The sequence below is a fragment of the Salvia splendens genome, chromosome 15 (assembly GCF_004379255.2).
Source record: "Salvia splendens isolate huo1 chromosome 15, SspV2, whole genome shotgun sequence".
Taxonomy (NCBI): domain Eukaryota; kingdom Viridiplantae; phylum Streptophyta; class Magnoliopsida; order Lamiales; family Lamiaceae; genus Salvia; species Salvia splendens.
The window spans coordinates 5192477-5253424 of NC_056046.1; the positions used below are offsets into that span (position 1 = coordinate 5192477).

At 38.6% G+C, this 60948-nt stretch overlaps 9 protein-coding genes and 1 long non-coding RNA gene across 14 annotated transcripts; 8 read left to right on the forward strand and 2 right to left on the reverse strand.

Annotated features, from left to right (window-relative positions):
* The first annotated feature begins 3237 nt into the window (after positions 1-3237).
* On the forward strand, positions 3238-7174 carry LOC121766405 (probable inactive ATP-dependent zinc metalloprotease FTSHI 3, chloroplastic). Its single transcript, XM_042162697.1, has 4 exons — positions 3238-4456; positions 5286-5609; positions 6270-6570; positions 6696-7174. The coding sequence occupies exons 1-4, from the start codon at positions 3464-3466 to the stop codon at positions 6893-6895; spliced, it is 1818 nt and encodes a 605-aa protein (XP_042018631.1). The 5' UTR covers positions 3238-3463; the 3' UTR covers positions 6896-7174.
* Positions 7175-10244: 3070 nt separating this feature from the next.
* Positions 10245-12427, reverse strand: LOC121769509 (proline dehydrogenase 1, mitochondrial-like). Its single transcript, XM_042166338.1, has 3 exons — positions 11639-12427; positions 10671-11560; positions 10245-10579 (listed from the first exon to the last, which is right to left on the reverse strand). Exons 1-3 carry the CDS (start codon positions 12161-12163, stop codon positions 10537-10539), a joined length of 1458 nt encoding a protein of 485 aa, XP_042022272.1. The 5' UTR covers positions 12164-12427; the 3' UTR covers positions 10245-10536.
* Positions 12428-20410: 7983 nt separating this feature from the next.
* On the forward strand, positions 20411-21469 carry LOC121767870. Its single transcript, XM_042164201.1, has 2 exons — positions 20411-20880; positions 20991-21469. Exons 1-2 carry the CDS (start codon positions 20561-20563, stop codon positions 21256-21258), a joined length of 588 nt encoding a protein of 195 aa, XP_042020135.1. The 5' UTR covers positions 20411-20560; the 3' UTR covers positions 21259-21469.
* Positions 21312-21875, forward strand: LOC121768719. The gene has a single exon (XM_042165260.1). It carries the CDS (start codon positions 21312-21314, stop codon positions 21873-21875), a length of 564 nt encoding a protein of 187 aa, XP_042021194.1.
* Positions 21876-22134: 259 nt separating this feature from the next.
* On the forward strand, positions 22135-24519 carry LOC121768873 (tryptophan synthase beta chain 2-like). The gene is made up of 6 exons (XM_042165466.1): positions 22135-22299; positions 22537-22861; positions 22932-23148; positions 23319-23856; positions 23924-24022; positions 24097-24519. Exons 1-6 carry the CDS (start codon positions 22245-22247, stop codon positions 24348-24350), a joined length of 1488 nt encoding a protein of 495 aa, XP_042021400.1. The 5' UTR covers positions 22135-22244; the 3' UTR covers positions 24351-24519.
* Positions 24520-26280: 1761 nt separating this feature from the next.
* Positions 26281-31276, forward strand: LOC121766347 (protein FLX-like 2). Of its 4 annotated transcripts, none has more exons than XM_042162612.1 (6): positions 26307-26410; positions 27720-27868; positions 28759-29395; positions 29592-29737; positions 29826-29908; positions 30369-31276. In XM_042162612.1, exons 3-6 carry the CDS (start codon positions 28836-28838, stop codon positions 30948-30950), a joined length of 1371 nt encoding a protein of 456 aa, XP_042018546.1. In that variant the 5' UTR covers positions 26307-26410; positions 27720-27868; positions 28759-28835; the 3' UTR covers positions 30951-31276. The 4 variants fall into 4 exon arrangements, with proteins under 4 accessions (XP_042018547.1, XP_042018548.1, XP_042018546.1 ...); XM_042162615.1 differs by having other exon boundaries at positions 26308-26410; positions 30372-31276; XM_042162613.1 differs by lacking the exon at positions 27720-27868 and having other exon boundaries at positions 26281-26410.
* Positions 31277-32002: 726 nt separating this feature from the next.
* LOC121767919 lies at positions 32003-37151 on the forward strand. 2 transcript variants are annotated; one of them, XM_042164249.1, is made up of 9 exons: positions 32003-32125; positions 32271-32419; positions 32541-32674; positions 33156-33312; positions 33479-33619; positions 33855-33992; positions 35081-35827; positions 36270-36446; positions 36778-37151. In XM_042164249.1, exons 1-9 carry the CDS (start codon positions 32095-32097, stop codon positions 36955-36957), a joined length of 1854 nt encoding a protein of 617 aa, XP_042020183.1. In that variant the 5' UTR covers positions 32003-32094; the 3' UTR covers positions 36958-37151. The 2 variants fall into 2 exon arrangements, with proteins under 2 accessions (XP_042020183.1, XP_042020184.1); XM_042164250.1 differs by lacking the exon at positions 33855-33992.
* A 148-nt stretch (positions 37152-37299) lies between these two features.
* Positions 37300-37987, forward strand: LOC121767920 (dirigent protein 11-like). The gene has a single exon (XM_042164251.1). The coding sequence runs from the start codon at positions 37313-37315 to the stop codon at positions 37847-37849; it is 537 nt and encodes a 178-aa protein (XP_042020185.1). The 5' UTR covers positions 37300-37312; the 3' UTR covers positions 37850-37987.
* Positions 37988-40195: 2208 nt separating this feature from the next.
* LOC121767706 lies at positions 40196-40828 on the reverse strand. The gene is made up of 2 exons (XR_006043182.1): positions 40612-40828; positions 40196-40534 (listed from the first exon to the last, which is right to left on the reverse strand). It is a non-coding gene; the product is annotated as an uncharacterized LOC121767706 (long non-coding RNA).
* A 16873-nt stretch (positions 40829-57701) lies between these two features.
* Positions 57702-60444, forward strand: LOC121769162 (protein trichome birefringence-like 19). The gene is made up of 2 exons (XM_042165877.1): positions 57702-58274; positions 59525-60444. The coding sequence occupies exons 1-2, from the start codon at positions 57801-57803 to the stop codon at positions 60293-60295; spliced, it is 1245 nt and encodes a 414-aa protein (XP_042021811.1). The 5' UTR covers positions 57702-57800; the 3' UTR covers positions 60296-60444.
* The last annotated feature ends 504 nt before the right edge of the window (positions 60445-60948 follow it).

Sequence of the window (60948 nt, forward strand, 5' to 3'; positions counted from 1 at the left end):
TCGTTGGAGATGTGAGCACAATTGTCTGGTATCAAACTAATTAATTTAATTCAATCATAATCGAACGGGAGAAGGCCAATTTTATGTTAGATAAAGATAAATATACATAAATTTTGTTATTGAGTTATACTATTATTCTCTCTCTATATAAAAAAAAGAAACGATATGGAAAATTTATGACAAACTTTTTCTCAGAATTTAAAGCTTGATTAGAAATAATTATACAATCTTCAATTAAAGATTTTTTTTCTTATATATATGCACATATTTAATTTAAAATTTTAATATTTTCTTAAATCGTTGTAGAATGACTAATATTTAATTTTATTTAAAATTATTGATAATAGTTCCTCGTTTATTCCATGATAACTTAAACCCTTAATCTATTCAATGAAAAAGAAACGGCTTCAACTATATTGCCCTTTATTATTAATTCATAAAATTTAAGTATAATTATTCCATCAAATCAAACACATATCTATGCACAAATATTATTTAAATTTCCCCCAAAAATTCCTTATAAAAATTTAAGAGCTCGACTTTGAAGACCCAATGGAAAGAAAATATAAATTGAGACCTGAATGTAATTCCTCTATAGACTTTCCCGAAGTTGTTTTATTTTCAACTATTCTTAATAATTAATGAGCCAAAGTAGAGTAGCCTATTAGCCTTTGAATTGCAGCATATAGTGCAAAGCCCGGCCCGCCAAAATATTGTTTACAAATGTAATTCCTATTGTTTTGAATAATTATTGAGTCTCATCAAGTTTAGAATTATGCTCGAAAACTAAAATATTCGATTTCAAGAACTAAATAATTGTTATGAATAATTTGTCAAGATCTGGACAAAAATATATTTGAATGGTTATAATTTTAGTAATAATATTTGTAATGACAAATATATGGAATGTGGATTTGTATGCTTTCAATATAGCGTAACTTAAGGGATTCAATTATGTGTTTTTGGCTTTCAACAAAATATTTAAGATATATATTGATTAATTTTTACTTTAAATTAAATTAAATAAAATATAACTATATTATATTATAATTCAAGTGAAATAAGAAATGAATAAAAAAAATAAAAAAGGTGATCCATGAAGAATTAAGATTAAAATTAAAGAAAGCGGTAGATTTTAAGAAAATCGAGTTATACCATAAGAAATCTAAAGAGCTAATCTCAAATCATAAAATTAACAATACGACTCGTCGACTCCTACTCTTGTTGGGACGATGAATAGTAAAAAAACATGAATAATAGCAATACACACACGCCACTAATTGGAAAATAATAGTAATAAACCGAGTTTAGTAGTACTATACAAAATCTAAAACCCCCAAAATTATAAATTAACCCCTCGTCGCTCTGGCTGCTCGAGGACTGCGACGCGGACGAGGAGGATATCGGGTGCTGTCGCATCTGCTTGGAAGAGGCCTATGAGGGGCTCAAAATGCCGTGTTCGCATGTGTTTCACGCCATAAGTGATCACCTCATGCATTATATACTACATTTGCTAATACACCATTATAAAGTGGACATGTGGAACCTATAATTATGGTAGAATCCATTTTCAATACAACCTCTCTCATATTTCCTCTCTTTACCATTTTTAATCTAAATGTGTAAACTCTTTTTAAAAGTAATTGTATTAGTAATTAGCATTTCTAAATTTTTTATTACGAAGAGAATTATGCTTATTATGAGATCAGCTTATGAATTATGAATCTATTTAAACCTAATTAATTAGCCACGCGATGTCTTTCTATAATCTAAGCAAATACACTTGTTTATACACGAATGTGTTCTTCTTTGCGAATAAAATAATGTGAAAAGTTATTATTTTTTGTATATGATATATATAGCCTAAACAACTTAAAGCACATGAACTTTAGAGTGAAAAATAATCACAACAAAATTTTAATTTTTGAATAAGTCATGCAATATTTGTTATTTTTATAGGAATCATTTATATCGTGAAATTTGTTTCAATACAATATGAAAAATTAAGAAAATAATAAAAGAAAAATTATTTTGAAGCAATCACTAAAAACTTATGTTGCCATTTTATATTTTAAAATAATAAAAATGCTTATATTATACATCCTCGGTATTTAGCATGTGGTATATCATAGCTATGAAATCATTGAGAATAAATCATTTGGCTTAAGTAGAAATCTTAATAATAAATTCGTTCATAATAAGTAGCAATATGATATTATTAGTATTTTTTTTAAAATGAGATAACACAATTACTTTGATTAAAATATTAGAAATAGAAAACAAAAAGAGAGAAAGTCACGGAAAGGCTAAAGAGATTATGTTACAAATAGATTTTCTTTCCCTCAATATAAATTTACATGTCCACTTTATAGTGGTGTATTAGCAAATGTAGTATATAGTGTAGGAGGTGATCCATTCCCGTTTCACGCCGATTCGCTGCGGAAGACTCACTATTGTCCAGTTTGCCAGTTCCAGATGCCCACGGTCATGGACTAAAAATTAAAACGAGGAGCTTAAGCCTCTACCATATTTAGGAAATTTATGTTCGATCCATTTTTTTATGTTATTTATTTGTAGTGTTTAATTTAGTTGAAATTTTGATGTTGTGGTTAAAAATTTTAATTGTAGTTTTTTTTAAATATTGAAATTGTGGTTGAAATAAGATTGATCAATGATTTTTGGAGTATTGTGCCTAACTAATATCATTAAATTTTCTAAAAATTTGTTTTTAATTTTTTCTCCATAAATTCAAATGTTGAATTTTTCCTACCTGTGATAGAATTTGGTTACAATAAAATGAGATATATAATCATATTTATCTTTTATATAATTATATGATTATCATTTTTCAGTGATAACTATATTTGATGTGATGGTAAGTGGGAAGTAGCTGAATTTTGTTGATGAAAAAAATTTAAGAATTATTTAAGTTTTTAATATTATAGCCAAATTTAAAATTAGTAGGAAAAAATAAATTTTGAAAATATTTCATGATATTAATGGTCAATATCCCATGTTTTTTTTGACAAAAATAGGAAAATAATATGTCTTTTTTTTTTACAAAAATAGGAAAATAATATGTATTGGGAAGATTTTTCAAATTTGCTTGAAAATCTAAGTCGATAGTAAAATAGAACCATATTCTTTACACTACATGATAATTGCAAACAAACCCGATAGAAAACCATTATTCTGCAGCCACCCCAAGATTTTTCACAAAGAGTCGGAAAAACGAAATCAGATAAAAATCTACTGCAATCCCCTCTCTTTTATCTCCCACTTCAATCGTCCAACTAAATAAGCCATATCTTCCCACTTCAGTCTCAAATTCAACATCATATAGAAAAAGGTACGTCCTACACATTTCTCTGAGGCCATTTAGCACTTGCTTGGTTGTGAAATTAGATTGTGGCAAATCTCGCAGCGGGTACATGGAAACTTTTCTTTGACTTTTGAATAAAAAATGGCTTCTTTACCTCTTGCTTGGAGTAATGGGTTCTTGAATGCACAAGAAAAGTTGAATCTTTGTGTTGTTAATTCTAAAGTTTATGTGGTAGATAGAACTCGATTATCGAAGAGTAACTTTGGCCCTGACGCTAGCCCCTTTTCATTGAGTAATTGCTGTCGGAAACCGTATCATAGATTGTCATGTAGCAATCAAATTAGGTTAATTGGAAATGAGAAGATAGATATTGATGCTCAGTTGATTAGAGAAGGAAATCGGAGGAGGTGGTTTTCTTTGAGATGGCGCCCTAGGATAAGGTTACTCTCGAGGAGATTGAAAAGGGCTTCGATTAGGTCGATGCTCGATGCCCTCGGGATGTTTCTCCGCAAGAATGTGAAGAGAGTCACGTTTTGGACTTCTGTATCTGTTGTTTTGGGGCTGTGCTTTTTGTTCCTTAAGCTAACTGCTATGCCGAATCCTAAAGGTGTTCCGTATTCGGACTTGATCACGAGCTTGCAGAGTGGGAGTGTGTCCAAGGTGTTGTTTGAGGAGGGTACTCGTGGTATATATTATAACACGAAGGTGTCAGCTGTGGAAGATGAGTCGATGAGTAAGAGTGAGAGCGTGCTTGAGAATGAGGGCGATGAGGATGCTTCACGAAATAGTGTAGTTGAGAAAAATATGCTTGTGAAACTAACGAAACCGAAAAATGCATCCCCTGCGTGGGAGTTTTCTACGAGAAAGATTGATCACGATGAGAGCTACCTTCTTAGTTTGATGAGAGAGGGGGGGATTTCGTATGGCTCAGCACCTCAATCAGTACTTATGTCGATGAGGAGTATCTTGATCACAGTTCTTACTTTGTGGATTCCTTTGACTCCTTTGATGTTTCTTCTCTATCGTCAACTTTCTGCTGCCAATAGTCCTGCCAAGAAGAGAAAACCTAGCAACCAATTGGTTTGCTTTGAAGATGTCGAGGGTGTTGATGCTGCCAAGGTGGAGCTTATGGAGGTATGTTGTCTTTCTTGCAAAATGATGTCACAGAAAGTTCTGTAGTTCGGTTTTCCATGCGAATAGGTCATGATAGTAGGCGAAGTTTATGTGCTAGTGTTTGTCAAGATACTTGCTGAGTTGCTGTTCAGCTTCTTTACTCGAGTTATGACCTAAAATATTGAAACCAACTAGAGAAATTTAAAATTGCAAACTGAAATAATATATTTATGATAGAGAAGGTAACCGACGAGTTGAAATGAAAATTCTTTTGTTCCGTCTAAAATTGGGAAGTCCAAACATGGGTTGTCGAAAATGAGTAGGTTCCAGTTGTTAGAGATACGTAATACTTTCTGATTCTGACGTTTGTATGATAAATATATATTCATGATCTTGCTCACACATCTTTGCATAGCATTGTTGTAAAGTTGTAAAATGTTAATTTTTGGGCATGAGGGGCTATAGAAAAATGGGAAGTGATATGCAGTTTTCTCTTGGATTTCTGTGAAACTAAATCTACGGGCAGTCAGTTGCTGATTCATTGCAGAACAGTGTATGCAGGATTAAGGAACTTGCTTGGTGAAAAGCATATTTTTTTACTCCCTAAACTTTCGATATTGGTTCTGGTTTACTTCTTCCCATATTGGTAGATGAAAACTTCTTCCCATATTGGTAGATGAAAAAGGCTTTATTCATCATCGAGTGTACTGTCCTGTATTGTCTGATACTAAATCTTCATGATGTTGAAACTTTTTGGGACACACATTAGTTGCTGTTACGTTGTTCACTTTCGTATAATATGAGAAAAAAAAGAATTTTGTGTATGACTCCAGTTTTTCCTCTTTAACAGGTAGTGTGTTGCCTCCAAGGATCAATTAACTACATTAAATTGGGTGCCAAGTTGCCCAGAGGTGTGTTGCTCGTGGGCCCTCCAGGAACAGGAAAGACTCTACTTGCCCGTGCTGTTGCTGGAGAGGCAGGAGTACCATTTTTCTCTGTTTCCGCTAGTGAATTTGTTGAATTATTTGTTGGAAGAGGGGCTGCCCGCATAAGGGACCTTTTCAGTGTTGCAAAGAAGAATGCACCTTCGATTATTTTCATTGATGAACTTGATGCAGTAGGTGGAAAGCGTGGAAGAAGCTTCAATGATGAAAGAGACCAGACACTGAACCAGGTATTTTCAATTTCAATTTCGCTTGTGAGAATTATATATTGTAGCATTTCCATTTTTCTCATTTGCAGTTTTTCCTCAACTATTTACTATTTAGTGAGCATTACACTACAGATTTTTGCATGTTGTCAGACATATTACTGTGAAGGTAATAATAATAAATAGTCCAACATATGGTGCTTATATAGTGTAGTGTTGCAAACTTGCAATAACACTATTTTATTGAAATTATAATAGTAGCTAGAATGTTGATTGAAGATTCTGGAAATACACATGAGATATATGCTGATGTAAACATGAAATGTAACATGGTCATTGCCATTTCTAAGTGAGATTATGGAAGATTAGAACAGATTTCAACAAACAGGTAGAGGGAGGAACATATTGATGTAGCCACATGCCTCTGTTTTGCACGAAACCAATTTTAAACTCGTTCCAAGTGGTAGAAAGTGAAATTACAAACTCCTTTATTCAAGTTGTTAAATAGTACTAGGATAGAGTATGGTGAATGTGGAAGTATCAGAACTTCAACTGGAAATTGTCCAGTGTGCGATAAGAATTTACTAGCATGTGTTTGGCATTTTAAGTTTCTTTTAACATTGATATTGATTCCCCAAAAGCGAGATATGGCTAATGGCCCTTATTGTCGCTGTTATATTCTAGTTGCTGACAGAAATGGATGGCTTTGAGTCGAACATAAATGTGGTTGTTATTGCTGCAACAAATAGACCAGAAGCCTTGGATCCAGCTTTGTGTCGACCTGGCCGGTTCTCCAGAAAAGTATACGTTGGAGAGCCGGATGAAGAAGGGAGGAAAAAGATTTTAGCTATACATCTAAGAGGAGTTCCTCTCGAGGAAGACTTAGGCTTTATTTGCAACCTAGTTGCATCCCTTACCCAAGGCTTAGTTGGGGCTGATCTTGCAAACATTGTCAACGAAGCTGCCCTCCTTGCCGCTCGCAGAGGTTTGATCAGTTTTATCGAGCCTTAAAGTATCCCAGTTGTCTATTTTATTGAGGCTGCCTTGCTTGCTGCTTGTCAGTTGTCACTCTTCATGTTTAGGTAATGTTGTTTTGGGTTTAATTTGCAGGGGCAGAATGTGTATCGAGGGAAGATATCATGGAAGCTATAGAAAGAGCAAAATTTGGAATAAATGACGAGAGACAGAGAAATCCAAATACGATAAGCAAGGAACTCGTAAAAATATTTCCTTGGATGCCTTCTCTTATGAAAAGAAATGATAATTGGAGAGATGGGGGTCAAGGGCTAGGCTATCAAACTTTGAGCTAAGTAGTCTGTTTTTTAGCATCTTCTTACGTGTTTGTGGAATCGAAAAACATGTTTTTGAGTGCACAATCTTCACATCTGTACTATTATATCTTTAGCACTCTCTCGTGATTTGGCTTCAAGAAAGGGTCATCGTCTTTGTTGCTATTCTCAGAAGGTTAGCATCTTCATCGGATTGGTAATATGTCGATTTCAATTCGTTTAATGATTAGTTGTGTTTCTGGTTGAACCTGTAATCGGGATTATAATGACGATGAGTGATGCACATTTTCCTTTGAATTATTTCTCCCTATTGTTCCATGAGATGCGTTCTTGAAAGTCGGTAGATGTAGCAAGTGTAATGCGCACCGTGTGATAGTTGCTCGTCCCCTTCTGCTGCTGTGAAAATGACTTGGAAGTTGCTCGACCTTTATCAGAATTTTCGGAGATGTTGATCTGAGTTGAATCAAAGCATCGATGAACCCTAGCTGCAGATACTGCATGTTTGAGATGTGCTTATATTTTTCTGTCATAAAATACTTGCAAATTTGAATCCACTTCATTTGAAGAACTCTCAATCTTCTAATTTCTTGAATTCTCTTCAATAACTTCATGGGTTATTAAGGGATGAACATGATCAAGATGTGGATATGTCACTTTGTTTAACACTAATACAGTAAGTATATTGCAAAATAAAACATGATGAAATTTAGTCATTTTATATTGAATTGGAATTCCAGATTTTTCTTTATGATAATACTAATAAAAGAAGTTATTATTTGATTTAGACTGGTGGTTTGTAGTCAATTCTTACGTAGACAAATGAGACTGGACTTTGCAAAATAGACTATAGACCGGTTAGAATATCTTTCTCAGTTGTAGTTTCCTAATATTTCAGTAGATTTGACGTTAATGAATTGTTAACGTTGATGTGGAATTAAATTGGGAAGAAAAGTACTATAAGATTGATCAATATGCGTGATTTTTGTCTTTTTTAGCAAACATGGCTCAAAATATATGACATTTCAATTGACAAATAACCAAACCACGTATAGAATCAGATTTCTATCCTCAATGAAACTACCAATATATTGTCCAATCATTTATTTATGTTTGTGAAATTTGGTATGGGCTTACATATTTGGAGTTAATGTGGCTGCAAAAGCTTCCAATTATGCTTCAGTCTGCAACATGCATTTCTATCATACCCATATAATAATATAATATACACAAAGCCACAAAAATAGGAGTTGGGTTATTGAGTCCCACTCCCTCCGTCCCGCACTACTCGCACTTATTTCCTTTTTGGGCGTCCCAAGTTACTTGCACTCTTTCCATTTTTAGTAAAAAATTTCACCTACAGCCGTCATTTTTGACTTTCCTATACACTCATTCCTTAATCTCCGAGCCGAAAAGGAAATGAGCGAGTAGCCCGGGACGGAGGGAGTATTAATTACTACTAAACTATTTTTCCCAGATAAGAATGTCGACAAAACAAGAGTTGTAGATAGGCACCACAAGATCTTGTCATAATTTCTATTTAAATGAATCAGATACTATCATTTCTTTTTAATGTAAGAAACATGTGGTGTTACATTGTTTTATGTAAAATAGAGTTCATTAAGTATTACTTTATTAAGTGGTCACTCATTACACTTAAAATACTAATTTAATCACGCTAAATATAGTAGTTCATTATTAGACAACGCATAGTTCATTTTAAGATCATTTTAGTTCAGTATTTATGTAATGAAGTAAAACGGTCTAATAATGAAGTCCGTATATAATGAAGTAAAACAATCTAAAAATTAAGTAAATCATTTGCTTGGTTTATTTTATCCACTAGATTAGAAAATCAACTCCGCAAAAAAAATTTAAATACTCCCTCCATACCACTTTAGGAGTCCCGGTTGAGTTCGGCACGAGTTTTAAGAAATGTAAAGGAAAGTTGGTGAAAAAAGATAGTGGAATTTGAGTCCTACTTTTTTATATTAGTTTTATAATAAAATGTGAGTGAAAAATGGTTAGGGAAGTGTGGGGCCTGATACCATTTATGGAATTTTCCAACCGGGATTTCAAAAATGGGACACCCAAAAATGGTAAACCGAGACTCCTAAAATGGGACGGAGGGAGTATAATCCATCTAAAAAAATCAACTCCTTAAAAAATAAACTGAAGCGAATTAAAAATGAAATACATGTTATCTAACAATGTTTTAAAATAAACTACTAAACAAACTAAAAAATAATTTGGCACCAGAAATTAGTTAGCTATCGATCATAATTTTTTAACAGTGAGAAAATTGATTTAATAAAGCTTTTATCAATATTGTTTTCATCCAAGTCTTAACAACAAATCTATTTTATGCAGCTGTGCAAGCGAAAAAACAGTAACAAATCCCTATATGAAATGCACGTAATTATGTACTCTTGATACTAATACTATAAAAAAGATGTACTCCTTCACTATTATTATTCCATAAAATAAATTAATAACCTTCTTGGACGAGGATCAAGGAATTAAAGACCAAAACCCACATGTATTTTAAAATATTCATGTAAAACATTATCAGCCATTTTCATTAAATATGGAATATTTAAACACACAATTCGTGTATTACACACGCTACTTATTAAACTAAAAAATGACGGAGATGTCATTTTAGAGAATCCGCAACGGAGGACATCCGGGTGGACGTCGGACCGGCGCCCCGGACGTCCTCGCGGGACGTCCGCCATATTAGACGTGCGAGGGGCGGATGCGGACGTCGGTTGCGGACACCGCAGATCCGCGGCTTTCTGACGACGTCCGTCTGGACGTCCGCCATTGCGGTGCCACGACGGACGTCCCGATTTTTAATTTTTTTTAACTATGTATTTTTTTAAAAAAATTATGTATGTTTTTTTTTACTATTTAAATAAAATCGTTGCATTTTCTCGTATTCGTGTCGAAATGTTAATTCCGTAAATTACATATTTGTGAATTTTTATTATCGTGAATGTCCGTCAGGATGTCCGTCATTATGCAGTGAGATGTCCGTGCAGTACAGTGGGAGGTCCTTATGACGCGGCAGGAAGTGTTTTTAGGAAGTCTGCCGGGACATCCACACCACTGTGGATGCTCTTATAATAATAACATGTCAGATCACCAACTCATCCTTATTGAATCGAAACAAAAGAATCTATTTGTGACGCTGACATTTTCTCAAGATTCCAATTTCTAGAATCATGCATTCAGTCATTGTGCCGTAAAGCAATTTTCCTTTTAAAATAGTAGGAGTATATAAAGCTGATTGCAACTGTTGACAACTCCCAAATTTGAACAATAATATAAATATATAGTCCATCATATATAGTCACAAGTAGTAATATTCTTGCCACAAATTTGATATCTGAATTGAGCCAAGAACAAATTTTACAATCTCATTAACAATGACTCAAATACCCTTAAAAAGGAAAAAAAATTGAGAAGAACTTGCCAAGACTATATTCTGAAATGCTGGATTATTATTGGAACTTAAGAGGGTTCCTATATATTTTTCAACATTGAAAACAACATTTTCTCCTCCCCTCCAATATCTATTTACAATTCTTTGCAGTGCAATCTCCTGCATCATCGTCATCATCATCTCCATAATTAATCGGAATTCGGAATCTGCGGATCTTTCAGTGCTCCTTGGGCGACTTTAGTCTGCGGATAAGTTCATTTCTGCAGTAGCGGAGTAGAAAAAATAAATAAACAAAACTTGACAATAAAACTGGAGTATATCTTATAGTATTGGTCATATAACGATTTTTACCTCATAAGCGACCGATCGAAGGAGGATGCAGAGAGGATTCCCCTGTTTTCCTCTGCCCGTCGGAGCAGATACGGAATGATCTGATCGACGGGCCCGTAGGGCAGGTACTTGCTCACTCTGAACCCGGCGTTTTTCATCCCGAACGAAAGAGCGTCCGCCATTCCATACAGCTGAGCGCAATGGAGGCGTTTGCTCTCCTTTTCGATTCGATAATCCACGGCTTTCTTAGCTGCCATTTTCCCTGACTCCATGTTGTGCGTGGCCAGGACGAGCGACCCCGAGCCGCGGCTGATCTGCTCCAGCATGAAATCTGCGCACTCGTTGTAGCACGCGTGCGTGTTTTGGATGGAGTTATGAATTGGGGATTTGACTCCGAGAGAATTAGCTAGTTTGTTTTCGGATTCCATGTAAGCGCCTCTCACGAGCTTGATCCCCACCGGCACGCGCATTTTGTCCGCGGCGGTTTTCGCCAGGAGGAGCCTTTCCTTTGAATCCTTCAAGTAGGCTTGGATTGTGTTGAATATCAGCGGCTTCTCCGCGCCGGTGGTGAACTCCACCGCTGCCGAGTACGTGAAGTAGTCGATCGCCGGCTGGATCTCCGTGTCCTCTGCGTCGATCAGGATCGGGAGGCTCGCCTCGATGCTTTTCCTGCAAATCTTCGCCATCCTCGCGAAGGCGACGTCGAGATCGCGCTCTTCCTCCACGGTTAGCGGCGCCGGCCTCACCGCGGTGTGGTAGAACGGGCTGGAATCGACGAGGAGAGGCAGCGATTTGCGCTTCCACGGCAGATTCAGTGATTTATCCATGTGCTGCCATCTTAGTAGATCGCTTACTCTTTTTAGTATGCGGAATTTGCAGATCGCCGTGATCTTCACCACCACGAAGCTTATCTGAATGCACGATTAATTCTCAGATTATCAATTGCAATCGTTGAGTACATGATTAGGTTAAATCAGATGAAAACTCACCGGAGAATCGACGGATTTAGCGGATTCAATTGTGCGGAGGAATTCCTCCATGCTAACATCGCATGATTCGTTATCCTTAGCGTGTTCCAATCCGTAATCAAGCATCGCCGTGAGACCGGTTTGCCACAGCTCCCGCGCGGTGGCGTTCGCCGCCGCGAGATCCTTTCCGGCGCAAAATTGGCGGTAGAAGGTCCGTTCGGTGACGCCGAGGATCGCCTTCCTACAGAGCGGGCCCTCCATCAGCTTCGATTTCATGATCCAAATGCCAAAATCGGCCACCGGCGGCGTCGCGGCGAGGCGGAGCGTGATCATCGACCGGAGCAGCTTCGCGGAGGGGACGGACGAGAACAGCTTCTTCGTATCGGTGAAGTTGACGCGGCCGTCGAATTCGTCATCGGCGGGGCCGGCGTCGGCATTCGGCGGTGGATCGGCCGCGAGTTTCTCCGCAAGGGCGGCGGTGGCATTGGTTCTGGCGCCGGATTCGAGGCGGAGAGGGAGACGAGAGAGGGTATTTCTGCCGGTCATGTTTACGAGTGGGGTTATTTAGTTGATGTGTTCGCGGCTTTTATAGGTGAATTTCTGGATTGAGGGGCTGTTTGGATGTGCTTAATTTGGATAATCGGATTTGAAATGGTATGGATTAAGTACTCGAAATTCTCGATATTTCATAACTAAATTAAGGAGATTCAAATCCGTATTGAATAACTTATCCATACAAAATTGAAAGATTCCTGATCAAAGACGAGATAAAATAGAGGATTGAATGATGTTTGTAAAGAGAATTGCCAATTTTCAAGGATCATGGATTTAATTATAAATCAAAACAAGAAATCCTCATTTAACGGGTCTATATATTATCCTAATCTGGGATTGTCCTAAACATTTGGGATAAAGATGCATTGTCAGCGCTGATGAAGAATACATTCATTTTGCCAACTCAGGGCTGAATCATTTATTAAATTAAATAATATAGTAGTATCTGAGAAAAGTAAATAAAAGAATCAACGAATTCACCGACTTACTATAATAGTCAATCATTTATTAAAATAAATAAAAAAACTCGCTTTTGAGTTTGAATGGAAGCAAAGTCCAGCATGCGAGGAGCTGTCAACATCAACAAGTTGCAGATTGACTGTTACTTGGTTGCAAACAAGTTGTGTGGATAATAGATTAATTACATTAAGATATGTGAAATCCTAATTTGGAGTTAATATAATATTTTGAATTTGATAAACCAGATATTTACTCAGGAAATTCATTTGGCTACGTGTTGGTATTATTGATGTTTGTAAATCTTGAAATGATTTTGATAATGAGAAAACCCAGACGTCAAAAGCAAATCGGCACGTGCTGTGAAGTATATACATTTATATTGCCACCTCAGGGTTGAATCATTAATAAAAATTACATTCTGATTCACTCGTCCTTATTATAGTAGTCGATCCCAGATTCAATAAAATAGTGTAATATGATATCTTAGATTCCCAAATAATTCCTTATGTGTGAAAGTGAGTTATTTAATTGGGCAATGAGTCGGCATTGACACTCATCAAAATCAATTTTTATTCTTAAAATATTTGGAGATATTATGTTATTCGTCTTTTTTAACACAATCGGAATTAAAAGTGTGAAATTCAATTTTCTCGGGACAGAGGAAGTATATTAGTTTGTGTGCGCGCAATTACTAATGGCTAATTTTATAAATCGCATATATACTAATATGATAATTTTATGAATCACATGCTAATCCTGTCAACTACGCTATAACTCTGATTTTTTTATCTAGGTTATTAATACTACAATTAGCCTATCTCTTTTTGGCAAATTTCTCTTTCTAATAATAAAGTGAATTCTACAAATGATACTTTAATCAATTTTTTTCTTTATTAATTTTATATTAAAATTTATGTAATCTAACTATTAAAATTTAAAACTGTAGGTAGACAACTTAATTTAAAAAATTGATAAAATGCGATAGGATGAGCATCATGAATTAGTCCGCAACAAAATTTTCACGTCTAACAAAAGTATAACAAACCCTCAGAAATGAGTGGAATAAACAACGGGACAAGTTTAGTCAAATGAATAGTTTATCATGGACTCTTCACAAATAGTTAAGGAATAGATAGACAAAGTTTTTATATCAAATTTAAACTCATTTATAAATATATATCATACTAAAAATAATATTACTCCAGTCATTTATATTATACTTAAATTTTGTATTATTTTTTAGTATCTGTCACATAAAATTTTCGCAATACACCCATCACGTTTGTTGTTGTTTCATAGAAAATCGCAAAAATAAATTTGAGTATGCAATATGCATAATTGGAGAAGTTTCGTGTACCAAAAATTAGATTTGATGCATGGTTGGAGATGATCCTATCTATGAGATAGTATTTCATTGTATACATATACATTTAACACAAATCATAATTTTTAATTTTTATACACGATTATTAAGAGTTAATCTCCCATACTTTTAAAACTTTAATTAACAGGGATTTGGACGAATGAGATTCTATAGAATATACATGCACCATCAAGCCACATCATATGGTCCCACATCTTCATTTATTTCTAAAATGTATGATGTATTTTTCAACCATTTACTTTTCTCTTACTTCCGTCTTATAACCTCATATTTCTGTCCACTAGTGGAGATGTGAGAGAAGTTTAAATAGTAAATAAGTAGAAGAGATATACGAAAAAAAATACTTAAATTATTAGTGAGAGAAAATTTTATCAAAAAAAATAAGTTGACTAATTTATAAAGTGGATTAAAAGGTCAAAACTGGTCTGAACATATGCTTATTTTATGATTTTGATCATAAAGTTTATCTTTTGAATTTTTACCTCCTGGACTAACTGTTCCGTTAATTTTTAACGGTCAACGGCTTTAATCTCGATTTTGACCAAATTAGACTATTAATTATGATTTTTTACTCTCTAATTATTTTCGTAATTATTTTCTTTAAATTCTTCAAAACATAACAACCAATAATTAAGGAAATAATTAGGGATTGCGCTATTCACGAATTTTCGCTGTAACTAAACATTAAACAGTACAAGTCAAAAAACTTCCTCATTAGTAACTAAACATTTATTCTCTTAATTTCAGCACTAATCTAAAATTAGTTTGCAGCAGCAATGAATGTCGCAGTTTCGGGAAACCCTACGATTCGATTCAGCGGAGTAAATGAAAAATTCGACTACAACGCCGGTGCGAGAAGCGGCGGCTGTGGCTGGAGAATCTTCTCGACGTGGCGGAGCGGCCAGAATCTGATGAATTCATGGAGCTACCGCCGCGATCGGGCGAGAAAGAGACGAATTTTTCTGCAGAATTACAAATTAGGCTATTCCGACGGAGAGAAGCTGCTGAGGAGTCGGAAGCTGAAGAAGGTGGCGGTGAAGGCGAAATCAGCGGTGGTTTCGGCTTTGGAATTCGTCCGCGACAGCATTGCCCTATTCACGAATTTGCGTTGTTATATTTTGATGAATTTAAAGAAAATAATTAGGGAGTAAAAAATCATAATTAACACTCTAATTTGGTTAAAATCGGAATTAAACCCGTTGAAATGTTTAGTACCAAAATCATAAAATGGGCATATGTTCAGGATCAGTTTTGACATTTACTCTACAAAGTGTATCAAAAATAGAAATACTATAAGACAATTGAGGATGGACAGATTAATAGTACTTAATAATTTCCTTGTATAATTCAAGATTATATATGACTTAAATAGACATTTTGAGTATCAATTTAAGTCACACGACAATCGTATTACCCTTAACTGCGTATCAACACAAGAGTTTAAATCACATTAGGGAATTACATTTTTGGTCTCGTAATTCGTTGGAGATAACGTTTGCCTTTAAATTAAGTCAATCTCTTCAAATTATACAATGATAATAATTACACACTAACATAGTATTAATAGCATCATCAATTAGGAAAATCATTAGGCCAAGTGTCATTCAACTATGATATGTTTACAATTACAGATGTTTGCAATCCAAATGTTTATTAGAAAAACCCTAGCCGGGCCCATATATATATACCATCTCGATGATTTTATTATTAATACATACTAAAACTATTGTACTACGATTTTAATAACAGTTGTGATTGCATTAATGCATTACATATTTGTAAAAAAGACCCTGTATAAAAATAGCAAATACGTATTAGTATTGTATTTATGCAAAGATAACATCACATGCATTTATGAAATAATAACACTATATTTCCGCAAAAATAAGTAGAATTATACTCATGAAAAAACAACATACTCCGGAACTATATTAGCGTTAAATATTTGGTAGAAAAAAACACAAATTATTATAAATGCCGTTCCGGAATTTATGCATGAGATTACGCATCTGATCTTACTATCCCTGTGACTGTGAGTATACTTTTCCTCGAATCTTTCAGTTGAATTTTTTTGTCATCTAGAAGTATACCAAATCATATTTTCATTCTTCAATTTATTGAGTTGGTAGATTAACCATTTGGGTAGTTGGAAAATAATGTAATTAATGAGTTACGGAGAGGGGGGTGGGGGAATAAATACTAAAAATATCATACTCCTATGCAAATTGATGAATAAATAAAAAAATTGAATATTGAAATCTAATATCATGAAACTTTCAAAAGGTTGGGTTTTTCCCACAAACTTTAAATTTGGCAAATAATATCATGAACTTTACCCTGAGTTTGTTTTTTCCCACGAATGAAAAAATTCCATAAATAATATTATGATACGGATTTTTTTTCGTAATTTCTCGACAACAATTTTGAGAGCTTCAAGTTTTTCAATCTTTGAAGATAGTTTTTCTTGAAGCACACCCTCCAAAATTGTTCTTCAGTTTATTAAAATAACATGAATTTTTCATTAGTGGGAAAAAACAAACCCGAGGTAAAGTATTATTTGTCAATTTTAAAGTTCGTGGAAAAAACCTAAACTTTTTGAAAGTTTCATGATATTAGATGCCAATATCCCATAAAAAAAATATGGTCAAATTCTAATATGTTCCATATTTTTCAAAATTTTAAAAATTAAATATATTTTTAAAAATTTGAAAAATAAATTATAAAAGACGAAAATTTGAAATTATTTCATCATTCTCTTTTCCGAAATGACAACGTCTAATTAAGTCGAAACGACATTTTGTTCGCATATTTTAATTGGATGTCACATGAACTCTTAATTTGCTGTAAAATAGAAGGATGAGATCATTGCCACAACTTCGTCTTTGATTTATTTTTCAAATCTTGAAAAGTTGTTAGTTGCAATGTTGAAACTTTAGCTTTGGTTTCAATATGGCGACCTTTCATAGTTTGTTTGTTTTTCTCGTTTACTTCTAATGTTTTAAATTTTAATCCTTTCTTAAGCTCTAAATTTGTTCTCTAATTAGTAATTTTTCAATGTCAATGTATACTACCGATTTCGAAAATATCAATAAAAAATGCCATCTTACGATTATCTGAAAAGTTACATAGATTTAAGAAAGTCAACAAGAAAATCAAAATTATGGATCTCGAAAGTAATTACTCCGTATTTCGTTTAGAGCATCTCCAATGGCGGACGTCCGGTCGGACATCCGGTAGGACGTCGCGACGGGCGACCGGGACGTCCGCCATTGTGGCATTTAGGTCGGATACGGACGTCCCGTGAGGACGTCGGGTGTCCTCGGACGCCCCGGCGACGGGCGGGCGGACGTCCGCCACTGTGGCAAGGGTCGGACGTCCCGGTCGGACGTCCGGAAATTAATTAATTTTTTTTAAAAAAAACTCTATATATACGGCTCGTTGAACTTAATTTCAACGCGGAGTGAGCCGGGGATGTTGGATTATGTAGAGGTTTAGGATGAAACGTTGCATCCCTTCATTTCACAACCGAAAATAACTGATTGTTGGCGGGTTATAAAATTGCAATTTGGTCCTTCAATTATCGAAAATTCCAAACTGAAATAAGCGGGTTATAAACCCTAAACCCAGTTCGACCCCAGCCAGGGGCTCTGCCCCTTGGCCCCCGCTCTCGGGGGCGCTGCCCCCGAACCCCCGTCTAATCATAACGAATTCAAATAAGTGTGCACTCTGCACTTCCAACTTATTTGATGTCTCGTTATAATTATATTGATCAATCAAGTTAATCCAATTACACTAAAATATCCAACATATTATGTATTTTTCTTTTTTCGAATGACTATGTATTTTGCTTTTTTCTAACTATGTTTTTTTTATGTTTTATGAATATGTATTTTTGCCCGTATTTTGCTTTCCCGTATTCCGTATCAAAATTATATTTTCGTTTTTACGTAATTAAATTATTGTGATTTTTTTTATTGCGGGATGTCCTAGTGAGAAGGGCGGACATAGGAGGGGATATCCTAGTGACGTGGCAGTGGGATGAGAAGTCCTAGTGACGTGGCAGGAGGTGTTTTTGGGATGTCCTAGTGGATGTCCTAGTGGGATGTCCGCCCACTGGAGATGCTCTTAGGCAATATAGATTCACATCTGTCATATGACGTGTAGTAATAAAAATTACAATTATTGAATATTCAAGCTCGACAAAACAAACTTATATATATTTTTAGAATTTCCCCGCAAAAACATAGAAAAAAAAACCTCGACTAAACAAACTTAGAAAAAGATAACATAAATACTAGTCGGGTATGATCCGTTGCTAACTTTCCTTAAATTGCTAACCTGCTAAGTCATCAACACAGTGTATTAAAAATGTCAACACGGTGATACTGAAATGTCAATACAAACTTAAGTTGATATTTAAATACATTGTGTTGACATTAATATTTAAATGTCAACACAGTTTATTAAAATGTCAACACATATTTGTATTGATATTTTAACGTGATCGTGTTAACATTTTTTAATACACTACATTGACAAGTTAGTAATTTTAAAAAAAATTAGCATCATAACCCACCCCACCTAGTAATTCTTTTGTCAAATGGAGTTATGGAGTATATATCTCTTCATACAAAAATAAAATATTGGACTTGTTCTTGTTAAGATCCGCCAATGCTTTAGAGAAGAAGACTGGCCCATATACGTACAAGGTTAAGCAACAAAGTTGAATTAGATGCACAAAATTACATGGTCAAGATTTAAGATGGTTGGGCTTAGGAGTTTTTAAAGATTACTGTATAGCTATTGAAAATATTTGATAAATAAAAATTGAAACAATTTATTAATTTGAAAAATAAATAGACAACTTATTGTTGAAATTTAAAAAAAAAGATAAACTTGATTTTTGTAATAAGAAAGTAAAGATATATTTAGATATTTTATAGAATAAATATTTAGATACTTTAAAGTAGAATTATCTAGCATTATGAAGTAAAAATATCAAGAATTTCATAGCAAAAATGTCTACACCTTTAAAGATAAATATCTAGATAAATAAAATATAAAGAATGTAGTAGAGTACTAGAACAACTATATGATCTATATATATGTGTGTGTTTTGTAAACAATATGAAATATGAAGGTGAAATGAATTAAGTATTTTGAATTTAGCCTAAATTAACAAAATATTATTTCATATATATCACATATCAATTAACAAAGGTAATTTTTTATTCAAAATATACTATTCACAGTTCAAAAAATGTCTCCGATCATGGTATGTCAAATAAAATAAAAAAAGTAAGAGGAAGTATATGAATCATATTTGGAACGCTTTTAAATCAATTTTACGACATTTTTAATTTAGTATATATTAAAGTGAGTTCCATGGATAAATGTGTCAAATAATGAAAGAGAACTAAACATTCTATCTAGTTCTAATTTAATATACATATTTAAATCTTAGTCGATCTTAACTGCAATAGAAAATACTCCACAATGTTTCCATTTTTTCTCACAATCTTTTTTGCTCAGGTTCCTATTATCCTCCCCCTACCATCCATTCACAATAATCACCTATGGAAAATAATATTGAAAATATGCTGTTTTTAATTAAATCATCATCAATGTCACATTGCACACTATTTTGTTAGTAATTCCATATTATTCGATATGACCACAACATCACAATTTGTACTTATTATAGAATATTCTTAAATGAATGAGTAACTCTTTCAAAATAAGAATGTATAGCATGTAATTTCATTTGAATTAACTATTGTAGGTTGTACGAAAATAGCATGCCTTCTCTTGTATAGCTGAATATGCATAACAATTTTTAAAAGGATATAGATTAAATTGGTGTTTGTAAATTGACATAAATTTTAATTAAATGAAGTGAGTATACGATTTAGATTTTGTACATTTTATAAATTGACATATATTTTAATTAAATGAATTAGTATACCAGATTGAGATTTTGTACATTTCAATATGTTGGGCTAGTGATAGTAATAGGTTATTTTCACATGCATGTGGATCATAGTATTTTGAAATTATGCAATATATTATGTTGAATTAAAATTTAAACATATTAGTATATCCTAACTTCGGACTAAAATACTCCATTAAATTAAAATATTTATAGAAAGTTATAAAAATTTGAAAGTGGAACACGAAATGGAACACCAAAAGGGACATAAATAAATTTAACTTTTTAAGATGAATTAATCCGTACTGTTTGATTAGGCCAGAATAGTTCTGAATCAATATTATGTTATTTTGTGTATTAAATATTCAATGGTTTTTCAAGTTCATGATAGAGTGCATGCTACATTCTACTCTCATTATATTATAATCCCTGCTTTAAAAAAGATAGTGATCTCTCTTTTTCAATAATGCAGAAAACAAAGCTGAGAGACGAGATCTAAAGTGACAGAGGGCCAAAAGCAGTTGCCTTAGGACTCTCTTTAATTTCCAATTGTGTGAAAAGTTTATTGATATTTTTTCTATTAGAAGAAGTGTGTGTGGTTAAGGCAGTGAGGAAGATGTATGTAACTAGACCGCGGTCAGTCTATCACCACTTCCCGGGAGCTCTTTCGCTGCAGCCACAGGCGGATGTTGCGTATTCGGGCCACCTCGTTGTGACAGATGAGGAATCAGAGGCGATGGACTCCTTCTGCTGTGGGATTTGGAGGAATCACAAAATCAATAGGCTGCCTTTCCCTTCAGACAGAGTGTTGCAGGTGGTGCACTCTTCGTTGCAGGAAGAGGTCGGCGTGATCAAGGCTTGGTTCGTACCTGTTCTCGATCAGCCTCTCTCGTCCAACTGCTACTATGTCATCAAAGCTAAGGGAAGGCGAAAAGGGTACTCTGCTTTTCCTGTTTTTCATCATTCTTCTATAGATATGGTATGGATTCAGTTTGTTAATTAGACATATTTTGTTGTTGTTGTTGTTACATTGGTTGTGTGGGCAGGCCTACACATGTTCGAGAGAGGGAGATGTCGGGATGTGCAGCTGTAGGCGTCCTCGTGTGGAGTCGAAAACAAGGCCTTTTGATCATAGGGATAGGTAGCAGCAGTTGGAGATTAGGCCATTTCATGGTGGTGGTTTTTGTGCTAGATCAGTGGAATGGGATGGTCACCCTCCAAGTTTCCTCAGCAAAGGTGGGTGGGAAGTCTACAAGGCGCCTTCGTGCAGACGGACGCCTCCATTGGGGTTCCCTGACAGGGACCTCCCACTGAGCGCGAGGCGCTCCACTCCTGTAGTGGTGGGGAGGTGGTACTGCCCTTGTGTTATGGTGAAGGACGAGGAGATGAGGGCGGCCGAGCAGATGAAAAAGTGTATGGTGTATGAGGTGAGCCTGAAGCAGTGGTGGGAGCAGATACATTCTGTGGAGAAAGAAGGTGGTGGGAAGGATGCTGTGGTTGTGGATGCGAGGGTGAGGAGGCTGGTCTGCCGGGCTCTTGGGATGGAGGCGGAGAAGGGTGGGTGTGGGGGGTTGAGTTTGAGTTTGTATGAGAAGATGAGGTGGGTGCAAGAGACAAGAGGGTGGTTTGATGGGGAGAGAGAGGTGAGGGTGAAGGGGAATAAGGAAGTTGGGAGTGAGAGTAGTTGGACTAGGCTTGGTTGCTATGTGTTGTTGGAGAGCTTTGTGTTTAGGAGAATGGATGGGAGTTTGTTGATCAATTTCAATTTTAGAAACACAGATAAGATTGTGTGCAAATGGGAGAGTGTCCTTGCTTCAAAATTTGATCAATTCCAACCGTCTACTAACTTTTTATATCAAGAATGTATGTATTTGTACCCAATGAAAATTTTCCAAAGATGCCCACTTCTATATTTCAATATTCGAAATTGATTTTGGGACATTTTCTGTCACGGAGTCAATAAAATAATTAATTAGAATTCAATAATTCAGTAAATTACGCACTAATTTCAAAGTCAGTATATAAAACTACAATTGCATTTTTTTGTTATTAATTAACCCAAAACTTGGTTAAGTAAAAAAAGGTTAAAATTCTTACACTTGGAGTAATACTTGACTTATTGGTGTATTGTTTGACTAGATATTTTATTTTTGTCATGCCATGCAAATATTGGACTTGTCAGCATCTTCCACGCCGCTTCCACACTTGCACAGTTCCATTCCTCTATAAAATACCTTCCCCACACCAAATTACTACTCCTTTTGACTGAAAACTGCTGGAGCTTTTCACACTTAGCAGAAATGGCGGAATCTTGTTTCCTTTCATCCTCTCTCAAACCACGACTTCTCCTCAAAGGTAAAACTCTCTTCCTCCTCTCTATAACACATCTTCTCCACTTCCAAATCTCTTCATTACTAGATCTATCTTCAAATTTCTTCACCACTATTCCTATACTATTTATTAGGAAAACAAAATAAACATATCCTTTTATTACTTTGAGCTTGCTGGTTATAGAACGAGTACAAAGTTTGGTGAATCTTAGCTTTTTGCTAAATTTGTTGACTATTATTAATACTTGATCGAACTAATCAGGAGATGAACAATGGCGGAGCTGTTTTTACCCAAATATAAGGCCATCCTATATGAGGCTTTCATCCAATTTCAGAGTACAAGCATCCATTGCTAATTCTAGGGCGATTGAAATCCCTAATCAATGGTACAACCTAATTGCTGATCTCCCAGTGAAACCGCCGCCCTATTTGAATCCCAAAACGTTTGAACCGGTTAAACCAGAGGATTTATCACCTTTATTCCCCGATGAATTGATCAAGCAAGAGGTCAGCAACGAAAGGTTCATCGATATCCCGGAAGAGGTCATCGATGTTTATGGCCTTTGGCGGCCGACACCTCTGATCCGGTTAGCTATGCTTCTTCAATGATCATGATACCTTAATGTAGTTGTCTAATACCTCTTGGTTGAAATGCAGAGCCAAGAGGCTGGAGAAGCTGCTCAATACGCCTGCACGTATATACTACAAGTATGAAGGTGCTAGCCCTGCTGGCTCCCATAAGCCTAACACGGCTGTACCACAGGTCTGGTATAACGCGAAGGAAGGTGTTAAGAACGTTGTCACTGAAACGGGCGCTGGCCAATGGGGGAGCTCTCTGGCCTTCGCGTGCAGCTTGTTTGGTCTTAACTGTGAAGTAATGTTGCTTTTCTTCTTGCATCAATTGTTATCTTGATGCTTGTTTATGCTATTGATTGACAATATACATGATGATTGAGTATACTTATGTTCGAGTTCTAAGTTGACTTCCGTATACTTTTGACGAAGTTAAAGTGTGTGATGGATGAGATGTGGATGGGGATGTAGGTGTGGCAGGTACGCGCATCCTATGATCAGAAGCCCTATCGTAAGCTGATGATGCAGACGTGGGGGGCGAAGGTGCACCCCTCGCCTTCTAGTCTCACTGAGGCTGGTCGGAGGTTGCTTGAGAAGGACCCCACGAGCCCGGGAAGTTTAGGGATTGCTATCTCTGAAGCTGTTGAGGTTGCAGCAGGGGATCCCGACACGAAGTATTGCTTAGGTAGTGTGCTCAACCATGTTCTGATGCATCAAACTGTCATCGGTGAGGAATGCATAAAACAGATGGAGGCCATAGGAGAGTCTCCTGATGTGATCATTGGATGCACTGGTGGCGGTTCTAATTTTGGGGGGCTTGCTTTCCCGTTCATCCGGGAGAAGATGAGTGGCGCGATGAACCCAATCATCCGAGCAGTGGAGCCAACTGCGTGCCCCTCGCTGACCAAGGGCGTGTTTGCTTATGACTACGGTGACACAGCAGGGATGACTCCGTTGATGAAGATGCACACCCTCGGGCATGACTTCATACCCGACCCAATCCACGCTGGTCAGCTCCCAATTAGATTGAATTGCACATTTTTGTTGTTATCTCGTTAACGTTCCTTGAATTGCAGGCGGTTTGAGGTACCACGGAATGGCTCCATTGATCTCACATGTACATGAATTAGGCTATATGGAAACACTTGCAATTGCTCAAAATGAATGCTTTGAAGGTAAAATCAAGAGCTTCTTTCTTACTAAATGATAAGTTAGATTTGTCTCAGCTATTTGAATGTTGTTCATGTAGGGGCGATAAAGTTTGCAAGGACAGAGGGGTTGATACCGGCGCCTGAGCCAGCACACGCCATCGCTGCCACCATACGAGAAGCTCTTCGTTGCAGGGAGACGGGGGAATCGAAGGTGCTTCTCATGGCAATGTGTGGACATGGCCATTTTGATTTGCCAGCTTATGACAAGTATTTGAATGGAGGGCTTGTAGATTTGTCTTTCTCTCAAGATAAGATTGATTTATCACTTGCTAATATTCCTCAGAGAAACTAGCTAATTCTGTAGGTGGAATAAAATGTTTTACTACTACTTTTGAGATCATTTAATTTCCTTGGGCATTTGGTCATAGGCTCGTCGGGTAAATTTTCTTCGAATCATGTTGGATTATTTATTCAATACAATTTGTCTCAATCTATTAATTGAGCAATAAGTTTCTGGTCCATTAGTAGGTTGGGCATCAATAATTACTTCAATTTGTCGTAATCTATTAAATGAGCAATAAATAAGTTTCTGGTCCATCTTTTGTCTCTGCCACAATTTTTGTCCTCCCTTTTGCAACATTTCTTGAACTGACATTATCTCTTGCAGTCCAATTGTTTTCTATAGTTGTAAATTTTCTTTTGTGGGAAACTCATTTTTAACAATGACAATTTTTATTATGTGAAAATCTTGTTGTTTCAACATATTTAGAAAATGTCTAATGTTATAAGTCCAATATTCCAATAACCAAATATCAAAGTCACCGTCCCAATGTGGCGTAGATATATGCCTACTCATGAACATCATTTGATTATGAGAATCCGAATATGATATACCTTCTATGAATGTACCTTCCATGATACATTCATACGATTACGTAGATATTTCGATATTTTAAAGTTTTTGTGACATTATTAAAAATAGGACTATTGATCTCTAAAATCATAAATTCTGAGCAAAAATTGACATTTCTCAAAAACTTAAAATTTGTTTACAAAAATATTAAATTAGTTTATAGTGAATTTCTACGAATTCTATTTTTTCCTAAATTAAAACCGAGTGGGAAATCCACTGCAAAACAAATTCACCGATTTACAACCAAATCCTTACTAAATTTGACCAATGCCTAGAGACCAATAGACGTATTTAAAATTTATTCTTTATCGTTGCTCACACAAAAATTTCAATATTAAATGGTATTCTTTTTAGGGATATTAGCCCATAATATCATGGAACTTTAAAAAAAATTGGGTTTTTCCCACGAACTTTTAATTTGACAAATAATATCATAAACTTTTACCCGGGTTTGTTATTTCCCACTAGCCAAAAAATTAAGGCTATATTAATGAATTAAAGAACAATTTTGGAGGGTGTGCAACCATCCTCAAAGATTGAATAACTCGAAACACTCGAAGTTGTTGTCGAGAAATTACAAAAAAAATCTGTATCATGATATTATTTGTCGATTTTTTTTCACCGGTGGGATAAAAGTTTGTGATATTTTTGCCAAATTAAAAGTTCGTAGAAAAAAACCCAATTTTTTTGAAAGTTTTATGATATTTGGGGCCAATATCATTCTTATTATTCATATTCTTTTCATATTTTACGTCAAATGTGTATAGGGCATCTCAAAACCAGTGGTCAAAACCAAATACTCTCTCCGTGACTCCGTCCACCAATAAATGTTACATATTGGCATTTTTGTTCGTCCACCAATACAAGTCCCATTTACCTTTTACCATTTTTGGTAATGGACCACATATTCCACTAATTTTATCTCATTCACATTTCATTAAGTACACTACAAAATATGGAGTATAGAAGTAAGATCCACCTTCTGGCTTCCACTAACTTTTTTTCACCTATTTTCTATTACATTTCTTAAAATCTGTGCTTGATCAAATGTGGCCTTATAATTATAGACGGATGGAGAAGTTGCTAAATTCTAGCCAGATAAAATCTCTAACCCAGTTAGCACACAGTTGATTATCCCCACAGTCCGAATAGGACCGAGTCGAAACCTGATCGAAAATCTTAATATTGCACATTCAATTTGGATTAATAGTAGTGCTATTTTTGTTGCTTAAAGAAAAAGATTCAAACTGAAACTTGAAAGCGAAATAGATTACGGCCCAAATGTGAAACAACCATGCACTTCCATACCCGGCCCGTTATACTCATGTAAATCTGGGTCCTGTATCTCAGCCCGTTGCACTTTTCTGAAGCCCACCTAAACAGGCGCTCTCTCTCTCTCTCTATTGAACCCCCTGTCGCCGTCGGGCTTAGCCTATCCGCATTGCGCTCTCAGTCTCGCTCGCCTAATCCCGCCTCCACGCCTCTCCGCTCTCTCACAAGTTCGTTTCTCATCTTGCTTACTAATCCTATTGTTTTTCTTATCTCTGGGTTAGTTTTGACTGTTTTTTCTTCATCGTCTGAAAGAAGATGATATAGGGTTGGGGGATTTCTCAATTTTTAAACCGTGAATTGTGATTGAGACGCTTTTGATGTCGTATTGGTGCTTCAATTTGTTTTGGTTTTTGGCCTTCAGGATTAGTCGCCAACAACAAAATTGACTAAGGATAACAATCGTAGTATATAGATGCAATTCTGTTTTCATGTAATTTCGAGTTGATTCATTTGATTAGCTTTTATCCATACCATAAATGAAAGAGTAGGTTAGTTAGTTTTTACCATTGGCCAAGAGTCTTTTGCTCATTCATATAATTTTCTTTACTTCTTTCCATAGCATACATTTCAGCTGGAAATTTTCATTTCTCCATATGCTTTAGCTCTATATACCATCATCATCATTTTTTTTGTAGGAGAGGAAACTTAATTGTAATGGAACCTCGAGGCTCAGTTTTGTATAGAGTAAAGCGAAAATTAAACTTTAAAAAAGGTTAAAATGTCATGTTCTGGATGCTGATAGATTGAGTTTTTTTTCAAAGCCTGGCCTGCATGTTCCTTCACTTCTAAAATAAGTAGGTGTCTTGTTTGATGCTTGTATAGTGGTACCTGCCAAGTTTTCACTTGAATGAACATAAGAACGCTCTGCACCCTACACAATGACTATCCTAGCATTACTAAAGAGACATAATAAAGCCAATAGGAGTATAGGACTACAATGTAGAGATAGAGAAAGATGTAAATGTTTAAAATAACTGTTTAATGGGCTGGAAAAGACCCGAAACAAGAGCGGGCTGGGCTGGGTCCGAGACTCTGAGTGCCTCGGGTCTCGTACCGGAACCTCAATATTATAGTAACCATTGGCATCCCTACTGTAAGAACTACACAGGAGTATTATCCACTATTTTATATGTGCATCACAGGCATTCCGATGTGCTTATATGCAAATGTATTCTAGATAATGGCCATGTTCATGTTGATCAGTAGCTATAAGAGATGCCTATTGACATTTCCTTGGTCTTATGGATCTCTGCTTCAAAATAGATATAAAATCCTAGATACATAGGGAAAGAAAGTGTGGGAAGGTTTTCGTATTGAAAGACTTAAATAACATTGCAGATCAATCTGGGACAATGTGGACTATCTTCACATAGAAAGTTATTCTTCTTGCTGACAACTAGTGAAGTAATGAAAGAATGATGTCCAATCAGTGGGTTGTTCTAAATTAGTCTTGCTGGTCCTTGATTTTATATGCAGATATTTTCCCCCTCTTTTACTTCCTATGGCTACCCTCGCTGAACTTTCAAAGATCTGCATAATACTACAATTAAATGTAACTAGTTCGTGTTAATAACAAGGCATGGCTATACGCTGAGTCGAGAGAAGGGGTTTATAAAATTCTTTAGGTACTTCGTAGAGATAGTATGATATCTCGTGCACTTATTTATTAATATCTTTAAATGTTATGGAGCTTATCTTGTACGCACTTAAGCAAGTGATACATTCATGATAATTTATAAAAAAAAAGCATATTCAGGTCCCTACACTTTCAGTTTTTCTAATAGAATCATTGGATTTTTTGAAATATTGTGTCTTTGTACTTTCTTTATGTTGAAATTATGTCTTGGGTAAGGTGTGAGAATCTGTAATTAGTTTGGTTATTGTGCTACACCAAATGTCTATGCAGTTTTAACTTAAATGGTACAAATGCTTTAGTTTATAAAATATTATCGATGTTTACAATGAAGACCAATTTATAAACTTATACTCCCTCCGTTCCAAAATAAGAGTCACATTTTGCCATTTCGGTCCGTCCCACAATAAGAGTCACATTTCACTTTTACCATAAATGGTAAGTAGGCTTCACATTCCATTAACTCACTTCACTCACATGCTATTATACAACCAATATAAAAAAGTGGAACCTATATTCCACTAACTTTTCCAATCTACTATTGTTTACATTTCTTAAAACACGTGCCCACACCAAATATGACTCCTATCGTGGAATGGAGGGAGTAAGTAGTAAGTATAGTACCTAAAGGTCCTAAACATGCTTTATTCCTTCTTTTTCTGTCATCTTTGACTCTTTGTTACTACATGCTCAAGGAGCTTTCGTCTATAACCTATTTTCCATTTTTTTCTTCTTTTAACTGTTTGAGGAAGATTTACATCTGAACATAATACATATTAAGTGATATTTGTTTCGCTCCAGCCCTGCCTTGCATGAATTTTTAAGTTTGTGTTAATTTCTCTGCACAACACTGTTTTTAGGAACTGATTTATTGTGGTGCAGAGAGTGTGCAACTGCAACTCCCACTTGCATTAAAAGTAATAATCTCCAGTGTCAGAGGTCAAAGTTGGGAGCTAATTATGGCAAGTAAAGGTCGAGTCCCTCCTCCCCACCATCACCGTCCTCTCCCTGGCCCTGGTGCCGGGCATCCTGATCCATATGCTTCTGCAGTTCGTCCACCTGTTGGTGGTTTTCCTCACTTTGAAATGTTACCTCCTCATGAACTAATGGCACATAAGCTTTCTGCACAGCATGTTGAGATAGCAAAACTTGCAACAGAAAATCAGAGGCTTGCTGCTACCCATGGTACTCTAAGACAAGATCTTGCTACTGCCAAGCATGAGTTGCAATTAATACATGCACACATTAATGATGTAAAGTCTGAAAAAGAGCAACAGACTAGAGGAATTACTGATACAATATCAAAGATGGAGTCTGAACTTAAAGCTGCAGAATCCGTCAAAAAGGAGTTGCAGCAAGCACGAACTGAGGCACAATCCTTGGTTTCTGGAAGACAGGAACTGGTTTCAAAGATACAGCAGTTGAATCACGAGCTTCATATGGCTCACTCTGAGGCACAACAAATCCCTCCTCTAGTTGCTGAACTTGATGGGATGAGACAGGAGTACCAGCATTGCAGGTAATTGTGCTTTGTAGTTTTAACCAGGGTTTGAGGGCTATACTGCAAACATATATTGGAATCATCAGATCATGGATGGGAAACTAGTTTAATAAAGCTTTATACTCTATGTTGGCACTTTCATTTTATTTATTTATTTTGGAATTGGCATTACTTCTGAATGACTTGATGATTTTTTGGGATTTTATTTGAACAGGGGGACTTATGACTATGAGAAGAAGTTATACAATGACCACCTTGAATCACTTCAGGTAATGGAAAAAAACTACATCGCAATGTCGAGAGAAGTGGAGAAGCTCAGGGCTGAGCTGAGTACTTCTACAAATTATGACCACCGAACTGGTATTGGCATCTGTTATTCATTTCCTTCCTATTATATTTATCTTTTTACCTTAACAGTAATGTTCCACAATTGCGAATGTGTTTCCAGGAGGGCCTTATGGTGGTTCCGCTGGATATATTGGAAATGTTCCTCCAGGGAACTATGCTTCTGCTCATGCCTATGGTGTACAGGTATGTGTATCAGCAATATATTGACCATTTGTAATCTCTGCTGTGTAAGATATGAACTGTGCGTGTTCTGCAAATAGGAAATTACATTTTTTATCTGGATATATTCATATGCACAAGTTCAAAATCAGCTTTCTATTGAAAACAAAGCTGGACCTTTTTTTTTGTTATTTTTCTTTCTTTTTTGTATTCCCCCTCTCTGTGAATGTGTTTGTTTGAGTTGGGAGGAGTGAAGTTGGGTATTAAACCAATGAGCTCATCAAGACAAGGTTGGGCTAAAGCTGGACCATTGTTCAATAATAAAGAAGATGCTCTTCCAATTTTGTATTTGACTATTTGTGGGCTCTCTTAAATTTTAAACCATGCACTTGGACATGATTTTGGTGTCTGAAACAAAGTTGAAAAGCATGTGAAATTTATTAAAATTTTGAGCTAATCTCTAATTAACAAATTTCTCTTGTAGCAGCAGGGTCATGGTTCTCATCTGGGAGGGGGTGCTGGGCTTGGACCTGCTGTGCCAGCTGGTACTGAGGGTAATTCTCAGCCTGCTCCCTATGGTTTGGGTAATGCTCAAGATGCGTCCAGAGGCCCTTTTTACCCTGCGTTTAGGGGAACTAGTTATGATCCCCAGAGGGTACAACCTGGAGCTAGTTATGGTGCCCAACTGGGACCTACTGGAACAGGTTATGGTGCCCAACTGGGACCTACTGGAACAGGCTACGATGCCCAAAGGGGATTGGCTCCATCTGCACACAATACCCCTAGGGTACCGGGATATGAAGCTCCTAGAGGTCATAGATCTGAAACTCAGGAGGGACAAGGTGCCCCTGCATATGGTATCCAAAGAAGCTCAGGAGATGAAGCTCAAAGGGCAGCTAATTACGAGGCACAAAAGGGCACCAGCTATGATGCATCATCCAGAGGTACTGCAGGCCATCAAGGACAGGTTCCCATGAATAACCAACCTTACCAGCCAACACCGAATTCTATAGCTGGTACTGGATATGAGGTGCCATCGCATGGTGTAAACCCCGCTCATAGGTGAACTTTAGGCCATCCTCAGGGTTTAGTGCCTACGGAACTTGCTGAAAGGTCACCTTGTGGAATTCATCTGACCAGTGGATTCTCAATTTCTGGAGGAGAGCCTTGGTAGTTATTAACACTTGAAGCAGGCAACACGGTGGTGGTGGATGCACACACACACACACGCACACACTTGCTTCCATGCGGACTCTTTTTTTGAAGTGTTACTTTGTTCAGAAATCAGGCTATGGATCAATTGGCATTTGATTGGAGCGCATTCAACTGTAGAGGAACTCGTTTACCCCTTAATTTCACTTAAATTGAGTTATATTTTACTCCTATGTGGTATTTGAATGTGTGCCATTCAGGTATAATCATGCTAGTTAAGTTCCCATTTCTTAATCTTGTCGAATATAAAGATATATAGCCAAGTACGTTTATCAAGTACTATTATAAAAAAGATATTGATTCATTGATGCCTATTTCAGTATTTCTAAGTGATGCATATTTCAATATTTCCACTTTGTCACTACTATTAACGAACAACGAGAAGAAACAACTGCGTTTTATATAAAATATGTCGAACATATTTATTTTTATCATTCTGTTATAAAAACACGATGGACATTTTGTACTATTAAATTCTGTTTTAATAAGTTATTCTACTTTTAATTCAGTTTGCGGTTTAATTAGCCCTTTCCTTAACGACGATGTTAATAATGAACATAAATCTGTCAGAAATGATCCATCGAGAGGAATTACTATAAAGTTTATAGATTTATTATTTAATTATTTACATAAAAAGAAAATAAGGATTTATTAAAGATGTGTTTTGACATTAAAAACGTATAGTTGATGAGATATGACCATATCAATTTCAGTCGTAGTACATTACTATAATGGTTATAACTTTAGTCTAAAATCATTTTAATATTTTTATAAAATAACATAGTGTCCTCAAAACAAATAAACAGAGAGAAATTCATTTTTTTTAAAAGTAGCTAAAATTGTAGAGGTGTAAATGCTAGACTATCGCGATTACTAAATTTGAGGCGAAATATTTATAATTGAAAAGTGCATTTAAAAACTCTCTCTATATATTCGAACCAAAACAAATTGAAAGTTTGGAAATTTTCATTTTGGCGCTCAGACACTTGCCATTTGCCATGGAAGACGATTCACTTCAAAACCATTTAGGTAAATCAATTGCATAAAGTATATAATCACGTTTGCATATGGTTAATCGCGTTAGGGTTTCGTTCTCCCCTTCATTTTGTGTGGGTACTGGTATGCTTTTGCATACAATCGATTGAATTTTCTTTTCGGGTCTTTTTTGAAACAGGATCTGCTCCTCCACATGTAGAAGGAATGGATTCGGTAGTGGCGACAGTGAGCGGTTATCAAGGTTCTGAGAGATTCAATCTAATCAAACTGATTGATCGCACCGGAGCTAGTTATGTCGGAAATATGAGCCAGTCTGTTACACATCTGGTATGCGATTGAATTATACTTGTATGTTTAATTTCTCTAGCTATGATGTTGGTAGATGTTTCTGCTTCGAATTTCAAAGATGTGCCTGTTTCTTAGCAGTTTTATTGGTTGCGTTGGTTAGGTGTGCTGGAAATTTGAAGGCAGGAAATATGAGCTTGCGAAGAAGCTCAGGATACCGATCGTTAATCATTGCTGGTTTGAGGAATGCTTAAAGCAAGGAAGGCGTGTTTTGGCGGAGCCATATTCCTATAGTTGGTAGGTTGAGCTCTGGAAATTGTGTTTCTACTTAGCTGATTTAGTTTCATACTATTTGGTGCAATGAAGGAATAACTACTCTATCATATAATAAGCCGTTGTCATATTTTTTCTTCAGAAATAGAACTAGAAGAGGGGTGGTAATGCATATGCACCTTCGTGACTACCCCAAAAGTGTTTCTTCCTGTCTTAACTCTTAAGTCAGACTGCTATTGTAATTTTTTTGCCAGCCTGATATATAGAGGCAAAATCATTTTGGTTGGGACACATTAAGCTCCATTGTTTTTATTGTAAAGGTAAACCAAATTTATAATATTCTAAATTATTTCACAACCGAGTTGTCAGCCTGCTATTCTGTTTCACTGTTGTCTGGTTGTATGTATCATGGTGAATTATCTTCAAAGTGTCTATTGTAACAACCGAGTACAGTTATTTCAATCATTTATATTATTATACATTAAGCATTACTGATTTTGTGCAGCGGAGAAGAAATGGGACCTTTGGCTGTGGATATCCTGTTGGGTATCAACCAGGCAAAGGCTCAATCAAAAGACTTGAAGAATGGTAAAAGATCTTTGGTTGCTGAACGTGAAGACATAAATGATGGCAGTTGGAAGAATTCAATCCTTTTAGATGAGGTAGTGTTCCTTTTAGTCAAGAAATCAGTAATCATTAATATGCATGTAACCAGCATTCATGGATCTTGCCGTGTGCTGTATTTCACTGAAAAGATGCTGGTATTTGCTGCTGAAGATTTTTTTGCAATGATCTCAGTTCTGGCTTTTGTTTTCCAATGTATTACAGGATCTATTTCCTAAGAAGAGGCAGAAAGATCATGGTTCCAGTAGATCAAAAGGAAAAGCAATCAAAAGTTATTCAAGGAAGGATTGTCCTAGTAGCAGTAGACGTGGCCATGAAAAACTACCAACAACGAAGACAATGAAGGTAATGAATTTTGATAAGCCCTGCCTCTCTATCCATTTCAAAAGTTCCACTGTTCTAGACTTTTAGCTAGGACTATGTTTTCTGGATTTATATGGGTATTTGATAATTACTTATGTTGTTTCTCTGAAGCTACTTCAGCTTAAACCAGCTATTCATCAATCATCACCTTGAATAAGGTGTATTATTTAATTGTAGATATATTGGATTATCACTGACCAATGTTATCAAATAGCAGATATGGCGGCGCGCGTTTCCACCACCGCCAGAGCACCATGTCGCTGCCATAGCACCGCCATATCTGACATTTGACAACATTGCGTGTGTACTGCATTTAGGAATAGGGCATTATGCAAGAAACATGGTGGTTAGAGTGGTATATTATGCTTTATTAATAGTTTAAAGTGTTTTAGATGTTATATTTTTAATATTTTTGAATTATATATAAGTATTATTTTATTTATTTAATTTTTGACCGCCATATCCGCCATAGTAATACGCCATATCCCTGTGGCGGTTTTTAGGCAAACCGCCATAAGCCGCCATATGAGATTGATAACATTGTCACTGACTTGTGAACTTAATTGTGTCCTATTAGCTTAATGATCACTGGTATCATCATGGTTGTCCTATTTCTAGAAATACTCATCCTGTTTATGAGAATGAGATACTCCCTCGTCCCAAAAACTAGTGCACCCTTTGCCATTTTGGGGTGTCCCACAAAATAGTACATGTTCTTAACTTTCCTTTTTGGGACACCCGTCCTTATACTTTATCTTCATTTTGCATACCTATTTACAAAAAAACCAAACATGGCTCACTATTATCTACACTAACTAACAATCTAACATAAAATACAACAAAGTGGAGCTCTTTCTCCACTCACAAAATACACCACCTAACTTATATTAGAATTTCTGTAACACCAAGGTGTGCACTATTGTATAGGATGGAGAAAGTATTTGATATAACATCCGGTGGCTAGTTCAGTCAGCATGTGAACCATCTCTTTTTAAAATATCATCTAGAGTTTGTCCAATAACTTCAAGTTGGCATAATTTATAATTTCCATCTAGTTGTATTATGGCAGAAGCATTTGCATTTATGTATGGAATGGAACTGGAGGTGGCATTTTGGATGCTTCCATTTAACGTCTAGAACTTAACGACTAGAACTGGTGCTTCTAAATATAAGATCCTAAAATAAATTAAAGTTAATACAAAACAAAGTTTGATGAGTTTTGCTATGAACTCTAAATCCTAAACCTAATTTTTAAGTTCACTAACCCTACATGGAGTTTCAGATCTTTATTTTGACTCTTATTATTATTAATTTATCTACTCCATTTCCCTGTCCTTGTCCACCTTTGCTAGAAGTTGTTCATTTGTTTACATCAAGTCTCTGTGCTAAAAAATTTCACGTGGTGTTAAAATTATGTTGTTTCCTGGTGTGCTCCTTAAACAGCTTGAAGAAGCAAGCACATCACGTCCTGCATATTCTTGCAGACAGGGAAAGAGGAACTCCACTTCTCCAGAATCTTCGTCCAAGGGTCGTAGGCTGGTGAAAAAGTGTACAAGTTTGAAGGATTGGTTAATACATTCAGATGTGGAGGAAGAATGTGAGGATGTTCGAGTTTTACCTGAGAATGAAAGCCGTAGAATTTTGGTTGATAGTTCAGAGGATGAAGTTTTACCTGAGAATAAAAGCCGTAGAGTTTTGGTTGATAGTTCAGAGGATGAAGTTTTACCTGTGAATGAAAGCCGTAGAGTTTTGGTTGATAGTTCAGAGGCCGAAGTTTTACCTGAGAATGAAAGCCGTAGAGTTTTGGTTGATAGTTCGGAGGATGAAAGGCACCGAGTTACTAATAGGCATACATCTGATTTGAGGACTTTGAATGGTTTAAATAGCACTGATGTGTATGATACTGTTCAAGATATTGAGCATTTAGATGGCGATCAAATTGAGGATCTTGAATCTGTAAATCAGGAAAATCCAAATTCACATGCTTGTGTTACACCATCTTCCTTTGCAACTCCAGAAAAGCTTCATGAAGCTGCTAACCAGGGTTCAACTGAAGAAGAAAGCTTACCTCCTGCGTCAAGTGAGTTGTCATGTGTTATATGCTGGACGGATTTCAGTTCTACTCGTGGAGTGCTGCCATGTGGTCACCGATTTTGTTTCTCGTGCATTCAGAACTGGGCTGATCATATGGTGCACATTCTCTGTTTCTCATTCTTTCCAAATATATTTATTTTTGTCAGTTCCATTTGCTTTTACTTTGGTGCTACAGTTTCTTCAAGTTCTAGGTTGTACCTTTTGTTTGAATATTCACTTCAGAGGTTTGGTTTTGTACTATATCTGTAACAGCATAAAAATGTTTTTTTTTAACCAGGGCATAGCTAACTGAATAGTGAGTATTACATTATAAAATGTTTATTCTGTAACAATAAGGAGAGAATATCCATTGTTTGTATGTAAAGGCCACATCATGTGTAGCCTGCTCCTTTCCTTATTGTCATATACATTTGTTTCCTTAGAATCTTAGAATTCTTATTGATTTAAGTCATGTGTCATATTTACAGAATCATATATGGTTTGAAGCTTAATTTGCAGAAACACTACATGCATTTACTAATTTATAGGCTCTTGACAGAATTCCAGTAGAAAGACTTCTACATGTCCTTTGTGCAAAGCTAGTTTCATGTGCATCACAAAAGTGGAAGATGCTGCTTCCTCAGACCAGAAAATATATTCCCAGAATATGCCGAAAGATAGTTCAAAAACGAATCTGTATGTTCTTCCTGGCGAAACATATAATCATCCGTCCAGTGTAAGTCTTTGAGCTTTCCCTTTCTTGCCCAGTATATTTGTTTTGTTCTTTGTTATTCTCCAGTAACCAAGATCTGTTGGAGCCTACGTGATTACAATTGAGAGATCAATCCTAAAATATATTTCTTGCATTTGAATAACTTACGTAATGTGGTTCTCCTCATGTAAGTAAAAATTGAACAACTGAGGAATTTTTACAAGCCATATGGAAAATGATAAAAACAACCACCTTTTCATGGTGTTAGGACCTTGATATTCACTCTTGTGCTGTTTGTGCTTGTACTTTTATCATGTTTGGTTCAATTTCTTAGTTGAGATGCTTATTGGTGTAGGTATCAGCATCAACAGCAGTTTGTTACCTATGCTTGGGTAGAGAACCAGAGGAGCTTCTTGCTAGTTGTCATTTCTGCACGAATCAATGGGTTCATTCATTCTGCCTTGATCCACCACTGTTTCCGTGGACATGTGCGCATTGCCAGGACCTCCAGTTTCTTTACCGTCGCAACCGCTAGCTCACCTACATGCACTGCACTTTCGATAACGATGGAAATGTATTGTTTCCATCCTAGACTCTTGATATTTCCCTCCAAATTCATCCGCTTTTATACTATAGACATGGATGAGTTCACCAGTTCTTGGCTTTGTCTGCCTTTAATTTTTTCACAGAAACAAAGTAGGTATGATGCTTGAAGGTTCTATTTTGAAACTTGTCATTTTTCTACTCATGAAGTAGGTAATTTGCTAGCTAAATGTGGATTAGGTTGCCAAAACTCCCCAAATACACTCACAAATACCTGTATTAAAACATTCATCTCAAGCATCACATTCTAATTCAAATGCATCCCTCCTTGTCTCTGATAACTAATAATGCTGTCAAGAATCATATATTGCAGTGCAGTTGTTTTAGCTACAACTGCAGTCATACTTCTAGCCTTGTTCTCTCCGCTGCCCCACTGGAGCAGCCGAACCACTCCCCAGACAACGCTATCGTTCTACATCCAACAGCCTCAGCCAGGAAGCTCAGCAGTGGCCCCACACAGTGTGGGGGCGCTGATCTTCCACCGGTGGCTGACGGAAGGCCCTGATAACACTTCCCGGGTGGTAGGGAAGGCCCAAGGGTTCATAATACCGGTGGAGGGATTCGCACACTCGGCTTTCAATATCATTTATCTTACGTTTCATCATGTGCATGACTATGCTGGCAGTGTTAGCATTGAGGCTAAGAAATTGGCTTTCAAAGAAGAGGAAGAACTGAGTGTTGTTGGTGGCACTGGCTCTTTTGCTTTTGCTACTGGAAATGCTGTGTTTGCTCAGATTGGGAGACAAGCATCGAATATGGAAGCATCTTATCATATAAAATTGAATTTGGATTTCCCAGACAATTTTGAGAGGCCAAAGTTTTGAGAAAATTAGTTTTGCTTTATTTTTCTCCATTTTTAGGCTCTACTTGCTATTATGAAAATAAGAAGATTGTATTTGATGCTGTGTGGCATTTGTATTCCATTTCCTATTTTCTGACATAGAACTATATAATGTACACAAACTGACGTATGCAAAACATAGATTAACTAATGGCTAATTATAGGCTTATGTTCTGTTTGGCTGACAGGTATAAATGAGTATTTTCTCCGTTCCAAGTTACTTGAATTGTATTCATTTTTTACTATAATGGACGAAGCCAGTATAATTTGAACTTATGAATAAACCACAAAACAAATAATCAGACAAAGATTGCATCTTATCGAACTCGTTAAAAAGGTCACACTTTTCTCCTTTTGAAGTAAAATATTAAGATTTCCACGTCAAAAAGCATAGAGATTGCATCAAATTTTACTTTTCATGTTTCTCATACAAAAGAGAAAAAAATATGGTAGGCTTTTGGGTTGGGTGGGCGCCTCTGAACTTTTATGCTTGATTAATTAATTATACCATTCTTCATCTCCATAGATCTTATCATTAACATATAGTAGTACATCATTATTAAATCTAGTGACACAATTAGTTTTATGGATAGTTTAAACCTAATGTAAAATCAAAATGATAAAGTGAAAGAATGAGATGGGATTTGCAGCTAGGCCTCGAGATTTTCAATTCCTAATTCTGAATCTCAGAAAAGATATCGTATTTTTCTTTTTCATTTATCTCACATAAATGTCACATTTTATTTTATTTATATATATATACCTATTGTATGTGGTGAGAGTGGTGGTGATGAAGCTCATGTCATGTGCCTAATTTACCGTTGATGCACCTTAAAATATGGTTTGCTGTCTCTCTATTTCGTCGTTTCTTCATCACTTGTCACTTTCCATTTTTATTCTTTTCAGACCCATTTTATTTTGCACAAACTTATCCTATTTCAACACATTTTTCCTTTTTTTTCAATCAACAATATCCAATTTATATACATATATGTGCATAACGTCCTTGCAGATTTGACCTCGCCCTACATTACATATTTTTAAATCCATTTACACTGCTTTTCATTTAGGCATCATTGCATTGGATAATGACTCTACTGGCTGAATTATTTCGAAAATTATAAAATTCTGATTTATATTCATCATTTACGTAATATACGTTGCAATAAAAATAAATGTAAGCACAAAATTTTTGATATGAATACATAGTTTGGTTAGAGTTGTATATTTAGAAGTAAATGGATCAGTTATGAGTCGTGTATCTCTGTTTCTTGTTGGAATTTTGTGTTTGACATCTATGCTTGTCTTTCTACTTTTCCGCAAAGAATTGCTCTTTTACATGTAAATATGCCTCACTTTATATAATTGTACGTTCTATAAAATATTTATTGTTACTTACCGTTTCTGTAGCAGGTGGAGTAGTATTTTGGCAATTGCCTCATGTGCATATTTGTGACCATTTCCTGAAATATATGGATTTGTGACACCCACCCTAGATGATTATCACTTCCCCACATCTAATAATTACACATTTTGGGTAGGGTTGGGAGACGAAAATGTGGCGTTCTATGAAAGATGATGCATTGGGTCTATAAACCGTACACCAATTGTCTTACACAATCGTTGTGAGATATTAGAGACGGTAGATTCTCTAAGTATTTAAGTTGATCTCTTTTTTTTATTTATTTCATATTTTTGATGTGGGACAACTCATATGTTGGTATCTTAATAAAGTGCATTAGTTTTAAAAATTTGTTACTCTTCTTGTCTACGAAGAGTTTTACGACTATAAATTTTATTCGTAGAGGGGAGGACATCATGAGTTTTAAGTAAAGATATTGGAAGATAGTAGATTTTATTGGTCCAACAAGAGAAATTGGCATTTAAAAGTAGTAATACTACTATTTGTTTCGGTTAAAAGAAAATACTATATTATAAGTGGTGAATTTTTTTATAAATATTAAGTGTGAATGAAGATGAAAACATAAGGAATATATTTATAAATAATTAAGTGGTGAATTTATACAAATAAAGCTTAGTACAAAAGGTGATGTATACAATTTAGGTTTTATTTAATCTTAATTAGCTAGCACCACTTATTTCAATTAGGTGGTGATGATAAATGCTCATCGTCCTCGCAGCAGTGGTGTCACATGGAAAACAATTTGCAGATAAGTATTTATTTGCAGAGAATTATGACCACCATAATTAGCTGTGGAAGGACTCTCCCAACAAATACACACCACATGCTTATCATCTTCATTTTCTTCCCACATAATCTTCATCTAATTTTCATTAATGTATATAATTACTTTCACTTGTATAAGCCTTAAAACTCAACATTACACACACATATATATATATATATACTTAATAAGTAGCATTACATTGAAAATTAAGATGGGACATAGCTACAAACATATGTAATACAAAGATGTAGAGAGGGGAGAGATTAGAGAGTGTAGCTTCTAGTTTTAGGGGAATCAGCAATTCTGAGAGTGTCTTGGATGAGTTTGCGAGCCTTTCTGCTTCTGATTTCGACTCTCATGCTCTCGCTCTTGTCGATCTTGTCGTACGAGTTCTTCACTTTCATGTTCTTCATCACCTTCGATTTCAAGCTGCTCATCAACCTCTCCAGCCCCATCATCACCATTTTCTTCCACCTCTCCTATAAATCATGCAACTAATTATTTCTCCATTTAAATGGAAGCTCATACTATATGGCACAACAAAACCAAAGCTTACCTTCAACTTTAGAAATCCACAAATTTGTAGAGAGAGAAGATCAGATTTTGGTGCCTACTATATGTGTAGGAATGTTTGGACAATATATTCTAATATTGAAGGGCGATGTTGACGTTGCATTGGAAAATAGTAAATGTTTTTAATTCAATTTTAAACTAATCAGGTCAGAATAAAGTTTTGCTTATACCAATAATTTGGTATTTGGTTTTTCGTCTACTCGAAAGAGCAAAATTGTTTTGAGTACTTATGTAATCCTTGGATGCATTAAATAATGTTTAGGAATTGCAAAATTGTGACATATCCTTCTTTGATTACTTAGCTTAGGGACAAAAGGTGATTCGCTCACCCCAGGCGCCCCCATAACCCGGCCCGACATCGCTATGGAGGGGTTCAAACACGGTACCTCAGCGGCCCATTAGGTGGGAGGAACTTACACTGGTAACCAGCACACAAGGAGCCACCACAGTGGTGAAACTCCCACACTGCGGCTGCCAGCATTCGATCCTGTCTGCTTAGGGACAATCTACCACCCAGGAACCAACTGAGTTAAGCCCGTGCGGGCATTACTTAGCTTTTAGTATGTCTTATTGCTAGTCGTCTATGCTTGCTCCATGTACGGTATTGTTCAATTTTTGCCATCATTACAATAAATTGACTTAGTAGTTATTGACTTGTGAAACATAGAATATAAAAAAATTTGGAAATTGTGGATAGCACAATTATGGTTTAATTATTTAGAAACAAATACTATTAGTGTTTCCATCTGTATAAAAAACATCTTGAGGAATCAAAGTTTGACAAATGCTAAGGAAAGTAGATAGACTTTGACACACAGATTAATAGACATGCCCAAAAAACTATCCAAGATAGTATTGCATACAAACACTATGATTGAGATTATTAATTAATGTGGTGAAAAATTAATTTGTACGATGTCAACTAAATTGTGTTCACCGCATAATTAATTTGTACTACTAATATTTATCTTACTGGTATTTCATTTAATGAAAGTGTGTCTAGATATAATTAATACCCAATATAATTAATTTTTGGCTGCATGTTAAAGACCCAAATCCCTAACGATCCGATAAAACGGATAATAACGAGATAAAGATAATCCGGCGCCCGTGAGGGTCGGCGGAGATAAAGATCTGGGCGGCTGTGCGCGGGTTCCAACCCGTCGGGCAACGGCTACAGATCAGATATACGTTCCGGCTGTGCGCGGAGACCTTCCGTCGGGCAGCAGGTAGCGTAAGGAATTAGGGATTCAAAGAATCACACGTGGACTTGGCCAAAATAATATTGTATTTCATTGAATGAATATTATGGAAGACTCCACGCATATTTATAATATGTGTGGATACAAAAAAGATATGCTAAATCCCTATAATATCTAAACAAAATAATAAAAGAAGATATGCTAAATCCCTATGATATCTAAACAAAATAATTATAATAGAAGAGAGTTAGGATCGTATCAACTCCCCCACGGTTGAAATCCACCTTGTCCTCAAGGTAGGAACCATAAAACCACGAAGAGAGTTGAAAGTAGAAGCTCTGGCGAGGTATCTCCTCCTGGATCAAACACATACCGAATAGTTGAATGTATCCCTCGATCACTTCCATAAAAAATCAACCAAGGAGACCTAATGTGGCCGCCAAAATTCCGTGCCAAAATGAAAAACCTGTTCACACCTCCAACAATGCTCAAACATGGCGTGTCATTGCGCGGAGGGATCAACCTTGCATCGGTGTCGAGCGATGTTGATCGATGATTCATACTTGGAACATCACCGACATTCAAATTCACATAGACACAAGCAAGTGCATGCGAACCGGAGTGAACATCCCATGTCTTACCCAATTCTTCTGCTTTTAATTTAAGCTCATCCTCAAACAACCTTCGCTTCATTTCCATTTCCTCTTGACTGTCCTGTTTTTTCATATCAAATCCAGCCTCGATGTCATCAACAAGGCTCTGATTCTCCCTGCTCTCTCCCTTGTTCGGCTTCTCACTCAACACACTTAAATCTTTTTCTTTCGGCTCTAAACTAGATCGAAGGGCTTCGGCTTTATTTTCTTTCTCCAGCAAAGTCGCTACATCATCTTTCATCTCCAATTCCTTATGTGTTGGAACACTAATATCATCAATCTTCTCGTCATATGCCCCGACAAGCACTTGCAGCGGCGTATTGTTGGTCTTGATGATTTCTTCCAGGGACTCGTCATTTGGTACAACAAGATTAGCACTCCCATTGTGAGCAACGCTGTCGGGAACATCCTCAGCTAGATTATCGTCATCAATATTCTCCTCAAACAATGCATTCACGCAAGCGAGAAGGGCGGCTTGCTCCAATCTACAACTACGTAGCTTCTCGTTGAAATTACTTACGGCAGCTAGTTAGGTCGGGCAAGGCGAACGAACCTTGAGACTGGGAATATTGGGCAGACCACGCTGCTTCCCCGAATCAATAAACCTGCTGGACCGTTGAGGCGGGTGCGTGGCAAAAGCAGACAACGGAGCTGTGCGGTGACTCAACGGTCGGTCATACTTCGTAGGCTGCAAGGTCTGCGGGCAGCGATAGTCGGGCGGATCCCAACGACTAGGCGGACCCAGTGGTGGCTGATCATAATTCGAATATCCTCGCGACGGTTCCCAACAAGAGGGCTGCCACGACTGTGGTGGGTCGTCACAAGTGGCAGGCCGACTAAACTGCTGATCATACCCGCCTATTTGTTGATGATGTTGTTGATATCTTGGTGGGTCCCAAACCCCTATGATTTCTCCCCTGCGGGCTGTCACGCGTGCCAAAATTAGGGTTTCTGGGGCGAGGCCCCCTCTCCCAATTACATCTCCGTCGTGCCCCGTCACAATCAGAATCGTCGTCGTCATACCCTGTTCGCTGATCATACCTGCGGTAGGGGTTTGGTTCAAGATTATCGAACCGGCGATCCATTTCATCCCTCCAAGAATCCCATCTGTCGAGTCTATCTATCAAGTGATCCAATTTATAACCCACGGAATCATCGTGGTCCGCATCCTCCGTTGGGCGACCCTCACGGTCCCCCTCGTCGGTCTGCTGTCGGTTGAAACCGACGTTGTCTCGGCGGCCAATCGCGTTATCACGGCGCGACGAGCCATTCGGAAAGTAGTCGGGTCGGTTTGCGCCCCAACCTTGCCTACCGTTGTTGTTGTATCGTCTCATGAGTACACATATGAAAGCACCAGTTGTTAAAGACCTAAATCCCTAACGATCCGATAAAACGGATAATAACGAGATAAAGATAATTCGGCGCCCGTGAGGGTCGGCGGAGATAAAGATCTGGGCGGCTGTGCGCGGGTTCCAACCCGTCGGGCAACGGCTACAGATCAGATATACGTTCCGGCTGTGCGCGGAGACCTTCCGTCGGGCAGCAGGTAGCGTAAGGAATTAGGGATTCAAAGAATCACACGTGGACTTGGCCAAAATAATATTGTATTTCATTGAATGAATATTATGGAAGACTCCACGCATATTTAAAATATGTGTGGATACAAAAAAGATATGCTAAATCCCTATAATATCTAAACAAAATAATAAAAGAAGATATGCTAAATCCCTATGATATCTAAACAAAATAATTATAATAGAAGAGAGTTAGGATCGTATCACTGCATTATTAAAAATCACTCCAAGAATTGACATGCATGTATATGCACACGTGGTTAGACAATCCCAACATAAAAAAAATAAAGAAATAGAGAATACTATCGATTATTTTGAAGCAGGAAATGAAAATCAATTGCTTCCACTAATTAAAGGTCCTCCACTGTCATTAAAGATATTTATGTGACAAATTTCAGCACGGAATTGAAATGTGACCATTAGAATTTTATATGAGGTGCTAAGTTTTCCAAGATGAAAAGAAAATAAAGAGCTAATTGTCCATAATAATTTTGAAATGACAATTAGTAGGGAATTGAAATATGACCTTAACTTTTATATGAGCTGTCGCTTTATGCCTCAAACAACTCATTGGGAGAAAGGAAACAATGAAATGCTATAGAGACGTAACAATCTTTCAACTTTCACAATTGATAGCGTTGCATTGCATTGCATATAACTTTGACAATGCAATTAATAATATTGTGACAATAATGTTAGTAGGGGGTAAAATATCATAAAATATTTAATTGATGGAGTATTTGATTAATGGGAATCCCAATAACAGAGACCCAAATGTGATGGGCTTCAAAGCCCAATAGTAGTAAAACAGAATGTTGGGCCGAAACGTGAATCCTTTGATCAGTCGTAAATCATAATATTTGGGCCTTCATATTATCTACAGTTAAAACATGATAAAATCAACCAATCGGATAGTTGTATTAAAACTTGATTAAATTATAATACAGAGAATCTACTTTATTATTGTTATTATTATTATTATTATTATTATTATTATATTTTTAAATATTATTTAGAAGGCTATATGAGTAAAATGGGGCTTGTAAAGAATTAGCCTAAATCTTAATTAAATAAAATAACGCGGATACTATTCATTCCATGTTATAAAAAGGGAAAGGGGCTATAACTTATTACAATAAATCCAAGATGAGAAGTTAATTACTATGCTAAAATCATGACTTGACTTAGCTTATATTTTCATTTGACTTCTTAATCTGATTTGGATTAACTTTGTCCTCCAATAACAAGACTTCCTCGATGATTTCATACTAATTTTCAAACGTACACACGCCTTCTTCACCGTGTGCGTGTGTATTTAGTTTGTATTACTGTTTATTCTTTTTATTCGCATTAGTGTTATTCTTTTTTATTCTAGTAATTACTACTCCACCAGTTTAAAGGAACAAGTTAAACTCTAATATACAAGTATAAGATTTAACAGTGTGAATACTGCTAGTAGTTAGAATAAAATTAAGCAAGCATAAATTAGAAGAATGTTTACGAGGAACGAGACGACACTCGCGGAGGGCGCGTCGGAGTTTCATACTATACTGTTTGATACCACCATGCCGATGTGGCTGAGGCCGGATGGGCATCCTAGTAAATATGGCCATTTCCAGGGGCAAATGTGGTATTGCGTAATGACTGCCTGCATTGGTGCTTGCCTGGCCCCATTGGAATTGCTGAGGAGAGAAATTCAACACAATTAAAATTTCAATTTTTTTTAATATAGGAAATTTTTGTGTAATACTCCTATTATCATCACATGGCGGTGGATTTTAATTACATTCATTCATTGATGATAATGTTGATGAAAATACTGCCCCACTTTTTGTTGTGTATGCTTTTCAATTTTTGTAGTTTATGAAGTAGGTGTATTTTAAATGAAATGATGTTGACATCTGTTAGAGAATTCAAATTTCAATTTTGTATACACTTTATCATAATTCTACTCTTCAATGATTGAAGTGCTTTTAGATCTTAAATCTTTTAACTGTTAATTAATTTACTCGTTACTACTTACTACTACTTTAGATATGGTTATTTGTTCAGTAGATCTAACTATACTTCTGATGGGGTACGAACTAAACCCTAATGGCAAGCCCAATAATAGTGACGGCCCATCAGCCCAGAGCCCAAGAAAGAGTATCTGTTCGGCACCAAAGAGTTCGGCACGACCAAAGAGTTCGGACTCAGCCTACAGCTCGGTAAAAGCCGACCAGTCAAGCTCTCCTCTCAGATCGGCAAGAGCTGATCGGTAAAGTCCAGCAGTTCGGTCTCAGCATTCGACCGAACTAGGAGTTAGTGGACTCATGAAAGGCCTCCACGACCTCCGCTATACCCACGATCTATTTAGTGGTACGAAGCAGTTATTGAGCAGTTATTGCTCACCCACGATCTTGTTAGTGGGGCTGCAAACCACGACCTTAGTTCAATGTATAAATAGAACTTGGATCAGATAGAAAAGGGTTAAGCTCTCTAGAGATAAAATAGCATATAGCAAGTCTGTGTTGTAAGCTGTAATCCCAGATCAAGCAATACAATCTTGCCCTCCCTTCTTCCCGTGGACGTAGATTTACTTCAGTAAATCGAACCACGTAAATTCTTTGTGTCATAATCTTCATTCTCTACCAGCATTTACTAACATCAGAAATTCGCGGATCTATCACTGGCGCCGTCTGTGGGAACATAGAGAACAAAATTTGTGATAAAGCGAATTTTTGATCCATTTTTTCCGCCCAAAAAATGCATACCAGATCGCAGAGTACCCGTATTCCTGCCCGTGAGAACCAGGAGGAAGCCAATCCATCCCATAGGTCTGGAAAACAGCCTAGGGATAAATCCACCACCAGTTCTCATGGCGAAGGAACAAGCCGCTCCAAAAATCGTCCCACTGAGTCTTCCCAGCAGCCCGATTTGAATGAGGCTGTCAAGCAGTTTTTGGAGGCGAAGCAGGAGGAATTCTTAACCTTCCTGCGAAAAAGCCAAAAGCAGCCGGAGACGAAAACGGCGGATTCTCCTTCTCCCTCCGCACAAGAAAGTCACTACCGCAGTAGTGTCGCATCTCCCAGGAGAAAGAATCCCCGTCCCCCACATGTTCCAGCTCCTCCTCGGTACCGGAATCACAGGAGAACTCAATCTCCTCCATACCGACGAGATATCGGATTCGCCGTGTACGGAGCACTGAAGACTCCGTTCTCGGACGACATCACCCGAACTCCCCTACCACAGAACTACCGAACTCCGTCGATGACTTACGACGGGCTCGTGGACCCTCACGATTTCTTGGGGCGCTATCAATATAACATGGCGAACCAGGGTCTCAACGAGGTCCACATGTGCAAGCTGTTTCCCGAGCTGCTCATCGGGAACGCGAGAAGGTGGTTCGATAGCCTCCCCCAGGGCAGCATCAGATCTTACCGAGATCTAATGGATGCCTTCCACAGGAGGTTCTTTCAGAAAGCGGAAGCCCGAATCACTTCGGCTCAGCTGCTTTCCATTCGTCAAGGTCGCGACGAAAAAATCAGCGACTTTATGACAAGATTCCACAAGGAATGCCTGCAAGTAGACGATCTCAACGATCTGCTTGTCATCTCGGCATTCCAAAATGGAATCCTGCCCGGAGCTCTCTACAGGAAGCTCGTTGAGTGCGGTCCGCAGACAGCTCAGGAAATGTGGGACATGGCGGACCAGTACTCCCGGGCCGATGAGGCAGACCGTCGCAAACGGTCGTTAGACAGCTCATCGTCCCGAGGAGACAGAAGGAAGCCCGATCATAGCGATCAGGGGCATCCTCGCCGGACTCCATTTGAAAGAATTCAAAGGGCTCCGGTGCAAGACAGATTGGGACCTCGTCTCAATCCCGAGAAGTCGCCCGCTCAGTTCGTACCGCTGAACAAGCCGAGAGCGGAAATTTTCGAACTGCACTCTGACCTATTCGAAAAGCCAAAGCGGATGACGAAATCAGCCGCGCGCCGACCACAGGATAGCTACTGCTCCCACCATCAAGACCACGGTCACGACACTGAGGAGTGCAGAAACTTGGCTGCAGGTATCGATGTTCTTGTGAAGGCAGGGACATTGAAAAAATACCGAAGCAAGCAGCCAAAGAAGAATAAAAAGCAGAGTGGTGCGAACTGCGCTCCTCAGGATCCGAAAAGGCAGCCGGATCCCGAAGACGACGACGAGCCGCAATATGATGGAGTAATCCAGACTATTGACGCTCTCCCTGCCGGGAAGACCAAGTCGTCCCTAAAGTCAGAACGCAGAGGCTCCAATCGAGAGGAGCCAACGCATAAAAGGCTGAAGCAGGACGAAGTGATTACGTTCTCGGCTGCTGATCCCGTCCCGGCCATCTCTCCTCACCAAGACGCCATTGTCATCCAAGCCGGAGTGGCAAACAAACTGATCCACAGGGTGTTTGTGGATACAGGAGCGTCGGTTAGCATTCTTTTTAAAGAGTGCTTCGACAAACTAGAAGTGGACCCAGCTCGGCTCAGTCCGGCTCCGCTTCCCCTGAAGAGCTTCACCCAGGAGGACACCCGCCCTGAAGGTATTATCAGCCTTCCGATCACGGTGGGGAAAGCGCCTACTAGCTCCAGTACGATGATTGAGTTTTTCGTGGTGAAAGCTCGGTCCCCGTACAACGTCATCCTGGGAAGAGACTGGCTCAACACAGTTCGGGCCGTTTGCTCCACCTATCACCTCACCATCAAGATCCCTACTAAAGGAGGGATAGCGGTCATCCGAGGTGACCAAAAGAGAGCAAAGGAATGTCTGCAAATTGCGCTTAGAAGTGCCGAGCAGTCAGATCGGCACCACCAAGCATAGCAATCACAGCAGCCGGAGTCAGAGGCGATGACCGAAGTCATACCGGAGCCGAACTCGATGACAGTTCAGCTGTACGAAGACGATCCATCCAGAACGGTTAAGATCGGCTTCGCGGGAACGCCCCTACTTCGGGAAAAAACCATCCAGCTCCTCAAGGAGTATAAAGACGTCTTTGCATGGTCTCCGTTGGACATGACCGGAGTGCCCCCCGAGGTAATCACTCATCGGTTAAATATTGATCCTTCAGTCCGGCCGATAAAACAGAAGCAAAGACTCTTTGCGGCAGAACGAAGTCAAGTCATCCATGACGAAGTCCGTCAATTATTGAAGGCGGATGTGTTATTCGAAGTGAAGTATCCTTCGTGGGTGGCCAATCCTGTCATGATCAAGAAAAAGGAAGGAGGATGGCGGATGTGCATAGATTTCACCGATCTAAATAAGCACTGTCCCAAAGATTGCTATCCCCTTCCGAACATAGATAAAAAAGTAGAAGCTTTGATAGGCTTTGAAATTTTTTGTTTTCTTGATCTGTACAAAGGATACCATCAAGTTTTAATGGATGAGATTGACGCTTCAAAAACGGCCTTCATTACTGATTTCGGCATTTTCGCTTATAAAAAGATGCCATTCGGTTTAAAGAATGCCGGAGCCACTTATCAAAGGATGGTAGACAAGCTTTTTCGGCACCTGATTGGAAAGGAGGTCGAAGTGTATGTTGACGATATAGTCGTCAAAAGCAAAAGCACCTCGGAGTACGAGCACAACCTCAAGTCCACTCTCGACGTGCTCAAGAAAGCCAACCTCAAACTTAATCCCCAAAAGTGTACCTTTTTGGTAGATTCGGGAAAGTTTCTGGGTTGTTGGGTTTCAAAGGACGGACTCAAGGCAAACCCCTCAAAAGTTCAAGTCGTTCAGAACATGGCAATGCCGAAGTCCATACATGACGTGCAAAGGCTAACCGGATGTCTAGCCGCACTGAATCGATTCCTTTCCCAAGCAGCCGAAAAGCAACTGCCGTTCTTCAAGGTGTTGAAAAAGGCACCAAAGTTCGAGTGGGGAGCCGAGCAGAAAAAGGCCTTTGACGAACTCAAAAGTTATCTAGCCGAGCTTCCTATTCTCTCTGCTCCAACCGAAGCCGAAGTAATATTCTTATACTTAGCGGCATCGGATCAAACCATCAGCGCGGTGCTTGTACGAGAAGAAGGCCTAAAGCAGCTTCCCATCTACTTTACAAGCCGAGCATTAAGAGGTCCAGAAACAAGGTATCAACCTCTGGAAAAAATTGCTCTGGCATTAGTAAATGCAGCAAGGAGACTGCGGCCATACTTCTATGCTCACAAGGTATGCGTCTTAACTGATCTGCCACTTCGGCAAGTGTTGACCAAACCAGAAGCATCAGGCAGAATCGCCAAGTGGGCTATAGAGTTGGGAGAGCACACAATTGAATATCTACCTCGGAAAGCCATCAAGGGACAAGCCTTGGCAGATTTTCTTGCAGAAGCAAAGTTCGATCAAGCAATTCCTGTTATTGCCGAACAGAAGAATTCTGCCAATGCCGAACTAGCACAGCCCTTGGAATCCGAAGTAGAGCCGCCGGACTGCTGGAGCGGATTCGTAGATGGAGCTTCAAACAAGATGGGAAGTGGAGCTGGTATTTTACTTGTCGCTCCCGACGGACACGAGGTAACCTACTCACTTCGGTTCCTATTCCCCACTACTAATAATGAAGCCGAGTACGAAGCCCTCCTGGCCGGACTCCAGTTAGCGCAAAGTCTGCTCGTCAAATCTCTCAAAGTCCATTGTGATTCACAAGTCATAGTAAATCACATGTTGGGTACAAGTGAAGCTCGTGACGAGAGAATGAAGAAGTATTTGGACAAAGCGCAAAGCATCAGCCGAAGTTTCTCCTATTTTCGGATAATCCGCATTCCCAGAGCGGAAAATAGCCGAGCAGATACCTTAAGTAAGTTGGCCTCAGATCCGAGCTCAAAGGCGGAAGAATTAATGCATCGAAGCATTGATGAAGCCGAGGTACATTCAGTATCTAGCTCGCCGAACTGGATGACGCCGATCTTGCAGTATCTGGATCAAGGACAATTGCCCGAGGATAAGAGAGAAGCTCGGAAGATCACGTGCCGAGCACTTCGGTACGAACTTCATGAAGGAGTCCTCTTTAGAAAGTCTTACCTCCAGCCGTTATTGCGGTGCGTAGGACCAGAAGAGACGGACTACATCCTCAGAGAAGTTCATGAAGGATCGTGCGGTAGCCACATCGGAGCCAGAGCTTTAGCTAAAAAAGTTCTGAGATGGGGATATTATTGGCCAACCATGGTACAAGAGGCAGTGCAGCTCGTCAAGAAGTGTACGAAGTGCCAAATTCATGCAAATGTCCCAAGGATGCCGCAGACCGATCTATACACTATGCAAAGCCCTTGGCCTTTCATGCAATGGGGCATAGACATAGTGGGACCACTTCCTCAAGCTCCTCGGCAAATGAAATTCCTTATCGTTGCCGTGGACTACTTCACGAAGTGGGTGGAGGCTGAACCATTAGCTACGATAACGAGCTCAAAGGCATTGGACTTCGTCTGGAAGAACATAGTGTGCCGATTTGGCATACCCCACATCCTCATCTCGGATAATGGGACTCAGTTCACCGACAAGACGTTCAAGAATTGGTGCCAAGAGCTGAACATTCAACAGCGGTTCACTTCGGTCTCCCATCCCCAAGCAAACGGACAAACGGAAGTAACGAACCGGATTCTGGTGAAAGGGTTAAAAGCTCGGTTAGAACAAGCCAAAGGACAATGGGTAGAAAATCTCCCTCAAGTCCTATGGTCCTACCGAACTACGCCCAAAACCTCCAACGGTGAAACTCCGTATAGTCTGGTGTACGGCACTGAAGCCGTAATTCCGGTGGAGATCGGCGTACCCAGTCCCCGAACTCTAACTTTCTCCTCAGAAATGAATGACGACGGACTGAGAGCAGAACTAGATCTCGCCGAAGAAAGAAGAGAATTGGCGTGCATAAAAGCAGCCAAGTATAAGGAGCAAGTAGCCCGGTATTATAACCAAAGGGTGAAAAAGCTTCAATTTCAAGTGGGAGATCTCGTCTTGAGAAACAACGAAGTAAGCCGAGCAGAAAAGCTGGGCAAACTCGAACCCACATGGGAGGGTCCATATCGGGTGTCAGAAGTCCTCGGCAAAGGGTCTTATAAATTGACTCACATGTCAGGAGAACAAGTACCCCGAACATGGCACGTCTCCAACCTCAAGAAGTTCCACTTGTAAGAGACAAAGTCCGGTCAGTCTGTCTTGTGTCTAGTTCGGTCATAGGGGTACATGTTTTTATTTGTTTGTTTTTTACTTGTACCTTTTACTTGTCGTTTTATAAAAAGTTTAAAGTTTTTTTCTTTCGTCTTTTTCATTTTTTCCCTATGTGTTTTGTCTCTATGTGCTTGTCGTCTCTTACAAATGGTACCAAGGTATATCGTTCTTTAAAGACTGATCCCCTTTTTAGATCGATTATTAAAGACTATTGTGAGCCCAAGCTTCTAAGGAGGATATAAGACCACAAGTCAGCTTAACAAGCAGTTCGTCTGAAACGAACTGCAATAAGCCAACGATTGTGAGTCCTAGCTTCCAAGGAGGATACAAGACTGCAATTCAGCTTAACAAGCACTTCGTCTGAAACGAACTGCAATAAGGGAAAGTCCGATCCACGCGATAAACCTCGCCGAATTAGGACGACCAAGTTCGGTCAAAGAAGTTTACCTCATAAGACCGGGGACGACCATGTCTGGTCAAAGAGGTTTACTGCATAAGACCACTTCGGTTAACTGGGAAAGTCCGATCCACGCGATAAAACTCGCCGAATTAGGACAAGGGAAAGTTCGATCCCGGCGACAAAAATCGCCAAATTAGAACACAAACCAAGTCTGGTCAAAGATGTTTATTTCATCAGACCAAAGACGAGTCCGGTCAAAGATGTTTATTTCATCAGACCAAAGACGAGTCCGGTCAAAGATGTTTATTTCATCAGACCAAAGACGAGTCCGGTCAAAGATGTTTATTTCATCAGACCAAAGACGAGTCCGGTCAAAGAAGTTTACTTCATAAGACCAAGGACCAAGTCCGGTCAAAGAAGTTTACTTCATAAGACCGAGGACAAGTACGATGAAATTTTTTCGCTAAGCTGTAAATACAGTGTTAGAAGCGAAAACAAAATTTCATTTTTCAAATCTTGTTCGGCATACAACTCAGCTACCCTACAAAATGGCGTTACGCTATTACAAAGGACTATTCTACTGTCCAGGGTTGCTGAAGTTAAGCCACCTATCTGCAAAATCCTCTGGAAGCCGAGTTCGGTTGTTCCGAGCAGATGAAGAATAAGCAGGTCGACGAGATGCTATCCTCGACCCAACGCCTCTTCCCCGAGCCCGAGAAGTCCTAACACCTCGGCGATGAAGAGTCTCTGCAATAATCATCTGCTGATCTTGCTCGCTCATAGTCACAACTCCTCGGCGAATTTCAGTCCGTCCCTGTCTTGACGATTCCGGTTGCTCCTGAGCCCGTTCTCGTCTTGACGTTTCCTGCTGTTCCGGAGTTCGTTGTTGACTGGAAGTAGGATTTTGAACAAGGGAACCAGAGGCTTGATCTGGAGTGCGAGCATCTGTTGGCACGACATGCCGAAGGAATCTTTCTATGGAGGGGCGCCGAGAAAGAACAATGTCGTACCGAGAAGCCCAGCGCCGTAATGATTTCACAACTTGTTGGCAAGCCGAGCTCTCCAGCGCATTGTTCCTCCGGAGTACATGATATTCCTCCCACAGTTCGTCAACTCGACTCTGAACATCTGATATGGTCAATCCCCCGCGCACACGGATGTAATCCTCGTACGCAGTCCTCTCAGCAACGGTCGTATTCAGCTCGGCCTCCAGATCCTTCTTATCGGACTCTAAGTCCTTATTATCGGCCTCCAGCTTCACTAAACGAGCCAGAAGCTCGTCATTCTTCGTCTGATCGGCTATAGCTCTTTTCTCAGCTTCGTCTAAAGCCGAAGAGTACAGCCGTTTCCAGTGAAGTATCTCCATCTCCTTGAGTACAAAGCAGCTATATTAGTTCGGCAGCTGTACCGAGCAGATAGTAAAATACAACAGGAATAAAGGCGAGTACGAAAAGCTATACGAAGACAAGTGTAGAGAATTTTTCATTCACAAGGAAAATTTTTACACTAGGAGGGCTTCAAGGCCATTTTACAAGGAAGAAACTAGACTAAGAGAAGGGAGACGAAATCATACTCCACCAGCTTCGTCTCCGGCTCCTTGGTCTGGTTCAGCTTCTTTCTCCTGAGCTACTTCAGCCTCGGCCTCGCCTCCTGCCGGCCTCGCCTCCGCCTCCTGATCGGCTTCCTTCTCCGGATGCCCGGCCCGCTCGACTTCGGCCTCCAGCTCCAGCGGCTCGGCCTCACCCTCTCCGTTGTAAGTCGAAGCGGGTGAAACGGGTCCCACGGAGGCAAAGATAGCCTCCAGGTTCTCGTCCCGATCAGCTCGACAACTCCGGACTCGGTCTGCAGAAAGCAGGACCGAGGATGAAGCGAGCTCCTCAAGGAGCGGCAGATTCTGAAGCCGAGCTGCTATCTCTCGGCTGTACAGAGGCAGCACGACGTCGGCCCCCTGCTCGCCCTTATCGGCAATTAGCCTTACCAGACTACCGACAAAGGCCGAGAACTGGCTGCTCAAAAAGAGTTTCTCCGTGTAAACACGGAGAGCCTCCCCCTGGGCAGCCACGGCGGCAGCATCCCTCCGTTTCGTCTGCTCTCGCTGGATGGCGAGCTGGTTTTTGGCAAACTGAGCTTCATCCTGGGCCGAAATCCTAGCAGCTCTGGCTTTCTCAAAGTTAGCCTCAGCCTGTTCGGCCCGATGACAAGCAGCCGCCAACTTCCTCTGCATCTCAGCATAGTCATTGGACGCTTTGGAGAGTTCGACGGCGACGAGCTTGGAGAGCATATCGTTCCTCTGAAAATGGATAAAGAAAAAAGTCAACAAAGGGGCCACAAAAAATACAGAAAAAAGCAAGGCCAGAAAATCAAGAAGAGAATTCACCTCGGCGAAGTCCGTGGGCCATAAAAACGGCTCACAGATATGTTCCGAAGGAGGCGCCAAGACCACGTCTTTCTCTGGCGCTCTCGGGGGCTTCTGGGCCTTCCCCCTCCCCTTTGCCGAAGTCGACTCCGGCTTCTTCGGATCCGAAGAGGTTTTTTGCCTTTTCGGAGTCCTCTCGGCATCAGACGCCGAGCTGGTGGTTTTCGGCCTCTCCGGCTCCTTGGACTCCGAAGATTTGCGGCTAGCCTTACTCAGCATGTACACTGCCAAAAAGCAAGAAAGCAAAGTCAGATTTTCTTCGTTAAAGCAGTAGAGCATAAAGATAAAGAGAAATCCTCACCCTCGGCCTCTTCGTCCGAAGACGAGATGTCGAACACGACGTCGCCCTTGACGAGCTCAGACTCCGTGTATTGTTTCCTAACTATGGGAATCTTGTTGAGCTCGCCATCGAGCTCGTCCAACGGTTCAGGCCGAGGATGACGGATAACGGACTCCGGCCCTCTCCAGGGAAAACTAGGAGCCGCGGTCCTATCATAGTAGAAGAAGCGATTTTGCCACTTCGGCCACTTCGTTTTACAAAAGGCCCTAAAGGGCTGTAAAGGGATCAAGTAAAACCAAGACCCCTTCCTCTTAAATTGAAAGAATTTAAGGATTGCCTTCAAAGACAAATCCCTTCCTAACCTACGGAGTTCGGCAGCGAAGGCCGACAAGTGCCTCCAAGAGTTCGGAGTCACTTGGCCTAAAGGAAGCTGAAAAAAATCTAGTAAATCTATAAAGGCAGAAGGGAGGGGGAAACGAAGCCCGCATTCTAAGCAGGCCTCGTACACGGTGGCGTACCCCTCCGGCGGGGAGTCAGCCCTATGATCACCGTCAGGTACCACCGCCTTCCCCCCAGGAAAAAAGTATTTTTCGGGTAGGGATATCACAGTATCCTTACTCAAAATACTATGGAAATACTCTACGGTCTTCTCCCCGGACTCTTTCCGGCCAGAAGACCCCTTATCCCCTTTCCTACCGCTACCCAACTCCGAAGAAGAAGAAGACATTTTTCTTACTTTTTGAAGGTGAAGAAAGTCTGAAGAAGCTCTTGAAAGCGGAAGAAAATTTCTCGAGAAAGAGAGAGTATAGAAGACGCAACAGCAAAGGTGTTCAAATGAGGAAAAAGGAGCATATTTATCAGATTCGGGAAAGATTTCGAGATCGTTGCGCCGTTTCGAATCCCACCTTTTCAGGATTCAACGGCCGGATTTTACTGTCGCATTTAATGCAGGCACGCGCAAGGCACGTCCCCTGACGTCAGCCTCCCCCTTACCATTATCCAGAATGCCGAAGTGACTCACCTCGCCGAAGTGATTCACTTCGCTTTTCGGGGGGGGTAGTGATGGGGTACGAACTAAACCCTAATGGCAAGCCCAATAATAGTGACGGCCCATCAGCCCAGAGCCCAAGAAAGAGTATCTGTTCGGCACCAAAGAGTTCGGCACGACCAAAGAGTTCGGACTCAGCCTACAGCTCGGTAAAAGCCGACCAGTCAAGCTCTCCTCTCAGATCGGCAAGAGCTGATCGGTAAAGTCCAGCAGTTCGGTCTCAGCATTCGACCGAACTAGGAGTTAGTGGACTCATGAAAGGCCTCCACGACCTCCGCTATACCCACGATCTATTTAGTGGTACGAAGCAGTTATTGAGCAGTTATTGCTCACCCACGATCTTGTTAGTGGGGCTGCAAACCACGACCTTAGTTCAATGTATAAATAGAACTTGGATCAGATAGAAAAGGGTTAAGCTCTCTAGAGATAAAATAGCATATAGCAAGTCTGTGTTGTAAGCTGTAATCCCAGATCAAGCAATACAATCTTGCCCTCCCTTCTTCCCGTGGACGTAGATTTACTTCAGTAAATCGAACCACGTAAATTCTTTGTGTCATAATCTTCATTCTCTACCAGCATTTACTAACATCAGAAATTCGCGGATCTATCAACTTCTATAATCTTTTAGAGTATTGTTTTTTGTTCTTATAACTTATTCGTATCTCCGAATTTCTTATATAAAAAGAGGCTAATATAGATCTAATCCTTACATTAATAATGAGCAAAACAACTTAATTTGATTCTCTAATCGAAAGATTCTAATTGCATATAGTATTTTTAAATTGTGCAAAATAACTTAATTTGATTCTCGAAACGAAATATTCGAATTGCATATTTTTTAGATATGAGTAGCATGTGGTAGTAGTAGTGCCTCATCACTACTGATTTTTTTATTTAAAAAAGCAAACTTTATCTTTTCCTTTTTCGTCCTTTTCAGTCAAATTGTAATTGTAAGATTGGGTGAGGATACATTGAAACATTTAAGTTATGAGATTAGAGCAAAATTATTTCGTCCTTGTACTGTTTTGAAATTATTTCTATTAACAATTTAATGAATTTTTTTTTTTAGATTTTTGAATACTACAGTATGTGAATTGCTTTGCCCTCCAGTTATGAAGTAGCTAGGCGCTGAGCTACCTAACCTTCCATTAATTTACCATAAAATTAATTAGTCTATTCAGTTTCAAATTGTCGTGTAAACCGATGTCCCTAACTTGCTTAAATATATAGTTTTTATTTAAATATTAAATTATACGAACACACATGACCCACCGCATTCATCGCAGTCTCTAAAATTAGGATTGGATTAGACAAATTAATTAATTAGTGTAGTCTTCATCATTTACGCGTCGTGGATCTGCCTGGCTTCGTTTCATTTCATTATTATTCACTAGAAATATTGAAATAAAAGAGTAAACCAAGCTAGTGTGACACAGACACTCATGATGAGTCCCTTTGGGAAATCCCAAATGCGAAAAAAAGCAGTAAAGGTAGCTCCAATCGCAGCACTGCTAACACTCCTCCTCATAATCCACTTATACTCCTCCTCCTCCTCCTCCACCACTTCAACCACCACCACCTCCGACCACAAATTATCCCAAACACGCGCCACCGCCGATAAATTAATCAAATCGGCTGCGGAATGCGATATATTTACGGGCCAATGGGTGCGGAATCCGGAGGGCCCGTACTACACCAACGAGACCTGCAATAGAATCCAGGAGCACCAGAACTGCATGAAGTTCGGGCGGCCCGACACCGAATACCTGAGGTGGAAGTGGAAGCCCGACGGCTGCGACCTTCCCCTCTTCCGCCCCGATCTATTTCTCGAATTGGTCAGGGGAAAGTCGTTGGCGTTTGTTGGTGATTCCGTCGCTAGGAATCATATGCAGTCCTTGCTTTGCCTCTTGTCTAAGGTAACTCTCTGATATATGAAAATCGTTTGAATCTGATCTGAAATTGCTACCAAACCACCTAATTAATTATACACTTGTATTGCCCTAAACCTGCTACACAATGATCTTATCCTCGCAAATTACATTATATGGAATTCATTAATCGATCTTGAAAAGACCTTCGTGGTTTCAAAATCTGAAAGTTGTAGAACAAAATCTAATCCGTTCATTTTCTGATCTAGTGGTTAAAATTCGGTGTCGGTAATGTATTAGGATTTAGTTACTCTGGTAGATCTAGTATTTGACTGGTATGTATGCATATATCCGAGGCAAAATGTTTTCACATGCCAAGTGGTTGATAACAAGTCTAAATTGACAAGTCTGAATCAAACCTACAAGCACATGTTTAATGGAGTAGTATTTATTTGTATAGTGCAATTGTTTTGATGCTGTTGTCGGCAACCACGCTACTCAGATTTTGTTTATATTATCCTTTATAGTGAGAGAGAGCGAGAAACATCACCCCTATAAAAAATGAGACAACAATTTGTTCAAGATACCACGCAACTAAGCATGACCTGTAGTATTATTTTCTACCTAACCTACTGGTTTTTATCTAAATTATTCCAAATGGCTAAAGTGTGTTGACAACTAAGAATTTGAATTATTTGTGAATTTGAATTATTTGTGACAGTCGTCCTTAAATTGAAGATTACTGAAAAGTTGTGGAAAAGTAGACTTTTTTTTGTGTGGAAGATGATAGTGTGTGGAGAAATGGGGAGATCGATAGAGTAGAATTTATGGTACTATTAAAATATCTTCATACTTATTCTTAAACAGAATACTATTCTATAGTTATGATGGTAAAGACTTCTCCATAATAAAATTTTCAGTTTGTAGGATCCTTGGCATGCGAATAATAATTGGTAGTGGGAGTGTGCAAGATTTAAGCATAATTGAAAAGCATGAATCATGACAAATCAATTCTTATTTGAAATTCTCGATATGAGTACTACTTATTCATTTATAACAATAAAAGAAAAGAAAATAGAATAAAATAAAACGACCAGTGGTGTTAATTAAGTGTTGTTCATGTATCGTGACATATAGGGGCCGCTGCCCTCACTTATTGTGCAATCAAATTATTTGCATTCTTGGTTCTTTAATTTTAGCATTTACATTTTCGTATTTCAATTCTATTTTAGAACATAAATCACTCTATTTTGTCAATAATTCAACATCATTAAGAGTCCGATATATGGATATTTAAGGTCGCACGTCCCGAAGAGACGGCAGAGCCATCAGGAAAACAAATATGGTTCCGATACAAAGAGTACGACTTCAACATTTGCCTTTTCTGGGCGCCGTATCTAGTCAAGACCGGATCACTTGACACCACCACGGGCCGCCCATTCGACCTATACCTCGACGAGGTCGACGAGACCTGGTCGAGCCAAGTCGCGCAGTTCAACTTCGTCGTCATCTCGGCGGGCCATTGGTTCTTCCGCCCGAGCTACTTCCACATCAACGGCACCCGCAGCGGCTGCGTCTACTGCCCGGAGCCGTACGAGGACATCGAGCACCTCCTCCCGTCCTTCATCTACCGCCGCGCCTTCCACACGGCGTTCAGTTCCATCAACAGCGCCCCGGGATACAACGGGGTGACGTTCGTGCGGACGCTCTCGCCCTCGCATTTTGAGGGTGGGACGTTCGACAACCACGGGAACTGTCTGCGGATGAGCCCCGTGAAGAGGGACGAGGCGGAGCTGGAGGAGAGGGAGGCGGAGTTTCATAAGATACAGCTGGAGGAGCTGGGAATTGCAAGGAAAGCAGAGAAGGTAAATGGAGGGAGGTTTGAGATGTTTGATGCCACCATGTCTCTGTTGCTGAGGCCGGATGGCCATCCGAGTAAATATGGGAGTCCGCCAGGGGTAAAATTGGTAATGCGGTATGACTGTGTGCATTGGTGTTTGCCTGGACCCATTGATGCTTGGAATGATTTTTTGCAAGAATTGCTCAGGAGAGAAATTCAAGACAACTGAAAAATTACTACTACTACTATTTTTTTTAAGCGACGAGAATTACTGGAATTATAGAGTTAATTTTGGACGACTAATCTTGAATTATGATAAGATTGTATGTCTGTGTGTATTTACTGATACGAAGTGAATCAAGTTAGTAACTTGTACTATTATTTTAGTTTATTGATAAGAAGTAGAGTCACAACTTAGAACTTGAAAAGGTTAAAATAACGAGAGAAAAAAAACGAGAAGGCACCAAAACGGTCATTTGGTCACACATATACCAATAGAAAAGAAAAGGGTTTTCAACAGGGACGGATCCAGCTAATAGTTAGCATGGGCAAATGCCCCACCTCAAATTTCATCACATATACATAAATTATACATTATAAAATATATTTGTTTTAATTTCTCACTAATTGCTCCTCTTGAATCTCTTAAATATTATCTACGTATATTTTTGCCCCTCTTCATATAAATTCCTAGAACCGTCCCTGGTTTTCAATATATAGTATTTCTATGAAATGAAATAGTTCAATAATTTAAGATCTTATAATCAGATAAAGCAGATGAATTTTTGTATCATTAATAATACCATTCGCTTTTCCATGGTGAAACATATATCAAGCTTTGATGTTCAGTGTCAAAACAAATCCTAATTGACCAGTCTTGCA

Excerpts from the sequence above, each read along its gene's own strand:
- LOC121766347 (XM_042162613.1), top strand. The coding sequence starts at position 28,836 with ATGGCAAGTAAAGGTCGAGTCCCTCCTCCCCACCATCACCGTCCTCTC. Across the intron at positions 29,396-29,591 it reads CAGGAGTACCAGCATTGCAG|GGGGACTTATGACTATGAGA; the intron begins GTAATTGTGCTT and ends TTATTTGAACAG. Across the intron at positions 29,738-29,825 it reads AAATTATGACCACCGAACTG|GAGGGCCTTATGGTGGTTCC; the intron begins GTATTGGCATCT and ends ATGTGTTTCCAG.
- LOC121769509 (XM_042166338.1), bottom strand. The coding sequence starts at position 12,163 with ATGACCGGCAGAAATACCCTCTCTCGTCTCCCTCTCCGCCTCGAATCC. Across the intron at positions 11,561-11,638 it reads CTAAATCCGTCGATTCTCCG|ATAAGCTTCGTGGTGGTGAA; the intron begins GTGAGTTTTCAT and ends TCGTGCATTCAG. Across the intron at positions 10,580-10,670 it reads TTCGATCGGTCGCTTATGAG|AAATGAACTTATCCGCAGAC; the intron begins GTAAAAATCGTT and ends CCGCTACTGCAG.
- LOC121768873 (XM_042165466.1), top strand. The coding sequence starts at position 22,245 with ATGGCGGAATCTTGTTTCCTTTCATCCTCTCTCAAACCACGACTTCTC. Across the intron at positions 23,149-23,318 it reads TGTTTGGTCTTAACTGTGAA|GTGTGGCAGGTACGCGCATC; the intron begins GTAATGTTGCTT and ends ATGGGGATGTAG. Across the intron at positions 23,857-23,923 it reads ACCCGACCCAATCCACGCTG|GCGGTTTGAGGTACCACGGA; the intron begins GTCAGCTCCCAA and ends CTTGAATTGCAG.
- LOC121767919 (XM_042164249.1), top strand. The coding sequence starts at position 32,095 with ATGGAAGACGATTCACTTCAAAACCATTTAG. Across the intron at positions 35,828-36,269 it reads AGAACTGGGCTGATCATATG|AATTCCAGTAGAAAGACTTC; the intron begins GTGCACATTCTC and ends GGCTCTTGACAG. Across the intron at positions 36,447-36,777 it reads CATATAATCATCCGTCCAGT|GTATCAGCATCAACAGCAGT; the intron begins GTAAGTCTTTGA and ends TTATTGGTGTAG.
- LOC121769162 (XM_042165877.1), top strand. The coding sequence starts at position 57,801 with ATGATGAGTCCCTTTGGGAAATCCCAAATGCGAAAAAAAGCAGTAAAG. Across the intron at positions 58,275-59,524 it reads TGCTTTGCCTCTTGTCTAAG|GTCGCACGTCCCGAAGAGAC; the intron begins GTAACTCTCTGA and ends TGGATATTTAAG.
- LOC121767870 (XM_042164201.1), top strand. The coding sequence starts at position 20,561 with ATGTATGTAACTAGACCGCGGTCAGTCTATCACCACTTCCCGGGAGCT. Across the intron at positions 20,881-20,990 it reads GCTAAGGGAAGGCGAAAAGG|GCCTACACATGTTCGAGAGA; the intron begins GTACTCTGCTTT and ends TTGTGTGGGCAG.
- LOC121766405 (XM_042162697.1), top strand. The coding sequence starts at position 3,464 with ATGGCTTCTTTACCTCTTGCTTGGAGTAATGGGTTCTTGAATGCACAA. Across the intron at positions 5,610-6,269 it reads GAGACCAGACACTGAACCAG|TTGCTGACAGAAATGGATGG; the intron begins GTATTTTCAATT and ends GTTATATTCTAG. Across the intron at positions 6,571-6,695 it reads CCTCCTTGCCGCTCGCAGAG|GGGCAGAATGTGTATCGAGG; the intron begins GTTTGATCAGTT and ends TTTAATTTGCAG.
- LOC121768719 (XM_042165260.1), top strand. The coding sequence starts at position 21,312 with ATGGTGAAGGACGAGGAGATGAGGGCGGCCGAGCAGATGAAAAAGTGT.
- LOC121767920 (XM_042164251.1), top strand. The coding sequence starts at position 37,313 with ATGCTGTCAAGAATCATATATTGCAGTGCAGTTGTTTTAGCTACAACT.